General features: G+C 54.7%; 1 protein-coding gene across 1 annotated transcript; it reads right to left on the reverse strand.

The window, feature by feature from the left end:
• Positions 1-52,465: 52,465 nt before the first annotated feature.
• On the reverse strand, positions 52,466-60,702 carry rb (adaptor related protein complex 3 subunit ruby; the record flags this gene model as incomplete). Its single annotated transcript, XM_037223275.1, is given in 13 exon segments — positions 52,466-52,667; positions 53,027-53,165; positions 53,348-53,576; positions 53,958-54,146; positions 55,066-55,208; positions 56,525-56,759; positions 57,130-57,245; positions 57,820-58,023; positions 58,637-58,892; positions 59,207-59,336; positions 59,738-59,828; positions 60,103-60,245; positions 60,578-60,702. Coding segments are annotated over 13 exon segments (2,163 nt in total), but the record flags the coding sequence as incomplete, so codon positions are not given.
• Between the last annotated feature and the right edge of the window lie 483 nt (positions 60,703-61,185).

Raw genomic sequence — 61,185 nt, forward strand, 5'->3', positions numbered from 1 at the left:
ACTCGGGCCGCTTGTTTCCCCAGAATTTCAGACCTGGTTTGTAGCTTTGTTTGCTTTGTTTGCTCCTCAACCATCAGATTTGCACATACACCAGAAAGGGTAGACATCCGCCAAGGGCAGATCCAGGAGAGTGGCCATGGGTGGGTGGGGGGGGGGGGGGCGTGCCAAAGCCCCGGGCCTATGCGCGGCCTCACGAGGAGGGGAAATATCGTGCCTAACGCACGATAAGTCAGGCTCCCCAAGAACACCTTGGGTCCGCGAAGGCTTAAGCGTGCCCTAGACGCTTGAGGTTATCAAAGGTAATGTTTTTCCAGCGTGCATGGCCTTGTTCCCAAATTCGAGAAAAGGCAAACACCATTTGTGGTCGCGTTCACATCATGCATTGCACAACTCCCAGTCCATCGTACGGCCCTGGAAGGCAGATGAAGCTGAACTTGACGCTATGTTGCATCCGTCCCTGGGTTCAAGATACAGCAAGAAGTCTGACAGCTCTTTCGATATCAGACCGGCTGTCCTCGGCGTACATGAGGACGACATCGCATGCTTCGGGAAGCTGCTGATTTACGTGACCCACATACTTCGTGCGCCGAACCGATCGGCATTTGCCATGTGTTCTGTCTCCTGTCAAAACCAGTACAGAGACGAAGCAGCACTGTGACCTTCAACTGCACTGCCACTCCGAGGCCCATTTGGTAATAACATACCGTACCGCCATGTGAAGTTACCCCAAATATCAGCATCGCGATATTCGTCGTTGATACCGCAAAAATTGTCATTTGGATGCGGTTATTGGTTTTTGTGTGCTTTCAGGAGCATTCTGGATACAGCTGAGGTAGCCCAACGCAGACATTCCCCGAGTCTTGAGCTTGAGCGCTAGGGACTGTCTATATTATGCACGTTTTTTATCTAAAAGGCAAAAGTGTGTACACATCTTAAATATGATGCCGTGGGAAAGTGTTGCCTGTAGCTTTGCAATGTGATAAGCCGAATTACCACGTCACCATAGAGACGACACATTCATGACAGACGACTTGGCTCCTCGTTTTTCCCTGTTATGGTGTGGAACTCAGCTTGGCACTTTGTTGGCTTGTCGACGCTTACCACTGCTCACGTGGTGTCAACTGGCAATGTGCGGGAAACGTCAGAATTTCTGAGTGTGCGTGTATCTAGCCTAGTAAACATGGATGCCTACCTACGATTCTTCGGCGAAATCCCGCCAGGCTGCCTTTACTTTTACTCCCGCTTTATTCGTTGGCAGACCATGCACATTAAGCCACTCGTTTGACCTTTATGCGTCAACTTACGACGAATTTAGGCCTCATTCGTGTTCAAGCTCAAATGACTTATGAGCGTTCTACACCAATATTTCAATAAATCGAACTGCTGCTCACGCAGCGACAGAATTCATGGTAAACCCCCAGATGCTGGACCTCATATCGCATCGTTTTCACTGCCCAGCATTTTCGGCTTTCGGTGATGGAGCCGCACCCAATCGCCCGCCTTATTAGGCGGTAGGGCGGCGCCGCACGTTCAGTCGGTCTCCCACCGAGTTCGTGAATGATCCCGCATCCCCCAGTGCACCCCGCCGTAGCGGTATTTTCCTGCGGCTAGCCGCAAACATGCAGGATACGGACTGGAAGCGCCCCAGTTCGCAGCGGCGCTCCAGCGACTGCGAGCCCCGCCGACGAACGACAGGGTGCTTCGCCTCGCACGACTCGCGGTCCGTGTTCGGATTTCAGCATTATCCAACGTCATGCCTCCCTCCTGAATCTGATAGCTCTCAAATGGTCGGAAACGGTCCAGAAAGGGCTCCGCCAAACTCGTGGCGATGCTAAACGGGGCCGTCTCCGGCGGACCGCACCGGGCTGGGCTGGCCGGGAGTGCACCGCTGGAGGCCCTCTCACCCGCGGGGTTCAGAACGATCTACCGAGCGCTTTGATCAGCTCCACGAGCCAGTAGCGGCGCGAACGCTTGGACAGAGGGGCTGAAAGTGGCGGCCGGCGTTGGTGGAAAAAGTTCCCAATTATTCTACTGAAAGGGGTTATCTGCTGACGAAAAATGCGCAGAGCACGCATTCTGGTCAATATCCATTGAAACATATGGCTGCTGCTTATATGAAGCAGCTTAGTTCACTGTTTTGCGTAATAATAAACAAGCATAAATAGGCAACTAAAAGGGGGGCAACGTATAATGATTTAGGACTACGCTGAGAAAATATTAATGCCTAACGAAAACAGAAAATAGGCGCGATTTCTTGGTTCTGCTGTTCGGTGTCGACTTTTGCACACATTATACTATTACGGGTTCAGAGTTCTTATGCTGAGCTATCGGCCCTCAGCATGCCAGGAGGTACTGGTAAAACGGCATACTAGAGCAAGCCTGGTATTGTTGACAGGACTCGGCGTGCTATGATCATGAGTGATGATATTATCTGAATAATTATTAATTGTTGCCGGCGGTTATTCGCCGTTTCAATCTGCGCTTATGATTTTGAGTCATCATAACTACAGTCCGAAATTCGAGTGTTGTCCATATACACAATGTTTGCTCTATGCCGTCGTTTAACCGGTACTTACCGGTGTATTAGAGATCGATAACTCAGAATGTAAACGCTGAACGCACAATTTCAAAAAAAACAGGAGATGTAGGCCTTTCTGATTAGATAAAGGGTATTCTTAATAGTAGCTGTATACACCAGTGCATTAATCCAGTGTGGCGTGTAGCCTATTGCAACCTCTCTTGTTTCCATACAAACTGCCCTGCTATGTGGTAAAATATAACACTTTTGAGCCCATAAACGTTCTTTATCATCATATCGTTATGCGCTAACTTGGGCGCCATGTGAAAAATTGATGTACTCCTGAGACAAAACAAAAATGTTGCCTCTTCCACGCGTCAGACTAAGTATCAAAGCTACGCGCGCTGCTTGTCCTTTTCACCATTATCGTATAGCCGACATACAAGAAAGACGGTTCAAGTGCACGAACGAATAGTCCTTCATTTTACCCTTCACTGCGTCCCGGAACTGAGCATAAATACACGACACGGAAAGGTCCACGCAAAGTCCGGTGCTGCATACCTATCGCACTTCTGCTGGGCACACAGGTCTGCCAGGCGCGGTAAGTTCACGCAAAATTCGGTGCCGCATAAAAATAGCATACTTCTGCTGGGCGCGCACGTCTGGGCTTTGTTTGCTTCGCTCAGTCTTATTAAGTGCGAGGCACGGCTGCCGAGCATGACTGGCGAAAGATCTCACACATCGAGCAGCAGCAGTCCCATCTTGAAGCAGCGTTTTACTCCCCAAACACCTGGCCCGCGTGCCCGCCACAGAAACGCCTCGCCGCGTCGCGCCGCGCCGTGCCGTCGCAGGGCTGCCCCCAAGTGCGGTCGCCACCGTGGCGGGTCTGGCCGCCGCGGGCCCGGGCGGCGGCCGGGCGCGGCCGCGCGGTGACACGCGCGCCACAACAAAATGGCAGCCCGAGTCGACGGCCATCAATCAGCCGTGTTTGCCCGGCCGCCGACTGAAAGGAGTGAGACTATAATCACTGTTGGGCCAGGACAGCGCGGCCGGGTCAACGTCACGTGCCCCGGCCGCACTGCCGGGCCGGCGACCGGGCCGGCCGGGGCGTCGCCTGTGACAGGGGGCCAGCCGTGACCGGGCGGCGTGTGTCCGCCTCGTGAGGGGGGATCGGTTATGGCTGTGGCCAGTATGTCAGGGGGACTTGAGGGATCGGCTAGAGTCGGTGCCGGCGTGTATAAAGGGGGAGGAAGGGGAGTGCGTGCCGGCGTGGCGTACGGACGGGGCAAACCCTCGCGCATTACGGCGGCGTGCCAGAGTGTCAGATGACCAGCGCGGACATAACAGACGGAACAGTACAGCGGGGCGGACGGAGACGGCGCGGCTGGGCGACACGGATCCTGTGCGGCTGAGTGACCGGGCGAGGGGAGGGAGGGGGGGGGGGGGCTGTCGGGGGCCGGACCACGCACGGTCCCGCTCCGGACGACCTCCTCATCGGGCGACGAGGCCGGTCCGCTCCGCCGGTCGGCCGGCGCCGCCCCAACATTACGCGCATTACGTTTCGGCTGGCCGGTTTTTGCCGTCGGAAATGGAGGCGCCGCTCCACCCATGCCGGCCGACCCAAACAGCTTCATGGCCGCGCCACAAAATGGGTGCTCGGCGATCACGGAGCGGGCGCTAACGGAACCGCGCGTCGCCCGAGCCGCGCCCGTCACCTGATACCCGCAGCGCCGCCAGTAGGGGCCGGGTCGCCGCTGAACGCGCCTGGCGGTGACCTCGGACGCGGCCTGATGGTCACTGGACGTACAGCTGCTGCGGATCCCAGGCTGTGGCTCTCGCCCTGCGCTCAGTTAAAACCCGACTGGGAAGCAAGTGACCATTTACTCTGTCAGGGGCGCAGGCAATGAAGACGCCTAGGGGCCTGGAACCCCCCCCCCCCCCTTAAGAGCCCGGATTTTTTCGATGCTCACGTAAGATGTCTCCTGATAAAAAGATTACAATTGGCGTGATGCGTGCTCCCTGAACTCCGACCCCTCCCTTAAGAAAATCCTGCAGCGTCCTGGCTCTGACAAAATGACATGTTTCGAAATCTCATGACACCCTCCAAACACTCAGATTAGTTCAATGTTTTCTCTTTGTTAGACACGTCAATCAGGGACTTAACGTGTCATGGACCTCTTGACTCTCGAGCTGGAAATATACCCCGTCAAAGAACTTCTTTCTACCGCTTTCCGGTCTTCCGGAAACTGTCTATGCTCGGTCATGCTCTAAATTGGCTGTTACCTGTCCAATATATCAATGCAAAGCGGCGTCGGTCGGTGACTGAAGGTCGGTCTCCATACTATAATTTAGCGCAAAATATGAGAGCATCAGTACACCAGCCTGAGGGTATTTTCACAGAAAGACTAAAGCCTAGGGCGCCAGTGAAAATATGCCGCGTGAGTCACGGGCCAGTCATGATCGGGGTGAGGGGCGCCGCACAAATTACCGGCTTGTCGTCGTCAGTGTGCAACGGCATGGTTATCCCCATCACAAAGTACCAATATGTTCGGCACCGGCGGCGAAGCCTTGACGGGATGGGTCTCGAAGGTCGCGCAGAGCGGCGGCGACGCTCGGCCGGGCCCGGCGCACACCTGCCCTCTGAGTGACTGAGCACGCTGATACGCCGGCTTCAATCACTGGCCGGAGCCGTCAGCCACGCGCTGCGCGCCGGCCAATCAGGGCCGATTGACCTGCGCCGTTGGTGGGCGGGCCATTTCTCAACCCGCGGCGAGATTGGAAGCAGGCGCCAGCTAGATTCAGAGGTGGGACACGTGAGTGCGGGGGTCGTACATTCCATCCTCAGGATAGGCTTCGATCCTTCCTGTCACCTTGCTGGTGCAATGCTGAACATGCGATGTCATCAAAACTCTGTCACACATCACAAGCGGGTAGGCTGCACGTTGGAACATTGGGGAGGAGTCTCAATTCAGTTCAGTTTATTGCGGTTGCATCCTGGAATGCTTCCAGACTTTTCGTGAACCAAATCAAGTTAAGACCAAAAATAAACAGCATGTAAGGGAAAACGAACTCGCAAGTCTCACAATTCAAACAAATAGCAATCCACAAACCAGCGCAGCAACGAACACTTAACTCAGCTGGTCACCCCGGAGCAGATGGTGCATCACATCTGCCTTGCAGCGCGATTCGTGCCTAGTGCATGGCGGTTGGCAGGCGGCTCAGCAATTTTGCAGCCCGTGACTGAGCCTACGCTTCCTCGTCCAGGTCAGATAAAGAATGAAGAGGAGCGCTATTGACGATGTTATTCATTGCGGAGCACTGTTCTTCACAGATGTGAAGGTCCTGCTTAATCTTTGTTGAACTGCCGGAGCCAAATGTCAGACTATAATAGATGGCCGCCACGATAGATGGCGGGTTCATCTTTACGTGTAGTGTGTACATTGCATGTACGCCTACATTTGTGTTTCATTTTCCAGCTCCACTGAAGGCAATTACAATCGTTCCAAAAAGAAATAGTGCTTTTTAGAATCGATCCCATCTCAATGCAACAAATGTCTTTCTAATTCAATGTCTTCCGCGCATCACGAGAGCGTTACCGATATTTTTACGAGACTTTGAAGTGGCACGACCTCCTTCCAACTGCTTCCCCCTCCCTGATACCTAACTTACGCTAAAACGAAGACTACATTAGCAAAATAGCTATTTAGATGTGTTCAGCCTACGCGGCATGAGTGTCAAGACAATGTATGCCATGCAAGTGATGCAGTTATTCAAATGTATAACTGGTGCGTACTTGGACAGGTGCGAGTCGTTGGTGGAGAAAATATGTTTTACCATGTTTAGGGAATGTTGCTTAAAACTTAATATTCCTTAACACTTGCAGCTCTATTCTAACTACAATTTTCTTTGTTTGCTTGCATTTTAATAAGTGCACGCTTGCATCTGTCCTTCTTTTAGCTTTCCAATAGTACTTAAGCGTCGGGTTCTATTGAATCAGCCATTACGGATTTTTTACATCCATTCGACGGTCCAAAGGGTCCTCCACATAAGTGAGGCACAACTGGCTCGATTTCAGGTCCTTTGTGATTTTCCAATCACGCCAGCTGTCATTACGTGGCGATGGCTGAATCTGGGGAAGGTTTTGGTCATACGAATGGTTCGAGCTGCAGTAAATAAATAGGCGGATGCTCCTTATCAGGCATGAATGGTTCGACACAGATTATAGTCGGCATGTATAGACCATTAAATGCTATGCCAAATGTACCGGTGTAAGCAAAGACGTCAAAAGCTCATGGGTCCACCACTGGTACAGTATGTTGGCTACGATGTAATGTAAAATGTCGCCTTCTGTACTGCCGCAGATCATAAAAACCGTCTGGATTTCAGGATAATACCTGGGTTCTTCTCCTTTATCTGTGCACGCTTGGTGTGTTTAAGACAAAATGTATAGGAATATTGCAGCACATTTTTGTGTTCATCACATCACTCGCATGTAGTGGAAATGCATCGGTGTTCTTTTCTCGCTCGTGCACGGTGACAATGAGGTGTTTACTTACACAAAACTTGTACAACAAGGTGTAGAATATCATGTGCAGCTGTTAAGGTATAATTAACCAGCATACCCGATTACGAAAGAAACCAGTTTTGGTCCCACAGAAACGTTTAGGTGCTATGCAGACTCATTGCGTCACAGGTGATCGGAAAAACAAAATAACCGGACAAAGATGACTTACGGCCTCGCGCAAACTCTGACGCACGGGTCGATCCTGGCCGTTGTTGTTTGATTTGCTGCTTTCGAAAGCATCGTGCGCCAGATGCGAGCATGTCCCCATACACATGCATGCGTGAAACGGGGGCTTGCATATATCTACGAGCTGAAAAGAATAAAGAATATTCCTTGATGGTGGTTCCAGTAGCAAGCCCTATATCATATCATTCTGTTTCCAGGTTTTGTGATGTTGAAGGCATTTACATCTTTTTTAGTCATGACCAGTGGTTTGATCATTAGCGCTGTAATTTGTTACAGCACTTATAAAGGGAAGATAACTGAAACGCAGTCGCAGGTGCGTTTCCAAACTGCAGTTCTTTATACTGCATGGGAATCCACTGAAGGCCAAGGAATGGAATCTTAACAATGCCTTATATGACCGCATATTTTGCATATGTACCTATAGAATTAGTTTACTTGCTAAGCATAAGTTCGTTGCGAAGTCCCCGGCGCCTTAATCCCAGTATGTATGGGGCAAATGCTACCAATAATTTGTGTTCATTCTTAACGGGCCACGCAATGACGTGACAGCGTCGTACTGCCTCAGTCTGTTTCTTTTGGTCAGCTGCAACCCCACCATCGAAGCCGAGCTAAGCGGCGGTCTTTGTGACGCAAAACCGCGTGTTTGTCCCACATCGTTCAGGAGTGTGACGATTTGCCAACTGAGCTACAATGACAAAAAATGCAAGTACATATGTAGACCCCCACCTTTCCCCACCTCTTTGATAATTCATAACATTGGTGGTTTTGTGCAGGCGGAGCAGCAGCGCAGTGACCCGGTGGCGTGCTCTCCGTACGCTTCGCCGCCGATCGCCCCCGTGTCGGAGCTCAGGGGCCTCACGACCTCCGGACCCGCGGCTCGGCGCCGCACACCTTCCGCCGCTGACCGCCCTCGTGTCGGGGCTCAGGGGCGTCAACGACCTCCGGACCCCGCGGCTCGGCGCTGCACCCCTTCCGCCGCTGACCGCCCCCGTGTCGGGGCTCTGGAGCGGTCACGACCTCCGGACCCGCGGCTCGGCGCTGAACACCTTCCGCCGCCGCCATTATCATCCGACCAGCCACGGCACGAGCAGTCCTGCTTGCAATCGGTGCAGGCACGCATCTGCTCGGATGTAAGTCAGCAAGTAGTGGAATATCCCGTCAATTTACGAAGGAGGGGGAACGTAAGTGAGCAAGAAATGGATTATGCCGTCCTTCGCGGGGAGGGGGCAATGCTCCATCACTTCAGTTTGGTTGTTTGTCCTCAAAGCTTTACTGTGGAATGAATGAAGTCATCGGTAAATTATTTTGGCGTCACAGTAAGATATCAAAAGGCCTATTCTGTCATCAAAATAGTTCCGGTCATACTAACTGCCAAGCCAGGTCAAATTACTCAGCACACATCTAGGGTAAGTTAAACATTGTGATCCAGCACGTAAGGCAGATCGAGATAGCTCTATAAATTGCCCGTTGACGTAGATCTTTGGTCACCAAATGTCCTAAATTTGCCCCAAATCCTGTTTTGTGGCTGCAGTCCCCTTATCAGCCATCTTAGTACCAAAGAGTCAAAACGTTTTTCTTAATAGGTCAGGGTTCCTCAGGTCACATCACAAAGGATATCAGAAATTGGCTTCTTGCTGCTGTAGTTTGCATCCCATTTTCTTTCAGGTTTTCTCATGCCGCATTGAGACTCCCACTTGCTGTCGCGTCACAGCCTGTGCTACGAGATCATAGCTTAACCTACGCCCGAGCTCATATAAGGTCACGACAGATTGGCGCTGCATAATGAGAAGCCCGAATCATTTCTTAGTTCTAGAGCCATTTCGCGCTGGATCGTGAAGGCTTATGGCTGCAGCACGTCACGGCTATGCGCATGGCATGTCACTGGTTCGCGAAAGCACGCTCACCCTACAGTTTCGTACAGCCAGCACCAACTGGATGAAAAGGCTAGCGACTATACACTACTTACATAAATGCATCACGACCCGGCCCATGAAACACGGATTGTATCCCACGTTGAAGCCGATTTCATGCTAAGCGTCTTGCTTAGGATGCTATCAGAGGCATAGGTACCATGCACGGATGCATACAAATGATAGGCATATTCTGCAGCCACGGTCCATCTTCGTGAAGATGGACACGGATTCGGTACTTGTGCTTAATGTGAAATATATGTGTAGAATCTAGGTATGTCCTCTCACAATAAGCACAAGTACTGAATCAATGAAAAGCACACGAGAATATTGAAGTGCACATTGTTGGAACTTTTCAGTTTGATCGAAGCGAAGAACGTACTGGCCTTTAAACACGGCAATGGACGCTTATGACACAGCAGCCTTCTTCATTTCCCCGTTAAAGTTTGATTTGTTGTATCATTGTGACGACTGAGCGGACATCCGATTTAGAGCGATGCTTAGGTAGTTCACTCGCCCTATCGTGTGATGTTACTAATTACTTGCACTTTAATTGGCAAACTTGCGTGCATATACTTGGGTTGTGCGTTGCAAGGGATCGTTTGCAGTTTGAATCAGCCAGATCAGCTGATTGGCTCGAGCGTTATTATTCGCTGCGTGTGTGTGTGTGGGAGGGGGAGGGAGGGAAGCTCGGCCAGATCGGTTTGATTGGCCCCAGATATATGTAAATGCCCCAACAGCTGGGAGGGCGATACCGATATGCCTGAAAATGACGAGATAAAACGGCACAGTGGCCATTTGGCTAGCCAGACGTCACTTTTGCTTTCGGCATTTAACCTGATGCGGTATATACACCTACCAAAAATGCTTTCATGTATATATTTTCGATGCAGTTCCATGCATCTTTTAACTGCTATTGTAAGTGTCCGTGGCTTATTTCCAATCTCTGTAGGTGTTCATACGTGGCTTATTTGGCCCAAATATCTAGGTGTCTATGACTAATGCTCAGATCCTATGTTGTTTCGGCATAGATTGGCTTCAAAATGGCCAGCGGCTGAGGATGTAATATCACCAAACCTCCTTCGCATACCTGAGTCTCCGACGCAGTTTGATTTCCGTATATGAGACACATGCGTTCACACGTCCATGTGTGCGTGGCCGCATGGTATTCAGAAATATGTGTAGATACTCGTGAAAAGGTGTCGTGAGGGTCCAAGAACCGGCTGTAAAAGTGCTCTTTTCCCGCTTTGGTGACTTGCCGCGCAATGTGGACCGCATGCTTGAAGAAGGAGCGACAAAAGTGGTATAACATTTCCGCGCATTCAGAATATTCAACCTCAGTCAAAAACAAAAGATGGTCAGATGAAGCACCAGGAAATCAGGGTCAGGTATCCCGTTCACCCTGTTTTATGACCGTATGCTTTGCGCGCCGCTTAAACCATTGCCATCGGATATAGCACACTGCTTGCTTTAAGCACTACTCTGGCTCTGCATGAGAAGCAGCTGTCACCCATAGTGATCTGGGCAACAGGATTCTGGTGGACCCGGCTAACCACGCCTCCTGGTCTCCAGGACTCCTGTGGACGGAGGTTGCCGAGGACTGCCAATCAGGCCCTTGGGTCGCATGGGGACGCAAGACTCGTGCCGACTCTGACTCTGACTGGCGGCCAGAATCGACTCCTGGTGCAAAACAGTTGGTGTCTCGCAGCGTGTAACCGCTGATTGTTATGCTCATGATGTCCAACTTAAGCTCCGAGCTTCGCCAGCAGCAGAGAGATGTCCACTAGATGCACACCCCATAGTGATGGCACTAGCAGCTTGGCAGCTGGATGTGGGAGAGGTGCGAGGTAGTGTCAGCCCACCACAGTGTTACGCCAATCCGACCCATACCCGAGCTCTTGGTGCCGAAAGAGCTGGATACTTCCATCACACACTTAAACTCATGTTGCAAGTGAAACTGTTCACTGTTGCGAGTAATATCTGTTGTCTACCGGCAAAGACTTCCACAACAGCCGTGACAGCAGACTATGGCTGCCAGGGACCGACGACAGTTGTGAGATGATGCATAGAATGCGTGCAACATGTAAAAATCAAGCTCCAGTCAGCTCCACCACTGTCATACGATAATGCACCCCACCGAAAAAAACCGGGCGAAGCAAGCATTGGCACCCCGCGAGAAGGGAGACTATGCATGGTAAGTCCTCAGGTCGGGTGGACCTGAGCACCTAACGCCCACGACTCGGCCCAGAGTTCAGGCGAGGAGGCACGCTCGGGGCCGGCGGCGGAGGCCGCGCGCCGCCGGGGTCAGCTGGGGTCAGTCCGCCGAAGGCCGGCAGGCCGGCCGGGGGCGGCCGCCCTTGTTTGCGGCGGCAGCGCGCGGGGCCGGTCGGCGCAGCTGCGTCGGCAGCCGCTCGACGCGTAACGAGCGGGTGGCCGACGGTCGCGTCGCCGCCGACTCCGCCCCGCTCCACCCTGTCAATCTGCGCTCGCAGGCGTGGGAACCTGTCTCTCATTACGCTATTATTATCTCATGTCCGTAATTATAGGTAGCCGGGCCTGTTACGCGGATGAGAAAAATCCACGGCCTGGCGCGGCGCCCCGCGGTGCGCCGCGCTCGCCGCCCGCGGCAGAAGCGGCGCGACCGCGGCGTGACCCGCCGGCGCCCACGGGTGCGTTGCGGTCAGCAGAGCTGCGGGGCCCTGTCGTCGAGTCCCCGCCCCTGGGCACGACTGGCGACGGCCTCTGGTGGTGCGCGGCAGAACCCACAAAATATGCCGAGTGTGGTGGGGTCATGCTCTTGACATTGACCTCCAGCAACCGCAAGCGAACCCAGGCGACCTCCAATGGCGGCCATGCACGGGCTCCTGCCCGCGGTTTTCACCGACCGTCTTACGTGTGGTCCTCCGCGCGATGATGATGCTTGGCCAGCTACAGACGGATTAACCCGATAAGTGTGAGCAAAGTTCGCCGCTCAGGCGACGAAATGACCTTCCGATAACTTACCGAGAGAAATGCGCTTATGCAGCAGCGGCGCATCAAACTTAACAGTGACGGGTAAGCTGATTTAGAACTGGGATGCTGCATTCAGCGGCTCGTACGCCGAACGCAGACAGGGGAGGTACGCTGCTGTGAGCGATTGGCTGCCGGTTCAGTAACGACAGCCGGTAGTTAGAGGAGTAGGCAGTCGGGCTAGGAAATCCAGCGGGTTCAGAAGCCATACCACAGCCCAGAGCGATGGCCGTCTCAGGAGGAACGTCCCTCCAGGAGGGACAGCTCTTCCAGAGGGCGCTCCCGGTCCAGGAGTGATTCTGCAGGTGGGTGGTGACGACTGGCAGTGGGATATTTGTCGTGCCGACCAGCCGAGGAGGGCAGCCGGTCCATCGGGCACAGCCCGCCGCCGGACAGGCGGCCCGGGGCCGAAAACCAATCCCAAGATTGACGCCACGGCGCGACTGACGTAACGCGCCGGGCGTGACGACCGCACGCTGAGTGACGGACGCGCCGCGGGTGACAGCCGGCCGCGCGTCAGTCACGGCTGACGTCACGGCTGACGTCACCCGCGATGTGACACGTCCGGGCTGACAGCGCCGTCGGACGGGCGCGCGCATAATTTGTCTACGCCAGTTGTGCGGCCCCGAGCATCAATATTGTACAGTCGGCTGGCGGCGATAATCGGCGCCCGCTCGGCTGGAATCGTATTTTACCGGGCGGATCGGAGCCTCACCCTGTTGCGGCGCCAGCCCCCCACCCACTTCCGGCCTTCACGTCAAACGGACCCGAAATCGCTAATAATTGTCCCTCCAGGAACGAGCCGAGCGACCGGGACGCAAGCGGCGGGTCGCGGTGCGGGGCGCGTCAACACAGCAAAGGTCCGACCGCAGCCGGCGCGCGGGTTCACAAACGGGGCCACGAACTGCGCTGTTTGAATTGTCGCCACGGGTGTTTCGACTTAATCAAGAAAGAGCTGACGTGTCGGGTACTGCTGACTATTAAAGCCATCATTGAGAGGGAGATTGGTAGGTGCCCGGTGCAACACTAGTGAGTGAAACACAGCCGAGCGCGTAGAAGAGTGATGTTCCACCCCAGCCTCCGGCCTGACGTGCATTGAAATGCATGGCTTAAAGTCACTGCGATTCATTGCGCTGATGCGCATTGATGTTGGAGCCGTCCACAGTTATGCGATGTTACAACAGTGCATTGTGCCGATGTGACGATAAGAGACACTCAAAGAATGAAGTGATGTTTAACTATCGTTTTACGCGACATTCGGGTGATGTCGTGGTTTTTGTCTCGGCGTGGTACGCGTCAAATGCAAACGGCGTGCGAGGGTGCGTCAAAACGGTGCCGGATCCAGCACCAGATTTGGCGGCGAGGGCGAAGCTGCGAGTATTGCGCCAACTGCCTGAAAAAGCAAGCTTGGGGAATAAAATATCTGCTTTTGTACACCTGGACGGGCCGTGTCGCCCTTGGTTCCTACTGGGGTCAGCCAATGGCCCAAAATGGCTCACCACGAGGGTTCACACATCCGCACACGGGAAGTACGGCGACAGGCTAACCGGTGGAAGTTCTGGGTACGAGTACGTTAATAGCTTCATTAACCAGAAGTGGGAGTTGCGCAAACGTGATGGAGTGGGTGCTCGTTTCGCTTCAAATCGTTGAACTGTCATTGCGGCCCGGCAAAATGGCGAAGCGAATCACAGATATACTTACCCCCATCCACACCACATAAATCATGGACTTCTGACAGTGCACTGTTATGCATACGGCGTCACTGAGATACAGTGTCACTGGAGCGCAATGTCACCCAAGATACGGCCGTTGGAACACCGTGTTACCAACTCACTTCGTCAGGGTACGATCCATCATGATTGTTCCTAGGGAGGGCTTTAAAACTCGGTCTTAGCTCGAGGCAAAAAAGAATGCCGAACGCATGAGCCCGTAATAGTTGCATGCACGGCGATATCATTTCCAAACACATGGATCTCCTGAATGCTCAAAGTTATGACATTGCACCAGGCAGAAAATGCATTAAAGAAATGAGACCACAAAGGGCGAGACGCCAAATGACGAGCTTAATAGCTTTGCCATAGCGCCGTGGAATAGGGAGTAAGGGTAACAATATTGCAAACATAATAGCATTTGCAGATTGCAGGAATGTCGGACGCACCAGTTTCATCAGACCAGCAGGCTGCTGGCTCCCACATGAAGTGGAGTTCACGTGAGTGTCGTGAATTAGTTTAAGCGAACGAGTAATGCGTGGAGTATAACATATTATGCATGCATGATTTTATTGACGATCATCAGTAAAGGAAACTACCCGGCGGACCAAGATCAAATACCTCGGTCATACGAAAAACAAACTTAGGATTTGGTGGTATATGATCAGTATGCTATGGGTATACGCCGATGAATAGATAATATCAAAGGTATAAAAACACGGGAGAGCCTTTGTGCATGATGAGGAGTTGCACAGGCGTAACAAGGAACTACTAGTTGCCTGGATAGAAGTCTTACGGGCATACTGCCAAGGACCAAGGCTTCACGTATTCCCAAAGAGAAATCATTTCGGTTTTCAGCGTACTTGGAGACACGGAGGCTGGTCAAGTTCCGCAATTAGGTCTGTGCATATAGTATTTTAACGAATAGGTGCTACGTATTCCACAGACCTTATATGTGGTTGTAGGCATGCATTTCAGGCCCACATTTTCGAGCTCTACGGTGGAAGAAGGCTCCTCGCATTTCTATAAAGCCCGTTGTGTGTGTGTGTGTGGTGTGTGTGTGTGTGTGTGTGTGTGTGTGTGTTGTGTGTGTGTGGTGTGTGGGTGTGTGTGTGTGTGTGTTGTGTGGGTGTGGGTGTGGGTGGGTGTGGGGTGGGTGGGTGGGTGGGTGGGTGGCTGGGTGTGGGTGGGGGTGTGGGGTGTGGGTGTGGGGTGTGGGTGTGTGGGTGTGGGTGTGGGTGTGGGCGTGGGTGTGGGTGTGTGGGTTGTGTGTGGGTGTGGGTGTGGTGTGGGTGTGGGTGTGTGGTGTGGGTGTGGGTGTGGGTGTGTGTGTGTGTGGGTGTGGATGTGGGGTGGGTGTGTATGTGTGTGTGTGTGTGTGCGCATGTGATAGGGTTCAGGTGGTGTACCTCACATGATCTGTTTCAGCCGGTGGGACTTAATTTTCTACTAACATTTTTGATTTTATGATGTGTGCAACCAAAAGTATCAGCAAGGCTTGCTCAATAGACGAGCAAACTTTGGTTTTGCCCGGGGTCTGTCGGCTTCTCTCTGGTTCGGACAGCCCGGAGTCTGTCGGCCTCTCCTGGTGTTGGACAGTCCCGGGTCTTTCGGCCTCTCCTGGTGTTGGACAGTCCCGGGGTCTGTCGGCCTCTCCTGGTGTTGGACAGTCTCGGGTCTGTCGGCCTCTTCCAGGTGTGAATAGCCCGGGGTCGGCTGGCCTATATCGGGTGTCGGGCTGCCCGGGGTCGGCTGGCCTATCTCGGATGTCGGGCTGCCCGGGGTCGGCTGGTCTATCTCGGGTGTTGGCCGGCTCGGGATCGGCTGGCCTATCTCTGGTGTCGGGCTGCCCGGAGTCGGCTGGCCTATCTCTGGTGTCGGGCTGCCCAGGGTCGGCTGGCCTTTTTCAGCTGTCGGCCGGCCCGGGGTCGGCTGGCCTATCTCGGGTGTCGGGCTGCCCGGAGTCGGCTGGCCTATCTCTGGTGTCGGGCTGCCCAGGGTCGGCTGGCCTTTTTCAGCTGTCGGCCGGCCCGGGGTCGGCTGGCCTATCTCGGGTGTTGGGCTGCCCGGGGTCGGCTGGCCTATCTCTGGTGTCGGGCTGCTCAGGGTCGGCTGGCCTTTTTCAAGGTGTCGGCCGGCCCGGGGTCGGCTGGTCTATCTCGGGTGTTGGGCTGCCCGGGGTCGGCTGGCCTATCTCTGGTGTTGGGCTGCCCGGGGTCGGCCGGCCTATCTCTGGTGTCGGGCTGCCCGGGGTCGGCCGGCCTTTTATCGGGTGTCGGTCGGTCGCGCCCCGACCGGGGGGCGTGTCGGCGGCCGCCATCGCGCCCTGTTCTCATGCTCTCCGGCCGCGTCCAGCTGATTTATAGTGGCCCCTGTGGAATCAGGCGCCGTAAATTGCAGTCGACGCCCCGGCCGCTCGGGTCGGCGCTGCAGCTGACCGGGCGGCGCCGGCGGCGCGGTGGCGGCAAAGATGGCGCACGCTGCAGCACGGCAGTCTCCGGAGCGACGGGCGGCGCGGCGCGGCGCGGCGCGGCCGTATCGCCCGTCCCGCCGAGAGGTGGCATAGCGGCGACTGGGACGGCTACGGCTCAGCCGCCGGCTGCTGACTCGGCGCCTTAAAGCGCACCGAGCGCGCCCGTTTCCACGTGGCGGAGGGAAGAGTTTTACGTATGCAGCGTTTGGAGAATGCGTGCTATGGTTACTCGAGAGCGGGGTTAGATAGGCGGCGATTAAGTAAGGTGATTAGAGTCAGGTCCCTCTCAAGCTTGACAATGAACCCGTCTCCATCCACCAGCAAAGTGAACACACAGTGATGTACTCATTGCATGTTCACGCCCACACGCTGTGATGGGCGTGTAGATGATGCACTCCAACAGATCCGGTCTGGTGGGTCTGATGAGATCAGATGAAATCTATGATGGCACGTGACCGCAAAATACGGGGAAAGGTTTTCGGCGGGTCACATCGTGTAATTGGGGGCTTTACGACGCACTCGGTTGCTGAGGCTACATGGCGTCGCCTGCACATCACCCAGAGGGCGGGTACCGCGGGGGATCGAACCGCGTGCCTCTGGTTTCCCAGACGACGAATCGTCACGTAAAAAACAGGCCAAAACAACGTTCAGGGTAAAGACGATAAATGCATATTGGTATACATACTGCATACTAGACATGGAGCTGACGATACGCGAGCTGCTCCCCGTCCCCTGGGAGGCACACCAATCACCAGCTGTCCCCGTCCACCGGCCCGTCCCCGACTCTTCCCCACGGGACCCGGCAGCCCGTGCGTGGCGCGCTGTATTTTTCATGAGGTGCCCGTCAGCTCGCGTGTCCCTCTTTCGCCAGGGGCGCTCGGTCGCGACCGGGCCTTCAGCGGTGTTGCTGTGTCCGCCGCCCGTCGGCGTCGGCACGCGACGGGCCGCCGCCGAGCCAGCGGAGCCGCCGTCGATGCCCGTCGGCACCGCAGCACGGGACGAATACCCGACGACACGCCGACGGACGGACGGACGGACGGACGGATGGACGGACGGACGGACGGACGGACGGGCGGACGGACGGACGGACGGACGGACGGGCGGACGGACGGACGGACGGGTGGACGAGAGGATTGACGGACGGACGGACGGACGGACGCAAGGACGGGTGGACGACAGACGGATGGATGGACGGACGGACGGACGGACGGACGGACGAACGGACGGACGGACGGACGGATGGATGGACGTACGGACGGACAGACGGACGGGTTGACGACAGACGGACGGACGGACGGACGGACGGGTGGACGGACGAACGGATGGATGGACGTACGGACGGACAGACGGACGGGTTGACGACGGACGGATGGATGGACCGACGGAAGGACGGCGGCATGTGGTCATGCGCGGTCTACGCCTACGCTGTCCACTCAGCAGTGTCTGGGGTCTGCTCTGACGTGATTTAGCGTTGGCGTCGCATCCGTTACGCCACCGACTTCCGAAATAATGTAGAGCGATACTTACGCAGAGCAACACTTACTCTGAGCGACATCCCGTCCCCGCCTAATTGTGGCCCTCAGGGTAAGTTTTAGGCCCATCTCTATCTTGCCGATTGCATCTAGAATACGCTAAAAAGATTGCGTACAATCGACTGTCCTCATATCTCGTCACATCCCATATTTTGGCGCGCTCACAGCACGCGCGCTGGCAATGTCATGGGGCTGAGGACGCCCTGATCGACCCTGTTTAAATAGGCCACGCGCCGTACGTTGGGATTGCAGATGTCGTTATCGTTACGTCCATCGTCAATATAGAATACTATTGAAAATATCTGGCGGTTCCCACATTCACCCATGTACATATATATATATATATATATATATATATATATATATATATATATATATATATATATATGTCTTGGCCCCGAGCTGGCTTACGCTCCGCTCACTGTGGGGGGGGGGTTGAGCACATATAACTGCTGCGTGTGGGTAGCAGGACAATTTGTGACCGGTAGGCTGGTAGGATCAAACAGTTTCTTATTTGCTGGTATATTACAAAAAGTACAAATCTGCCGCATCTAACTGTCCCAGCAGCAGTAACACAAGAAACATGCGCAAGTAATTGTAGCAAACATGGCGTAGTATGTACATAGCAGCATATGTCCGGCGGTGTTGGTGTTTGCGCGGGGGGATCATGGTTTCAGGACATTTGGGGGCATGACCCCTTGCCCCTCCCCTGCGCTGGATCCGCCCTTGTTGGTGATCGGCGGCAGGTGAGGAGAGATGGATCTCCTGCTGTCTCGCAGCACTCGCCTGCCGTCCTCGGTCGGCTCAACCCTCTTCTTGCGACTTTAGAAACAACATACCTTCCTACCCCCCCCCCCCCCCTCCCTCATGGACGTCCAGTATCCTATGCTGATAATACCCAAGTGCTAGACTCTTTTGTTTTTGTTTGTTTGCTAGTCTTTTTGTTATAAACAACACACTTTACTTTAACCTCACTGCTCCTTCCCTCCCACTTATTTGATGGTAAAATACTGAGATTCTGAAAGATTGTAGAATGTTAGTGCTTTCCGTCGTTTCTCTGCCTAAAAATTATGCATGCTACGACTGTGATTAGTTCAAATGCAAATAACTGTTTGCCAAAATGCATTTTTTTTCCTAATTTTGTGCTAGAGTGCGACACTCTGCTATCGTACTTAACATTCCAGTCACAATTTAGGAACACAAAATCTTCTGGATGACAAAAACACCGAGGGCATAACCTTCTTGGATCCTGAACAGAGTGTGATGTGTGCATTTTCAGCATGACATCACTGACAGCTTTAGCATCTAACAACGCTTCTACATATAGTTTCCTCGATCCTGAACAGAGTGTGGTGTGCGCATTCGCAGCATGACATCACTGACAGCTTTAGCGTCTAACAACGCTTCTGAATATATTGCAGTATTGCAGATGTTTAGTTACATGGACAATAAATACCAACATTGCAAATGCATGGTAAAAGTTTGCATGAACGAATCAATATCATATCAGCATATTATTGTGTGTGTTCGAGACTGTACGAAGTTTGAGGTCGTACTGTGCTCCGTGACACGCGGCCTCATCCTGCGCGTGGGCTCGGCGGCGCAGCGTGCTGCAGGGGAACACGGCCACGCTAAGCCAATGGACGGCCGCCGGAGCTCAGGTGGCCAGCGGGGTGGGGTACGCTGACCAGTTCGGCGGGGCCAAGTGTGGACCGAGGGCCGCGGTGGTGCGAGGTATCCTATTAAGTAATGCCGCGTTTTCTTTGCAAGTCGTTCGAAAACATCACGCGCTATGTCAAGCTGTTGCGTTCAGCTGGGGCATGAGCGGACGTGGAGCTGGACCGGGAAAGACACTCCAATTATCGCAGCTTATGTCTTCGATGCTTGAGTGCACATCACTTGCACCTATTTGATGGAAGAAATTTGATTTTCAATCGAGTATTAATTTTTCCAGGTGTTCTATGACAACTGTGGGGATCCAAGGTACGCTTGCCGTAGTTCACCGTTTTTTCATAAGGCGGGCTGATGGGGGCTGGGGGGGGGGGGGAGTGGGGTCGACGCCACCCCCACCGTTCCCAAAGTAAGAAAGGTAGAGCCGAATGTGAAACGCCAGTGGATTGGTCTTAACAGGATGTTGCCATTTTTTTCTTTGACAATGATTGTTCCCGTTATTCCAGGTCGAAGGTCAAAATTTCCCGAAATTTCAACTGTCGTCAGCTTTACATGCCCATATACACGGGACCGTACCGCAGGACAGTACGAAGCCCAAACAGGCTTGTCCCTTGCACAATTCTTGCGTGCAATGGTCTATAGTTGTATGCGTTTTGACCATATATGTGTAATGTATGGTTCCGTTGATATAATTATGTCGGCCCGCCGCGCGCGTTCCACGGCATCCTACGTTGCCGCTCGCCACCTGCTCAGGTCGTAGATCGCCGCGCGGTGTTCCTTGAAAACCAATACTGCTCCGAGACCAGAAATGCTAAGAACACGTTTTTTGGTGTCAAATACGTGCTATGCATGCTCCATAGGCTACCGAAAATTCGGACACGATTGCACCACATGCCAGATAAGTACTCCCTGAAAACAATACGGGGGGGGGGAGGGGCGGGGGTCGCTTTGAACTCTCCCCCTATGAGAGTGAGGGTTAAGCCGTACAGCTTACTGCGTTTTTTTTACTTAAACGACAGACATCAGGTCGGAGTAGAATTTCCTTTTTTAAAGCCAAGAAGAAAATTTATTCTATAGCACACAACTTCTCTTGCTCCGCTCTCCCCAGCAGTGTGAAGAGATATCAAAATACAGGCACGTAATGGAAAGGCGCATAAAATGAACAATTAATTAACATTATATTGACCTAATTAACAACATATTAATTAATAACAAATGCAATTAACACATTTAATTAACACAACACAAGCACATGATAGAATGTCTCCCGCCTTCTCAGCAAGAACGGAGCATAGTCTGGTCAAGACGGGCCTCACACAGAATACTATTAGTGGTCTTATGTGTGTCTATTATTATTATTAGTGGTCTTATGAACTTATATCGCTAAGCGCTTATTTCGTGTTTAAAATAAGGGGCTGTGGCCTAGCCTTGCAATGGGGCTCCATTCAGTGTTTGACTTGGTGATGTTAAGGACTATGAGGCCCGAGCCATGCAGTGATGCAATTGGTTCTATCTTATTTTTTCCATATCTTTGGATGCAGTTAAACTTGAGCGCTTTTGTCGCGTTTAGGAAAGATGATAATGCGTGGCCCAGTCTTGCGCGTGCCTTACGGTTTAAAGCGTCTTTTCAAGATGCGGTGTGCATTAACCACTTGTTAGATTTAATTCTTAGTTTATAGCTGAAGGTGTGACATTTATGCCCATGGCGTATGCAAAAGTAAAAGATGACGTGCTTTACTCCATAACTACCATGGCGATTTTGAGCTGCCGTTCTTCAGACTTGCTGAATTCTTGGGGTTAGCAACCGCGAGCCGCTCCAAATTTAACTACACATTTCTGTGGCATAAATAGTCCGGCAGCATGTTTTTCTCTCCTCATAGTTCCCGATGCACGCTTTCGTCATCTGGAAACAAACAACGGACAAACAAATCCTTCGGGTCCGGAGTTGGTTTGGGGCAAGCGTTGATTGCACCTTGCTGACAGTGGATGCGCAGGGCTGGTACGGTGTACGTGACGTGGTCACTCACTGTGACCTTGTCGGCATGTTCAGGGCGCTGAGGCTCCTGAGACAATCTGCTCTTCGTTCATCACACGAGTTGCTACGTTAAAGCGCACCACTCGGGCAGCTTTGGCACGTATTTGAGCCGCTGTGTTTTCTTTCCACACAACCTCGTCACGGAGCTGCCTGCCGCGGGCCACCACTGGCTCTCGAACGCGTAATGAGTTTCCTAACAATGGTGTTCGTGCTGTGTAGGACTGCAGCGTACGGCGTGTTTATACTCTCCAAGATCTTTTACTTCTTTTCTCGCCAATAATATGTTTGTCGTGTAACGTGTTAAATCACATATGTTGCATACGCTATGATCGCAATCAAATACTCAACGACATTTAGACATGCTTTTTAATAATTTGATGTAAGATAATTACTGCTCCGAAGAGCGTAAAATAGCAACAAGCTTTGACAGTATTGGGTCCCGGTAGTGTGACGGTTCAGCAGCCTAAGCATGGCTGGGTAAGGTGGCCGCAGTGGCTGTAAACCACGGGGCATATGTAGGCGCACGAGTGCACAAATAATGCCCCCCCCCCCCTTCGTTGACAGATTAACAACCCATAATATAAAAGATTAAGACGTTTTAATATTTGATCTGCCGAAACGGAAATGAAGGCTCCCTACGGTCACCTCAGGAAGGCATGACGGTCACGCGGGCCTCAACCGCCATTTTATGGGCTGAGCTCAGTGGCTCCCTCTACTTTTCAGCGTGCTTCCGGCCGCAAACGTGCAACCGTCTCGGGGTGAGCGCGAAGAGTCTGTTTTTAGTTATCCTTGAAAACGAGACAGACCGCTGTCAATGTGCGTTTAGCGGCTTAAGGCATAGCTAGACCATCTTGAATCCCATGCTAAGTAGTGGGAAAGCTCTTGTGTGGTACATGATTTAGCATTTGCTAACTAAGGATTTCGGATGGCGTGAATTTTCCACCAAGATATTGGTTGGTGCGTGTTCTATCAGCTGTGTATGAGGCATGATGTGCCAGCGACACAATGAATCGAAGATATGTTACTGATTTTACTGGTTGACTGACATAATTGTCATGGCTTATTCCCGTCATGACAGCACGTCGACGTTTGTATTACCTATCTAAATCCATAATTTCCAGCGGTGCGGGCCTGCCGCATCGTTGGCTGTCCTGATGGACGCCTGCCGCATCGGTGGCTGTCCTGATGGGCACCTGCCGCATCGTTGGCTGTCCTGATGGGCGTCTGCTGCATCGTTGGCTGTCCTGATGGGCGCCTGCTGCATCGTTGGCTGTCCTGATGGGCACCTGCCGCATCGTTGGCTGTCCTGATGGACGCCTGCCGCATCGGTGGCTGTCTTGATGGACACCTGCCGCATCGTTGGCTGTCCTGATGGGCGCCTGCCGCATCGTTGGCTGTCTTGATGGGCACCTGCCGCATCGTTGGCTGTCCTGATGGGCGCCTGCCGCATCGTTGGCTGTCCAGGTGGGCGCCTGCCGCATCGTTGGCTGTCCTCGCGGGCGCGAGCTGGGAGAGGTTTTTGGAACCCGTACGTCATCATCAAGGCCGGCAGCGGCGATGTAGCGATCAACAAGCTGCAACGCAAGATGGCCGCTTGACCGCGCGAATCGTCAGGGATGTGACTAAAAGCCACTCACAAGTCGCCCTCGAGGTTTCCCTGGGCTGCTGAAAAATAGTGCTGGAGTCATGACAAAGTGTGGGTGAAGGCGACGCGTAGATTTGGGAACAGTGCTCCAAGCGCCGACACAGAGTGCCTCTCAGACACCATTTAGAAGAGTGCATCTGCTGTGCATTCGCGATGATTCGGCGCCTTGTTTCCAGATGTGGGAATGTTCTGCCTTTTCCAGAATCGAGTGATGGAAGAATTACATAACATACCTTTGACCCGCGCGCTCGCAAGTCTTAAGAACAAAAATCCTGACGCCCGGCGTTGCAGTCTCTAGGCCGCTCAACGTCGGCTCTGTGGCGAACATTAAAAAGTGGGCGGACGAAGGCGACATCGTTCCTGAGAGATTTACGTTGAAACGCTTTTGGATGTCAGTTCGGATGATTAGAAGATAGTCCGTGAGCATATTTCACGTGTGCTATTTTTATATCTATCATAAGCACGCATTAGTCAACAAATGCAGAGATTTAGTGGTGGAACTAGCCAAGTACGGAAGATCAGGAAAAGCTGTATCAGTTTATACTCTGAGCTCCGTCCTACTATAAATGCTGAGGATGGACAAAAATTATTACGTATGCAGACAGCCATAACCTTCACCTTCATGTGTACATGCAAGCTCTTAGAGAGCACGTGTTCGGCTTTTTTGGTAAAGGACTTCTGAAGAACTTGTTTCAAATGAGACAGCCTGCCCCATCATGTATCCCCCTCCCCCCCCCCCCCCCCCACCAGTTGTGTCGCATAGTGAGGAGTTGTGCTTATGTGTTTTTATCATAAAGTGTGCTGCATCGCGAGCAAGCTGAACGCATTACATGTAGATCAAATCCGCTTAGCTGGGCTATTTCGTAATAAGTCGTGATTGCAACATGACAACTCTTTGTCCCTTGAAACAGCCAGTGTCTCCTTTACGGCTACTACCACATCGGTTGCAGTTGTTCCAACAGAACAACTGCAACCGATGCGACAGGCGCCCATCAGGACAGCCATCGATGCGGCAGGCACCTTTCAAGGAGCTCTTTGCAGGGGGGGGGGGGGTCGCCCGCAAACCCGCGCATGCCGTCCAACCAGACTAACGGCAGGCCAGCCGGCGGGAGGGAGCGGCAGCGGCGGTGAACGTCCACCCACCGGAGCGCATCTTCAGCGTCGTCGAGCCGCCAGCCGAGCGAAGCCAGCAGCATGCTGTCGTGCGCCGCGCGCAGTGCGTGCGGCCGCTTACATTTGCGCCGTGGACACGAGCCGGCCGAGAGTGCAGCGTGTGCGGTCGCTTACACTTGAGTCGTGGACACGAGCCGGCCGAGAAAGCAGCGTGTGCGGTCGCTTACACTTGCGCCGTGGACACGAGCCGACCGAGAGTGCAGCGTGTGCGGTCGCTTAAACTTGCGCCGTGGACACGAGCCGGCCGAGAAGTTGGCGCAGACGTGCAGGAGGCCACATGGTTTCCAGGGACACTTGACGCCGACGGCAAACTGGGCACAGACCTTCGGCAGCCACGACGCACGCTCCGCGCACGGCTTGAGGTAGGCGCACAGCGAATCCTCCTCGGGGGACGCCGAGGCCTACCCCTGGGCTGAAGAGCGTCCGTCGGCTGGCAGCCACGGCGGCGGCTCGCCCTCGCCATCCGAAATGAAGTCGCTGCTGGACGCTGAAGTAGCTGAATGCTGTGCTGATGTAAAGTCATCGAAGGGTGCTGAAGAGCATTCGCCGGCTGGCAGAGGCGGGGGCAGCGGCGGTTGAATCTTCGCTCTGCTCCTCACCGGCGGGTCCGGTAGGTCTGTCGGCATTGCCAGCTGCATGATGACATTTGGCGATCGTGCTCGCAACTTCAGCAGCTTGTTTAAAGTCAGTGGCTACATCTCCGGCTGTAGAATGTTCCACCGAGATCTTGATCTTTCTTAGAGTTGCTTCTGCTCGCACTTGAGCCATTTGGTAGGGCTACACCCTCACCCTCCATTGTTGCCAGGCTTGGACTGATGCCTAATTCCTTGATTTTCCTGTTTGTGTTTTTTGTCTGATCACCACCCCGCTGATTTCCTTTTTGTCCCTACTTTCAACGTCCCCGTTACAAGTTTCAGCAGTGTTGGGCATTCCTTTCTGCCAGTTTCCTGGCGGGTATTTCACCAGCGCGATGTTTAGATTGATAATCGGAAGATATTATAATTTCCAGCGCAGGGAACTAGTGCTGGAATTTATTGGTAGCACTGGAAGAGAACAGGCAAAATCTCGGTTTTTGTGCTGCTGTGACTGTTCATCTGTTCGAAGCATATCCTCAAAATCATAAAGATTTAACGTGCACCCGATACAGTCTTTGGGAAGTACGGATTAATTTTGAAAAGCTTTCATAAGCATCATTTCACGATGATCGTTCTCACGCGCCTGGCGCCCGCCGCATGTTGCTATCCGCAGCGGCCAACGGCGTTCGGTTTTATGGAAACTGCAACCCCGGACATAGCTGACATTTTCCCTAAGGCTGTTGGTTCGCAGCATCAAAACTCTCTTTGTAATTTTGTTGCGACTAAATTCTGCCAAGGGATGGACGTTCTCAGGGGAACATGAGGTAGCTTTTCATTTCTTACCTCATTTCGATCCACTTCATCAGTATGGATGAGATCTCCTACCTTTTCCCGGACGAAGCGCCTCGTAGGTGGAACACTTGGAGACCCATAATCGCTCTCGGCCAAACGCTGAAGGGCCATTCCGTCCCAGCGCGGACTGCTTACCGATTGCTATTCTTGCGATACGGGTGCAGGATTCTTGGTCAATCCGGAAGCCCTCAGAGGGATGCATCTTACGTTGGTCCCCTCCCTGACGCGGGAGGCTCTCTGACTCGGACAGTTGGCCCCAGATCGATGCCGGAACCCTCATTGGCGCAACACTGGCATTGGCGTCCCATCGCTGCAGGGGGTCCGATAATTGGCACAGATATTCCAGTTTGGCTTACCGGATCCTTGGCTGAAATAGGGTGGATGTGCCCCGTTCCGTTCTGGAGGCCCTAGCTGATACACTTCTTCATTGTGGACTCATCACAAGCTCTCATATCTCCTTTCATGGCCAGAGGGCCGCGATCAACGCAAAAGGCCCCTGGCATTGGGAGCTCTTGCGTTGGTCTCAGACTCAGGCAAACACGGAGCCGACTGTTCGGTGTTGGTGCTCTCTGGCCGCTGTAAGGGCCCGCATTGTCCCAGCGGTCTCCTATAGGTGTAAGTATTTTTCTGACTGGCCTTTGAGGTCACGACCCTACGGCGGAAGTTTTTAATGTGACCTACAGCCAGCCCTCCGGGCCTTTAACATCCCAATCGGCCCTTGCTCTTTGGTCCCGAGTGGCCCTTCGGACCCTTTTTACTCCGCTCCTTAGAGTCTTTTCAAACACGATCTCCAGCTGACTCAGGGTCCCTTGCCGATACAGGGTCCCTGTTCCTCACTGCAGACCATTGACCGAAAACGGACCACGCATTGTTGCAGGGACTTCGATCAATACAAATCACGGCTTTCGGTCCTGTTCGTTGTCAGAAAATGGACCCGCCAGGCTCAGACCAGTACGGAGTCAGCTGTTCCGTTTTGGTAGTCTCTGGCCGAAATATAGGTCCACATTATTATAGGGTGTTCTCAATCGGTGCAAGAAGACCTCTGGCTGATATCTGGGGCCACGGCCCTGCGGGCCAGGACCCTTAATGTGAGTAAGCCAGCCCCTTCGGTCACTTAGGGCCCGTCGGCCTTCCAATCGAGCCAATGATCGTCCATCCCTAGGAGCCAACCGGGCCCCTCTTTGGGCCCCCTCGAACACTGCCCTTGGACAACTCGAGGCACTTTGCCAACACAGGACGTCCTGCGAGGTAGCAGGGACCCCTGCCTGACACAGGGCCCCCATTGACTCAGGGGCTCCGACCAGTGTATATCGCGGGCCCCAACCTCGTCCCTGCTTGGAGAATGGTCTCTCAGGCCCAAACTGTCACGGAGTCGGATGTTCGGTACTCATGGTGCCTGACCGACGCAGAGTCCCTCATCGACTTACGACCCCCGACGGGCGCAAAACGACCCTCTGGCTGGCATTTGAGGGCCAGCCCGCAGGGCCGGGACCCGTCATTCAGCCTCCAGTCACTTGTGACTTAACTTGTGAGTTAGGGCCGTAGCACGTGACCATGTGCCCCCCCCCCCTTCGTGTGTCACTGACCGTGTGGCATCACACGCGAAAACAAATGCAGCCTATATGAAGTCCTTGGGCTGGCAAGGCATGTGACACACCGCATACTAAATAAGCTTCGGCACTCATGTGATCATGTGCTTGGAGACCGTTTTTCACGAACCCATAAGTATGCATCATGGAAAGAGCGAAATAAATATATGTCCTCAGAGTTTGCGCTGTGGAAAATGTTAAAAGTCCTAAGCCAACGCCGCGATTACAGGAAGCTGCAAACCGTGAGTATTGAACGACAGCAACCGTCAGCATCGGCGGCAGCTCACGTTACCGCGCCGCTTTTTCTTGCACACGATATTCCGCTGAGTTCCCCGGGGCTCACAGGACGAACGCTGCCCGGAGCCGTAGTAGGCACGAGCAGTCTGCCAGCGGTCATCGGCTCGCCCCGTTTGGGGCCTGCAGCCGTGAGCGAAACGGTGGTGTGTGCTGATCCAATTACACGAGGTGCCATGATTGCCGCAGTTGCGTACGGCGATTTAAGCCGTCAGCTCTGCCACTCAGCAAGCTCCGGTTCGTCAGGGGCCGCTCCGCTCCACTTCCGGTGTGCCGGCCCATTCTGCCCCGACCGCGGCCTGCCCAATTACCCCACTGGCGGGCCCATCCGCAAGCGACGCAGTACGCACATGCTAAAAAGCCCGGTCGATGGCGGTTTTTTCGCGGAGCGCAGGCAGGAAGTGGCCGGATGCGTCGATCGGAGGGGACGGCCGGCCAATCACAGGGTAACCGCCGCGCGCGCCGCCGCCCGGCCGGCCGTCGCCGCTCCGCTGGCATTAAGGCGTTGGCGGCGGCCGCGCCAGCTGACAGGGTATCATCAGCGGCGGCCAACGTCGGACGGTGGCGCCAGCCGTCGGCGGCGCACCGGACAGCGACGAGGCCCGACGCGCCGGCGCCGGCACGGACCGCGCTCTGAGACCCGCGGCACCAGCAGCCGCCGGCCGGGCGCAGGGCGTGAAGAGGACGGCGAGGGTATGGAGTCACAGCCGCGGAGAGCCGGCTGCAGCGCCGCTTGGAAGATATTGTGATCTGCGTTAGATTCAGGCGCGCCCTCTGCTCACTTGCAGCCAACAGCTACCATGAAGGTGCTGCAGGAGCCATGAAGAGATATGACATCAGCCGCACAGCTTTGTTAGATGCTGAGTTGTGCTGTGTAAGGGGTAGATAGAATGCAACTGAGGAGCCCCACTGGAATTGCGAAATCTACAGACAGGTCGCACCAATGCACACATGGCTCATCTTCCTAAACTCTGATATTCACCCACCCTGAAATCCGAAAAGAGATTAAAGGGAATCGAGTTATTAGTCGCGCTGCTTGGCGGAGTGTCCCCCACGATCATTTTCCGGAGCATCCCTCATAACGATCTGTCGTGCGCTGTGGTTATCATCAATTGGATGCTTACCAGTTAAGAACTCACGAACATTTACTCTTACGTGTTTTTTTTTCATTTTACAACCTGCATTGTAATCATGTAGCTCAAGACATGCATTGCGCTGTGTGAAAGGATGGGTGGGCACAAATGCTGACAGACATAATGCAGTGGGAGACCATCAATCTCTTGTTCCATCTACGCGGAAGTACATTTTTCATCGGCGCGATGCGAGAAACTTCTGTGTATTTTTCTCAAGGCGATTTGGGTAGGCACCGCCTTGCTGATTCCCCGCCATTCATTTCGCCAAAGGGCCAGTGATCTCTCCTACTTTTTAGCTTGCGCTCATAGGAGTCGCGCCGCCCTGCAGACGATGCCGCAGGCGGCTGACCCGACCAGTCCGTTTGCAGATCCGTCGCGGTAACCAGCCCGATGCCACAGCGTCTTCTCAAATTCCAAGAACGCTCGCAGCTGGGTGGCAGACCGCGCAGACGCCGAGCTCGATATCCTGTGGCTCGTATTTCGGCCATTTTCTCGGGTGGCGGTGCCACTGACACGGCGCCGGATGAAACGCCTATGAAACTAATTCAGTCACTGAAGACATCGCGGATGCCCCATGGCTCCGCCCACCCGCTCTAAATGTTAGGCTCAGAGGGCCCGTGCTGTCGGGTTCAGCGGGAGGCCGTCGCCTCCCGGGACCGCTCCAAAATAAACGGTGTCTGGTGAGAGCCTCGTCTTGGGATGGCCGCTGTCAAGTGAGGGTCTCGTCTCGTGATGGCCGCTGTCATGTGAGAGTCTCGTCTTGGAATTGCTGCTGTCTTGTGAGAGTCTCGTCTTGGGATGGCCGCCGTCTTGTGAGAGTCTCGTCTTGGAATGGCCGTTGTCTTGTGAGAGTCTCGTCTTGGAATGGCTGCTGTCTTGTGAGAGTCTCGTCTCGGGATGGCCGCCGTCTTGTGAGAGTCTCGTCTTGAGATGGCCGCCGTATTGTGAGAGCGGATGGGCGCCGCCAGAGCCGCGACCCGCGCCGGGCCGAGCTCACGACATGACCGCCGCCAGGTGGATGAGAACACTGCACACTGACCTGCGACGAGGCATCCTGCCGGAAGATGATTCGCACACGGCCTGTGTAATGGGGACAGGAGTCCAGAAGAAAGAAGCCGACGACGTGGCTGCGAGCGGACCGTTCGCGTTGAGATGTTTCCCACGGGCCAATCATACAGCTCCCGCCCATCACACGTCACTCCCGTAGATTGGTGCGCGATTTCTACTCTTCGTTTACCCATGACGATTTATGCCTCTGTAAGACGTGATGCTCTGTGCGGAGACTGGATAGTTATAGCTCTAATGTATGCGCAGCAGGTACAGGCATCACACACCTGAGTATTCTAAGTGTTTCACTGGCAAACGCTTTAAATATGACAAATAAAAGATGGGATAAATACAAATGGCAGACATGTACCAAGCAATTTTCCAGAGCATGTTCCAATGATAGAAACATGGCAACTTAAATGGGAGATGTGCTAACGAAAAAATATTCAATCTACTGTGCTTGTCGAGAGGTGGTGGAATTTCCTTTCAATGAGCTTTCTTACAACTGGTAGTAGCAGATAAAATCTGACCTGTTGCATTCCTGGAAAACAAGATTATCTGACAACCCGAGTGTCTGAATCTTTCGACCCTAGCGTATGCAACGTAAGCGAGGCGTCAGCGAGGTGACCTACCGCAACATCACGGGCACTGGTCCGCCCCTGGCACTGGTCCGCCCCTGGCACTGGTCCGCCCCTGGCGCGTAATCGTTTTCCGAGGGTCCGGAGGGTCTGGGGGGTCACCTTTCGGAGGGTCTGGAGGGTCCGGAGGGTCAACCTTCGCAGGGTTCGGAGGGTCACGCTTTGGAGGGTCCGGAGGGTTCGGAGGGTCATCCTTCGGAGGATCCGGAGGTCCGGATAGTTCGGTGGGTCACCCTTCGGAGGATCCGGAGGGTTCTGAGGGTCACCCTTCGGAGGATCCGGAGGGTCCGGAGAGTTTGGTGGGTCATCCTTCGGAGGGTCCGGAGGATCCGGAGGGTCGCCCTTCAGAGGGTCCGGAGGGTCACCATTCAGAGGGTCCGGAGGGTCACTCTTCAGAGGGTCCGGAGGGTCACCCTTCGGAGGGTCCGGAGGGTGATGACTCGTCCGTCGAGGTGAGCGCGGGCAGAAGGCGGACGGTTCTGCCATCTGAGACGGCACACCGGGACGTACCCGCTGCTCGCCCACTCACAGCTGCTGCTCCAGCTAGATGTGTCCATGCAGCCCGAACAAAGGAGCTCCTCTTGGCCTGATGCGGCTCGGGGAGTGCACCTGCCCGTGCGGGGGGGCGGGGCGGGGTGGGTGCGGGCAGGTACAGCGAGCCGGGCTCTGGTCGTCACGAGGTCAGGCCCCGCCCCCGCACGACCGTGCCCGTTCGCCGGTGCTGGGCGGGGCTGCCTCCTCCCCTCCTCCCAGGTCCGTGCGGCCAAGCACCACCAGCTGACGTCAGAGGAAGGTGCATGTAGGCACTCCTCACACAGGGGCGTACAGGGCTTGGGGGCTTTCTTTTGTGTTGAGGAAGTTTTTATGGACAAATCTTGCAAGTCATTTGATTGCTCTCACACAGATCTTGAGTCAGATTCTACCGGGGATTAGAAAGAGTCTGTCTCCAGCTGCGTGTCCCTATTTACGCACAACTGGAAGCAATTGGAGACCGATGATCCGTCCCGCGTCCAGGTCTGGGCTCGCCCTTGCCTTCCTGACCACGTCCAGGTCTGGGCTCGTCCTCGCCCTCCTGGCCACGTCAGTGTGAGACATCATCTGTTCTGCCGAGCCTGCAGCCGGCACCCCAGGAAGCCGGGCTTGTGTCTCCCGCGACCGCGCAGAGACAGGCTGGGGGTTCCCAGGACCGCGCGGAGACGGACTGGGGGCTCCCAGGACCGATCAGACAGGCTGGGAGCTCCCAGGACCGCGCGGAGACAGACTGGGAGCTCCCAGGACCGAGCAGACATACTGGGAGCTCCCAGGACCGCGCGGAGACAGACTGGGGGCTCCCAGGACCGAGCAGACAGGCTGGGGGCTTCCGGGACCGCGCGGAAGCGAGCTGGAAGCTCCCGGGCCGCGCGGAGCCGAGCTGGGTCTCTCATAACCCCGTGGGACCGGGGCTCGATCGCCGACCGCCCCCCCCCCCCTCCCCCCGTCGCCGATGAGCTCCATGTCAGGCAAAGCAACAAGTAAAGTTGCTACTTACCAGCAAGCGCTGACAAACAAAACTAATCGCCGGGTTTTCTCGTCACGTGTTCTGGTGAGAAAAACGTGCACCTGACAGTGCTCTTTTGAGCTTGTATTTTGCAACCCATTTTGAGCGTTAGAACCGACATATGTGATGTGGCTGTAATTGGGTGGCCGTGGTGCAACGCCGCCCAAAACATTGTACTGAAGGTATTCCGTCTATCGTCCTTGACCTTGCAGTGAAGCAGACTGTTTGCTCCAAGCCTCGCGTTCGCTCCGATTGCCGGTTCGGTTGTCCGCTAGTCTGGTGATCGGTCCGTTACCGGGTGGTTTGGACAAGCTCATTGGAGCAGCGCGCTCCAGATCAGCTGGGACCGGTCCAGCGCTCCGAGGTAATAGCCATGTACGGTCCGGTTCAATGAAACGTTCCATGAACACGACCCATTCCACGCTCTGACCAAACCCGACCCGGCCGACACGCAGCCGGACCGCGACTGCGCGCAGCGACGGCGCTGGTCCGGTCCGATCCGGTCCAGTCCGGTCCATTCGGTTCGGTCTGGTCCGGTCCGGTCCGGTCCGGTCCGGCCCGTCCGGTCCATCAGTCGATGCGGGCGGCCGCGGGCGTCGGCGCGCCGCCGGACCGGAGGCGCCGCGCGCTGGCGGCGGCGGCGCCGGCGCCGGCCGTCTGCGGCCGGCGCGGTGGCCCGGCCCGCTGCCCGTGCGTCTCACGTAGCATCGCCGCTGATTACAGGTGCTGTGGCCGACCCGGTCATTACCGGCGCGGCCCGGCGCCCGCCACCTCCGGGCGCCGCCGCACCGGCCGCCATTTTTTGCCCGTCTACAAGTGTTGCCGCCCGCCCCCCTAGAAAGCTGCGCGCGCAATTATAGGGCCGGCTGCCCTCTAGACCGAGCGGGCCGCCCGGCCGCCGCACCCGTCATCTGCATGCGCCCCGCCGACCTGCGCGACCTTTGTTTTCATTCGTCGCCGGCAATTGGCGGTCGGCGTGTCCCCAGCGCGGACAATTTGTCGCGCAGGGGGCCATCGGCGCGGCGGGGGCGGGGTGCCGGGCCGTCTCTGACGGCGCCCCGTCCGGCGGGGTCGGTGCGCTGGCCGGCCGCGGGTCGTCGGTTGGGGTGCTCTGATTACCCGCTAATGACCAAGCCCCGCGCCGACCAAAACAAACACCGGCAAATCGCGGCGGCGAAAAACGCCCCTCGCTGTGCCCTGATGATAGCAAAAGGTCGAGGGTGCGATTTGCCGTTTGCTGCAGACGGGTCTATCCTAGAAAAAAGCTTGTAGTGGTAAAAAACCCGTTTCATATAGTTGGTGGGGTGATCAGTTTGGGAGGAGGTTTAGGGATGAGGAACATGATGGTCTCGAGGACCGGTGGCTGCTCATTGTGTGACATGGAGCGATGTCTCGGTAGATTACATTTTGCCCCTCAGCAAATACGTTTTGTCCGCGGATGGTGTTGGCTGTACACGCTTCATTTCCTGGCCCGCTAACAGCACGTCACCTGTAACTTGGGCTTGTTCTGTGCCATTCAATGACATTCAATATGGCTTCCTGTAGCTGCATCGCACTTGCTGTGGTGCCCGTCCGCGGCTGCTTCCAACGGCCTGGTTCAATGCCATTCAATATGGCTTCCTGTAGCTGCACCGCACTTGCTGTGGTGCCCGTCCGCGGCTGCTTCCGACGGTCTGGTTCAATGTCATTTAATATGGATTCCTGTAGCTGCATCGTACTTGCTGTGGTGCCCGTCCGCGGCTGCTTCCGACGGCCTGGATAACGACTGCGTTGCGACCGGGCGCTTGAATCGACAGGAGACATGGCTGCACTGATGACTATATCGGTAAAACATCAGGGCAAAGTATAGCAGAGGTTGTTAGTAAACTGGTGCAGCTTTAACTACTTAACTGGATGGTAGTGTGTGTGCTTCAACCAAAGCAGCACAACAGAGATAAGCACTTCCCAGTCACCTAAAATTTTCCCGATCAAGACATCTGATGCGCTATTTATGGTAACCAGCTTCTTAAGGCCCGATGAAAGCGTAATTGTTGGATACTTAATGAGATGTGCGTCATGCGCTCAAAATACGTCATCCAGAACCATTACAAATGCCCGAGAAATGCTGCAAGCTCGCAAATAGGTCTCAGCCACTTCGCCTCGGCTGTGGACGGCTCTGTCAGCTGGCAGCCCCGCTGTCGCGTGCCTCCGTCCCCTTACCGATGTTGTGATATGTATGAATATGTACGTGACCAGATGTTCACAGCTGAAATTGCCGGACAGATGCATAAAAATAAGGAGATGAAAAACGCGCGACGTCATTTGATGACAGGTAACAAAGGTTGAGTGCATGCGGCGCGCTAAACTCGGTTTCTGGCGCGAAATTGTATTTTTCCCATCCATTGTGAGCTTCTGTGTGAGCTCCTGCTTATCATTTTACTAAAGACAGTTCGCTGCACTGAAACAACTGAATATCATGGATGTTCGTAGCATGAACTTTATCCCAAAAATATAGCTTGTTTTAATGATAGTAGTGTGTCGAAGTGACATGTACGTCATTGCACTGTCGAAGATGTAAACAATGCGCATGCAATTTAAGAGCAACAGCATTACGCAGCCACACGCGGTTTATGTGTGCAAATGTCTGCTCTTTGTTTTACTGAACGGTTGGTGAACATGTAAAATACAGATGTTTATGCTTTTGCCTCCGTTGCCACCTCACTTCTTGTTTTTATGATGTTTACAGAAGCGTTTGATGTGATCTTCGTTCGCAAACATCTGGGCAAATAGCGCCTTTGCACTTGATCCCTGGTCCTTGGTGCCTGAGGCCTGTTCTGTAACACTTAGCCAACACGTAATTTGATATATTTTCATGTCTGCACTACTGTCGAGCTGAGATAACGCGAAAAGCACTGGAGACGGAGAGCCTTTCAACAGCGGGAATGCTGCCTTGACATCGCGCAAAATGGCGGACTTGGCGTGCGTTGGCCACCTGGCAGGAACCACTTCGCCTGGAACTGGAACCAGGAACTGCTTCGCCGAATCCATCGAATGTTCCTCGGTCACCCGGCCGGAACCTCTGCTTGGACGAATCCATGGAATGTTCCTTGGCCACCTGACAGGAACCACTGCTTCGCCGAACCCATCGAATGTTCCTCGGTCACCTGACAGGAACCACTGCTTCGCCAAACCCATCGAAAGTTCCTCGGCCACCTGGCAGGAACCACTGCCTTGCGGAACCCATCGAATGTTCCTCGGCCACCTGGCAGGAACCACTGCCTTGCGGAACCCATCGAATGTTCCTCGGCCACCTGGCAGGAGGCACTGCCTTGCGGAGCCCATGGAATGTTCCTCGGCCACCTGGCAGGAACCACTGCCTTGCAGAGCCCATCGAATGTTCCTCGGCCACCTGGCCGGAACCACCGCTTCGTCGAACCCATCGAATGTTCCTCGGCCACCTGGCAGGCACCACTGCTTCGCCGAACTCATCGAATGTTCCCCGGCCACCTGGCCGGAACCACTGCTTCGCCGAATCCATCGAATGTTCCTCGGCCTGCGTATGGAACCAGGTGACGTACACCAAGCAGCTTTATTTCGCACTTAACACACAACGTCAGGCGCTGTCCAACCACTCTACAAGAAATGGAAGCCTTGCTAATGCGCCGAGCCAATGTCTGTTCCGCGGGATGTACTTTTTTGTGAAGAGAGGTGTTACGTTTGCATGTAAGTAAAAGTAGTAAGTGTAGATCTTAGTTATTTGCTTGATTTTGGTTTACGTTCATAATGTTTGCGTATTTCGTCAGAATCATTTCAAGGCGTTTCAGCCAGCCGTGAAGTGCCCACCAAAATTATCAGCTGTGCTTCGGATGGGGAGCAGATCTCGTCAGAGAGAAAGGCCGCCGCTGAAGATCAGCACAGGACAACAGTGGTGTTGTGACCTGTTGCTGACCTTCGGTCGGCCCTCGCAGATCGACTACCAGTATAGGACTTACTGGCATTTTATAACACGCGCGCGAGCCAGACAGCTTCACCGGCGGCTCATGTGCGAGGCTGCAATTCTGGGTACGCCACGCTTGCTTCAGCATCTATTTGAATACCGCAGGATATTCTACTGCTGATTTCAGTATTATATATCAAAAAATTAGAATATTCAGTGGATATTCGCATACTTCTAACCTGACTGCTGTAATATAGCTCGTTATCAAAGCCGTGCAATTGTAAAAAAAACATTTGGCCCCCAGTGTTCGGAACAACGTAATCCTTTCCTACGTTTGTCACCAAACACGAATATTCTGGATCATAACGAAACAGAGAAAGCATCGCCAAGGCTGACTCTTGGTGCAACGTTTTAATGCAGTTTACTATGAGGCGTTTACGCGGAGCCAAACCATGCTAACCCAATAAATGATTTTCACTTTCGTGGCAGACGCAATTTACAAGGTTCTCTATCCACCGCAGAGTCGGTCCGCTGGAGGATATAAAAAGCGACTAGCTGCCCGTCTCACAATGACTGGCAGCTGTTCAGACTGATTCATGGGCGCCGGGCCGGGCCTGGCCGAATATTAAGGCCGCCACAGGCTGGGCTGTCTGGCGCCCGCTGGATTCTGCGGTTTCATGGACATACCTAAATCAGACTCGCTGGAGTTCGCCACTGATTTCGTGCAATTTTCAGTCTGCAGCACATTTTATGGTGCTGTATTTATGTATGCGCAGGACACTTGCCGTTTGGAGCTAGATGGTGGCACTGTTCACCGCGGATAAACCGCGTCCGGTGATTACGCGAACTCACTGGGAACGCATGCAGCGGGCGCAACGGAATGAGAAAATTTCGCCGCATCTTTCTGATGGCAATCTTTCCAGTACCGACGACACCAGTTCAAAACCCGTAACCCCTTCGCGGGAGTCAGCGCCGGCGTGACCCACCCTCACGCGACGATCGCTGCTGATGGGCAGCTGCCGGATCACGCACCGGTCCCGCGAGACCGGCTGACGCTCATCCGCAGCCCTGGCCGCCGCCGCTCCGACCGACGAGGCTGGGCGCAGGTCGGGCGTGGGCGCCGGCGGTGGAGGCGACCGTGCCTTCGCCGCGGCACAGAACGGTAGCCGACACTGAGCCGACGCCGCCAGCGTGAGACGCCCGACAGGGTCCGCTAGAGCGGCCAGCGCAGCGCCATGGGGCCGCCGTGAAATTGACCGCACACCTCGATTGACGTCGAGGAAAATTCCCCGAAATGCACGCCGCACTGCAAGCTGTTGCGCTTGCGGTTGCAGTGGACATTGCAGTGACCTTGCCAGCAGCGCCACAAAATGGCCGCCGTGTCTCTGCCGCACCCAGACCGAGACTCCATTGTAGTGCGTGAGAAATGCCCTCCACGGTACAAGCACGACGTGCGAGACCGGTTACCACCAGCGCACTGCCGCAGCACGAGAGTAAATGCGGTGTTTTGGGGGCCGTGACTGGGCCGGACGCGGGACCCGTCATGAGCGAGGGCAATTCAACGGCGGCAACCATCGTGGAGGGCATTGGACACGCCGTTGTATACACTGCTGATTCACACTCGCAGCTGATCAGCAACGTAGGAAAACTCTCCCCTGGTACCACGCTACAAGCTCTTATTCTATCGTTGGCGTTAGCTGTTTCGAAGCACAACAATCGCCGAGCATTCATGAATATTGTCTACGTTATCTGCTGTGCAATGCATTCGAATAAGCGCACGTGTTTTTGGTGTATATGCAGGATTGAAGTATGTTTGACGGGATGCTGCGCGACATATTATCCGATTATACCGCACAAGTGAACTGTCCGCAAGGAAAACGGCTACAGAACGGAACGGCAGGTCGTGAAATAAAAAGGATTAATGGCCACCTAACATACCCCATAATTAAGCACACAGCACACTTCATCCAGAAACGCCCATGTCGAGTCCGGCAGATCACCGGTGCTGCACCGAAACAAAGAAGTGCTACTAGCCCTTGACGGGGTGCTTCCACGTGACTTCTGGCAATATTCCGGTTCAGGGAACGCCGTGTAAGGCCGCCGCCAACAGAACAGCCGTATACTGAGCATTGCCGGTGCCTACCGTCGACGAGCGAGTACGACGAAATAGCTAGGCCACGAGTGGCTGCCGCCGCCAGCCGTGCCATTCCTGCGGTGGTGCAGTATAGCAACGGCTTCAATTACACTTTGGACTTGCCTTCCCATTTCGTCCACGAACGGCACCAGGGCACGCGAAGGAAGGAGGCGAAGTGTCTGGTGACTGCTCGCGAGGAATTTCCGCTGCTGCGACCGCACCTGGCCAGTCCATGGCACTGAGCAACATTAGTATTCACTTCAAGGTGAGTTGGGCCGCATATGCGTGCCGCTGAGGCAATGTTCCTGCTCATTCTAACGTGAAACTGTGCGAGGCTTTGTCTCTCATGCCAAATTTCTTGTCTTTCAGTCTCTTCTCAAACTCATAGACTTTGCTAGGTGGTGCATTTGAACCAAACGCAGTTTTGTGGTTTCTTCTACAGCAGTGCGCTGTGGCCCCGTCAGCTCTCCGTTCGTTCAGCCCCAGTTTTACAATTTAGATTTTGCGGAGACCATGTCTGCGCGTTTTTCGGTCCGAGTTTATGGCTTGGTTAGCACGTCTTCAACAGCTTCACTAGAATGGGAGGCACATTCGTGTGAACAACTGTTGCCGACGTTCGACGCAGAGGAGAGATATCGCAGTCCCTCTTAGATTAAGGTTACTATTTCGGGGACAACGATAAAGTTGAGCCCCGTCTCCCTGCGCTGGCGTCTTTGTAATGGTCGGCATAGCTCAGGGTTTTCTCACTTTGCACAGCTGCTTTCCTGGTTCTAAGTTTAAAATATATGTTTCGAGTCCCTTTTATATTAAACGATATAGAATGGACAGATGTTTGCGGTACTTTGAAAGGGTGTCGGCCTCGGTCCTTTCAGTATTTGATTCGAATCACCAACACGTAAAAACAGTCGAAAAGCAAAATAGCCAATGCGCTGCTTGAGGCTTTTCTTATAAACTACTGCACCTTTTTTAAAAAGGTCAGATGCCGCGCGAGATTCCCAATGTCAGTTGGCTTAAAAGCGTGATTCGTGAAACATGAGGCCAGAATCCTACAGCCAGAGTAAAAAAGCAACGATTTCAAATCTGCACAAAAGTTCATCTTAGGTGATAACCTTTTTAATTTGAGATGTATCCGAAATAATTATAATGATTCGGTAAATTCTTCACAAAAAAATTATGGATGTTTGATGATAATGTTAAGCGTGATTCCTGGTATAGGTTTGTTATAGATGAATAGAGCTCCATTTTTTACTTAGCATTTGGTGTGCATTCATTGTTATGGATATAAAGAAATATTGAACATAAGGCCTCTTGCAGACGTTTTGTTGCGTATTCTTCTAACCCTACGTTAAAAAGTTTGTTACTAACGACCTCAGTTTATGTTCAGCCACATTCTACGCTATTCAAAGAGTGAAACAATTCGAATCATAGCGGTACATTTGCTCATGCCCATTGGCTTACACCAGCCCCTGGCGTCGTTGGCAGCAGCTGTAGACGACCTGTTGTATTCAATGATGAATTACCCTCGCTGCTGTAAATGGCGTATGAACTAATTATCAACCTCGTTGACGCAGGAGGGACCTGAAATCGCCGGCTGCGCGCATTTTATCGCATTAACTAGCAAAAAGAGCGAAAGAAAACGCAAATTATAAATAAAGCCTAGGAGATAAAGCCTAGGCTGTGGTGAAGATCATGGGCTGGCTACTCATCAGGGTTGCCAGCGTTGACAATGGGGGGGGGGGGGGGGTAAAGAGGCATTCGCCAGCTCTTTCCCTCGTGATAGCGTCCGTTAGGCAGGTACGATTTTAGCTTATCACAGGACAGGCGCGATGTGCTCTGAAACGCCAAGCTGAACGTGGTGGGTGCTGCGTCTGGGGGACGGGTGGACGTACAAACTGCCCTGATCAACAGGCTGTCGGGCTGCAGCGGCGAGCTCGTGCAAATCGCCTTTATAAACAATGCAACTGAGTCAGCAGAGGCGGACACAACAGGACCGGGCTGCGGCATGGAGCCTTGGCAAAACGCGCCAGAGAGCGCTCGATCAATATGCGCCAAATCTTAGTTCTTTGTATATGCGCCGGACACTTGCAGTGCTTTCCCTAGTCTGGAGTGTAACCGTCGGAGGGCATCTGGTAAATGCGGCGGCACGCTGCACCCCATCAACACATATCTGGCAAATGCTGCACCCCATCAACACACGTTGCTTCAGGACATATTACTGAACGAAGCAGCTTACCACCATAACGCATTCACATTCAGCGTGTCATATCTGCATCATACCCAAACGTTCGTTGTGCACGCAAGCGCATGGCATACTAGTAGGGTTTAACGGCTGTGTGATGATCCCCTGGCTTCGGGTAATGCCCGCAGCACCAACACAGAATTCGCTGGCTCGGTGTTTTTGTGGCGGTCGGTGTTTTCGTCCAGTAATGCTACGTGGAGAAGGGCAACCGCATCGCTCCATGCCTTGAGAAACACTCGCCGTTACCAGTGGCATGCGCTTATTTTTCATCTAACTTTAATGCGGCTCCTTCGCCGTTCCAGCAAAGCTGAGTCATAGCCGGCGCTCGTGACCGTGCATCATTGTATATGAATTATGACGGACGGCTCACTGGCGTTCTTGTGGTTTACGCTTAGCAAAACGATGTCCATGTTTGCGGGTTTGCGTGTTTTGCTCGTTCGATTGCTTCCAAAGACGGCGAGCCGATACTTCGCTATTGCCAGCGGCCAACAGTCGATGCCTTCGAAAGCATCTCCAGGCGGATGAAAGTGCTTCCATGCCAACGGTTCTTCCAGCACAGTCATCCAGAACTTTGCGGCTTAGATATTCTCCAGATTCCGCTAGTAAACGAGTTCCAGTCCGGCATCTGACGGAATATCCAACCTTGTCGTGTATAACAGGGAGGTATAGGAGATGGCAGTCCCCTCAGCCCGATGGTCCGCAGGTGGGAACAGGCGACCTCCAGGGGCGGTGCAGCAGGGAGTGGGGGCGGGCAGCGAGCAGAGAGGCCGTTGCCCCGCTGCCTGCTGGCAGGGGTAGAAGTATGTTTTCGTGCGCTCACTTTTTTAGGGGTCCCTATTTCTTATACTAACGGCTTTGTAGCTACCCTGATATCACCAAAATTGAGATTATAGGCCACCAGAACTGAGCTAGAGCCCTGCTCATCATGCCCTTTTCAGCATGAAGAAATACGTTTTCTGGATCATGAGATCACCATCATGAATGAATTGGCCATATTCTAGACCAGGAGACTCAACTGTGTGTTAAGGAGGCTCCTTGGCTATTCAGAGGTCCTGTTCTAGGTTAGGAGTTACCCTCTATATTCAGAAGGCCCATTTCCTGGAACAGGAGACCCCTGACGTGCATCAGATGGCCATGGTTCCGAATCAAGATGCCCTTTTTTGGGGGTAATGAGACCATATTGCAAGATTTGGCGACTACCTTGTGAATCGGAAGGATCCCGTTCTGGACTACGCGGCCCTTTTTTGCATCAGGAGGTCACGTTTGGGAGAGCGAGGTGCTTTGTTAGATAACCGAGAGACCGCTATTTTGTATAGGTTTCAGTGTCGACATTTATTTACATGGATGTGATGACGTCACAATGCTGTAAGGAGTACGGCGCGTGCCTCCCCTACACTCACGGTGTCCCCCCCCCCCCTCAAATGGAGCGTTCCACATTTAGACGGGGTTTTGAACTGAAATAGCCATCTTGAAGACCTTTCGGTGCTATTCACAATCCTGCTCCTCATAAAACTCAAGCTCTTCTAGTTTCTGAGCAACATGCCCGCGAAAATGGTAATAGGTATGTTGGGGACAGTATTTCAAATTCACTTTGGAATTCATGAAGTCATAATAGCGTCATTGAAATCCTACCATTCCATAAGCCATACGGAGATCAAGGTCAAGAAAAATATACTAGTCGGGGTGTTCATATCTGACGTTCGTGGGCGCGATTTCCAGATATAACGGCCGTCAACTGGTTCTCTCTTACTCAGTATTGTGCAAGGTACCATGAAGTAATCAAACCATGACGCATTGAGGAGCATATTTACCCAACAGAGAACTGTGCTGTCTAGAGCAGTCTTTTCCACTTATGAAGTATACCAATAGTTATAAGTGAGCTTGCTTCATCATATCTGATGCTTGCTTCGATGTCTTCAAATGTAAATAATTCCCTTTAAGTACAATGTTGCCCAGAAGGCCCACTTGTGGGGAGGGCCCATGGAGGCCAAGAGGCCCCTGGTAAATCCCCCCCCCTAATTCAAAATTCGTGGCGCCGCCCCGATGGCCTCGGTCACACCGACCCTGCTTTCCTCATTCACCACTCTACCCTGTATCTTGATAAGGTGTCAGTCAGCGGTAGGTGTACTACGGCTGTTAGTCATGATTTGACCTGCTGGCAGTCCTGACTTGACCTACTGGCAGCCCTGACTTGACCTGCTGGCAGTCCCGACTTGACCTGCTGGCAGTCCTGACTTAACCTACTGGTAGTCCTGACTTGAACTACTTGCAGTTCGGGCTGGGAGCCCTGACCGAGCAGTTGCACGCGCCAGGACATACGGTATCCGTGCCAGGTGAACCTAGGTAACCATGATAGATAGCAATCTTGGTAACGATGATGGTAGTATCGGTGAAGATGATGGTAATTTCGGTGAAGATGATGATATTTCGGTAACAGTGATGGTAATCTCGACAACGATGATGGTAATTTCGGCAACGATGGTTAGTCGGGATGGCGCCGTCTTACTTCTTCTTGATCCCATAGTCGGAAATATTCAACGATGGCCGAAAGAGCTCGAACCGAACCGGTTGAACCAGGCTAGAATTTTAGCATTGTCACCAGTTTTGCCGGGCTCCAGCAGTTTTTCTTGTCATGTGTAGTGAAATGCGCAATAAAAATAAATGACGTAATCTTTGGGGACAATGCGATTCGCGTTGAACGCAAATGTTTCTTCGATTTTCATCAGGGACAAACCTTGATGTGGTCTACCACGTGCTGAACTATTCAGACCGGGCGCCATCCGGTTCGTACTTACATCGCGAATACCGCGCCTGGACTGCTTGTGGCCTAAGGTTTTATTTCATCCAACGCAATACGTAAGGCTGCCAAATTCAGGCATGCATGGGCGCCAAGCGACCAATGCGATTATAGCATCCTTAAATCAAAATATCATCGCAGTCGATTTCAGGCATGTTGTGGAGACAATGATGAAATAAGAAAGAAGGGCATTCGGCACCTTTTTTGGCGATTTTTTGGCGAGTTCAAAATCCCTGTGTTGAATTAACGACTTTCAACGTGCCAGGAGGTACCGGTAAAGTGACGTCGCGGTGTTAAACAGCAATTAAATGTACGCTACTCGTTGGCGGTAATGACGCTATTGGCGATTCTGTTAGACTACACCGGCTGCTTGCCTTGTTTTTGTGCCAAGGACCGGTGTAAACCAGATGTCTCGAGACAGCTCGGGCCAGCTATAGTCTATAAAGTCATCAAACACGAACGGAATTGAGCAATCCTACGTTTTACAAATTTGGAGCTGAGCAGACGACCGCCAGACTGCCTCTGAGAACGAACTGCAACAACCTCCGTACGCTGTGTTGTTACCTTACAGTTGGTAGCACGCTGAAGGGTATGTGCAACATGAAAATTTCTGTCATGGCTGTCACGAATAATTTCATACCATAAGTGACAGCGAATCTTTCGGAGCATCTGGATTATGTAGCGAATGGGGAACTTCACTGATCACGCCCTTAATCTCGCTATATTGAAAATGGTTGCACGATACAGACCTGATATTTTCGGAACCACATTTTGATCCCCATTGATCAGCTCCAGACATTGCTGTTCAGAGCAGGGAGCCGCTGCATTCATGTGCCTCGAATATGCGGTGTACGCATCGGTCTAACGTTAAATGTTGTCAAACTTAGGGGTCCTTACCCCTACACCTCGGCGGGGTTCTCCAGCCAAGCAACTGGCAGTAAAAATAATATACCAACTTTGTCTTTTTGGGGAAAAAAGTTTCCAACGTAAGAATGTTTGCCTTGTCACCTTTCGCAGATCACGACGCACGCGTTATATCACTGCGTGACCAGTCATTTAAACACGTGCACAAAAATTACGGAGAAGAACAATCTCTAAACCGCGACAGGAGATCGGAGAATTCGTGTTGTAGCTCCTGGTGTCGCCTTGTCGGTGCACTTTGCAATTTGCAATTGCCCATATGTCTGCAGAGAGATCATGTAGTAGCATTGTGGAGCCGCACAGGTTAGCGGCAGAAAGCGCCGAGCATGAACGTATACTACGGTCGCTTTTGATTTGCAAGCTGTGTGGATTATAGAGCTGAACCGCAGTGCGGGATGCGTGCATACCTCCGCAACAGTGTCAGAGGCCTAATCCGCGCTGTTCCCTTCTCCGGATTATCGTCAGGTCCAGTGGCCGGGCATGCATCTGTAATGCGCCTTATCGTCAGGTCCAGCGGCCGGGTATGCGTCTGTAATGTGCCTTATCGTCAGGTCCAGTGGCCGGGCATGCGTCTGTAATGCGCCTTATCGTCAGGTCCAGTGGCCGGGCATGCGTCTGTAATGTGCCTTATCGTCAGGTCCAGCGGCCGGGTATGCGTCTGTAATGCGCCTTATCGTCAGGTCCAGCGGCCGGGTATGCGTCTGTAATGCGCCTTATCGTCAGGTCCAGTGGCCGGGTATGCGTCTGTACTGCGCCTTATCGTCAGGTCCAGTGGCCGGGTATGCGTCTGTAATGCGCCTTATCGTCAGGTCCAGCGGCCGGGTATGCGTCTGTAATGCACCTGTCAGAATAGCTGATCGGCTAGCAGTGATTTGTACCCGCGGACACTCATTGTTTTGCTGTTTGAAACCAGGTCCTGATGTCCAGTCGGGCAGTTTCCAAGTGGTTCGCGTACTCAGGTGTGCCATTGGGACAGCAGCCGAACCACTGCTAGGTGCCTTTCTTCTGCGGTCCGACAGCAAGTATGCTGTCTTTCAGCCGTCTCTTTTCTATCGGTGATACACGACACAAACAATGTGAGTCCGTTTGGTGCGAAAGGAAAGTGAGTTTTCAAAAGGAATCTTGGCATAGAGGCTTGCAAATAGAATTCATGGCACCTTCACTATTAATATCCAGAACACAGTGCTTGGAATGATATGCACCTGGATGTATTATATATTTCTGGAAAACTTGTTCCGACATGGGGTTGACTGTTATGAGACTGTTGAAAGAATCTCGCGTGCTTTTAACATACTAAAACCATATTTGCGTTCTCTCATATTTTTCCGGGATTTGATTAACTTACAACACTATCGGTAACAGTATCCATTTCGCTTTTTGAACTGCGCCTCAGCACAATCGTAACACGCTCACCTCTACGTCCTTTTCTGTTCCGGAAATGGCTTGGAAGCCACAAAAATATATCTATGTATATCTTTTTACTGGACGGAGCAGCAGAATTATAGTCCATAACGTAGCTCTTCAGCCTTAACAAATTCCCGACAACTTGAATACTGTCAGTGATGTGCTTTGACTCCGACCTTAGCGGTGTTGACTGACTCACGGTCATAGCTAAAGCACCTCACACGGACTCGCCTCCCATTGGGTCCATGCTAAGGTAAAGCAGGGAAGTTATGACAGCGTGGAACAAAAATGTATTTTAAATAATCATGACAAATCAGAAAACTACAACGACAAAATTTAAGCATTTTTCAACCTCGTGTTTGAATGACTTATGCCTTTAGATGATGCCTGGTTTCACAAATGAACAGGAACTTCCTTTAGTTTTATTAACCCATATAGCCTATTTCCATTGAACCCGATAGGCATTCAGTGCCATGACTAAGCTATGCGCCCGTGAATCTGCGCGGGGTTCGGGTAGACAAGCGTCACCGGTAAATGCCATGACTAAGCTATGCGCCCGTGAATCTGCGCGGGGCTCGGGTAGACAAGTGTCACCGGTAAATACCATGACTAAGCTATGCGCCCGTGAATCTGCGCGGGGCTCGGGTAGACAAGTGTCACCGGTAAGACAAACCTTCCCAGCATCAGCACTTTGTTGACTTTAGCTTCTCGCTGTTAATGTTTGTGATCTGGTTAAAGCCGGCCAGGAGCGCGGCGCAGACTCGTGTCGGGGTACTGCGGCCCGCGATAGGCCTAAGCCCAGCGAAAGATGAGCCAGCGAACGATGAGCCCACGAACGCAGGGGTGCCACTGATCATCCCGACACGCATGTTCGCCTATGCTGCACCTCAGCCCCGTGGTCAACCCTGCCTCAAAATAAACTTAATCGCTCTGGATGGCATTCGCACTAGGAATCATCGATCATGGCATAGTCAGCTGATCTGAAAAATAACGTGAGATCTCTTCGCCGGTTTGTTCAGTTTTGCCCATGTCGTGCCATATCCGCCAGGTCCAACTCTCAATACCACATAGATCCGTATAACGAGGACAGGGGCGCAGCCGGAACCTTGGCAAGGGGGGCGGGGCACAGGGTTGATAAAGGCTTGGATGGCATTCGCTATATATATAAAATATATATATGACATATATATATATATATATATATATATATATATATAACTTACTAACTTGTGCCTTCTATAAGTGGAATGCGGGCCAGACGCTACCGCGAGATCAATTATGTCATAAGTTTGTAGTAAAAAAACCACAAATGCACGCCTTAAATGACTACATGAAATAAATCACCGGCGTTCTTCATTTTACAATGGTCCAGAGGACTCTTTTTAAACCGATAGAACCCAGAAACTTTTCCCGAATATTTATCTGGGTTGTACAGAATTAACACGGATTCCGCGAATGGAGATTTAAGATAAAAATAGGCCACCAATTTGCATTAACATGGCCAGCCCATGTTTGTTTGGATACCTTCACATCCAGTCAGAGTTTATTAGCGGTACAAATTATGTAACGTAGTTTTGAGCACGCGCGCTCGAATATCTTAGAAACAGAAACTCAACGCCAGGCGTTGCAGTCTCCTTAGACCGCTCAGCGTTGGTTTCCCAGAAGCGCAGTAGTTAACACAGGCGCTGAACCACTACACTGCAGGCACCCGGAGCTCAGGCTTCAACATTTTGATGGTATTTGTTTCATTAGCCGATTCTGAAAAAAATGAACGTTCTCAAGGAAACGTGGGACGGCCTTGTGCGTTTTGAGCCCATTTCAACTCACTCCATTCAGCACTAAGGAAACCCCTTATTTCTTTCCGGCAAAGGGGCCCCCTTGAGTGCAACAGTACGGGGCACATTGTTGTTCCCGGTCAAGAGCTGAACGGCCATTCTGTCCCGGCGCGTTGTGTTTTCTGGCCGTCATTCTGGCGACACGGGGCGGCATTCTCTGGCCTATCCGGAGGCTCTTAGAGGGATACATCATATCACATTTGTCCGCTCCCTGGCGCGGGAGGCCTGCTGACCCGCGCAGCTGACCCCGCATCGGCGCATGAGCCGTCATTAACGCAGCAACATCCATGCTCACTGCAGATGGTCAAGTACTTGGCATAAAGGCTGCAGTTGGGCTTAACGGGCTCATGCTGGAAAAGGTTTGGAGGGCCCACCGTTCGGTAGTGGGGATCCTGACTGGCACAGGTCTTTTCTTTTACCTCAATGTCAGCACTCATCATAAGTTATTGTTTCATTCAATTGTCGGAGGGTCCCGATCAGCGCAAGAGACCCTCTGCCATTCGAGCTCCCGTCCCTGTCCCTGTAGAACAAATTTTCTCCTGACCGATTCGAGGCCCCTTATTGACACAGAATACCCTGTTAGGCACTGTGGGCCCCTGAACGATATAGGAGCCCGACCGATGTAAATCGCGGGCCTGGCCTTGTCCGTGCTTAGGAAATGGGCCCCAGAGCTCAGACCATCACGGAGCTGACTGTTCGTTGCTTGTTACCTCTGGCCGAAATAGATAAACGCTCTGTGTCAGGGGTCCCTATCGGTGGAAGAGATCATCTTACTGACATTTGAGATCGCGGTCCTATGGGCGGGGTCCTTAATGTGACCTACAGCCAGCCCTTCGAACCTTTCAGATATGCCATCGGGACCCTGATTTTTTGTCTCGAGAGACCTTCGGCACCTCTTTGGGCCCCCTCAAACACCGCTGCGACTCAGGGCCACATGCTGCAACAGAACCCCTGTTCGGCACTGACCCCTAACCAACACAGAAGCCCTTTATTGTGTTAGGGACCCCAAACATTGCGAATCGCGAACCCCGGCCTCGTTTTTGCATGGGGAATGGGTATCAAGGCTTCAGACGGACATGGAGCCGACTGTTCGGTATTCGTGGTCTCTGGCCGATTTAGACACCCGCATTGTCCCAGGGGTTCCTAAAACGGTGCAGGAGGACCTCTGGCTGATAGTTAAGGTCATGACCCTATGGGTCGCGATTCTTCATGTGGCCAGCAGCCAGTCCTTCGGGCCCTTATGCCCTCCAAGCGGGTCTTTGATAGTCGGTTCCGGTGGGCCGCCCGGGCCTCTTTTCGGTCCTCATCAAACGCCCTTGGTCGGCTCGGGGCCCTTACGAGTACAATGCCCCCTGTTAGACGCTGTGGGCCCCTGACAGATACAAGGCCCTCGACCAGTGCAAATGACTGGCCTCGGCTTTAGAGCTGATTGGAAAGTGGGTCCTCAGGCCCACGCCGACACGGAACCGACCATGTGGTGCGGTGGTACCTTATCGACATTTAGGGCCATATCGACTCAGGGGATCCCCGATCGGCGCAAAGGATCCTCTGGCCGTTATTTGAGGGTCTGTCTTCGCAGGTCTGGGCCCTCGAATAAAACTCCGACCAGCCCTTTATGCCCCTAAACCCTCCAATCGCGCCCTTGATCGTCGCACCGGGCGGGCCCTCTCGGCTCTTCGGACCTTCTCGAACACTGCCACTGGCCGACTTGAGGCCCCTTGACAACACAGGGCCCCTGTTAGGCGCCGTGGGGCCCCGGGCAATGTAAATCGCTGGCTCCGGTTTCTCCCTGCTTGAAAAATGGGCCCTTAGGCCAATGCCGTCATGGAGCCGATTGTGCGTAACTGGTGGCGTCTGACCAAAGTAAATGCCATTGCCGACTCAGTGGGCCCCTGATCAGCGAGCAAGGCTCTCTGGCTGGCATTTGAGTGCCCGGCCCTGCGAGCCAGGTCCCTTAAATGAGACCCCTGGCTGGCTTTTCGGGCCCTTCACGCACTTAAATCGGGCCCTTAGGGGGGGGAGGGCGCGTACCCTGTGCCCTCCCCCCTCCCCCTCCCAATCTGCGGTACTCGGGGCTCATTTGTACCACGTCCTGAGCACAGCGGTGGCTAACCGACAGTGCACGGGTATATCATAAGTTCATTAGTCACTATTCAGGCTTAACGCTACCAGACAGTACTGTGGGTAACACACCTTTTTAGACGACCATTCATTTACCAACTTAGCGCATCAACCAGAGCGAAGCCATGACACCATAGCATTTAAAAAAGTTACAATACCGGTCAGCCGCAATTTAGCAAGACTACAGGGTAGCCCACTGGATATTCACTTACCAGCATGCAACAGAAGCAATTGCTTAAGACACCAGTGTACGGCAACATAGATAGCTCATTGATACGCTAGGTACCGTACCTATTGAGGTACGTTGAGTCAGGCTGTTCGTAGTGCGTAGATACTGTTAATGGGGCTGGATTCGCTCGTAAAACTAGCCCCCCCTCTTTTTGTCGCAAATCATGGTACCCCCGTCGCAAAGTTTGACTGCGCTCTACGGTATTGCAAGATCGCCGGTGGTTCCCTCGAAATTGTTTGTAATGGAAAATGCTCTGGTATGGTGTATCGCCAAAAAAGTTTTTTTGTACACCGGGGTCGTGAGACTGGAAGCTTTAAGTCCAGGGTCGAGGATCAGAACAGTGCTGGGATCAAGGGTTATGGTGCAGAGCCCCCAATGACTTCTGAAATTGTTGTGTGTTGCGAGTTCAAATAAAATCTGGGCTGATTACGGGATGGAGATGAAATCATTTTTAGTTGCTGTGCACCGTATTTCTCGCCCTGCCTTTTCGCGAACTACTGGCACTGCTGTTCGCTATCTTACAGTGTTCTGCCAGCCGTGCCCCAATTGTCTACCTCGGTGGTGGAGACAGTCCGGCAGCCACTAAGCTGTGGAGCATCGAGCTGATGAAAACGTGGCCAGGACAAAGTCAAAATGGGGAGCGAGGAAGGTGGGGTTGAAAACCAAGGACGCTGTCAGCCCCTGATGCCTTGCTTGAGGGTGTGGAGTCAGGTGGCGATCACGATCGATTCCAAGCGTTGCTACCGACTGCAAGCCCGATCACGCATGAGACATTCAGAAAACGGTCTCAGAAAGCTTCATTGTGAATCTTCAGGGAGTCCCTAGCAGCGAAAGAGATGTCAGGAAGCGTTCCCTCACGCTGGGCCGGTCGAGAGCTGTGTCTTAGCATCCACTGGCGATCTACGACGGTGGCGTCACCTCGACAGCGCCGACGCCGTCACAAGCGCCGCTTGACGGCGATGCGGCCGTCGCAGTGCCGGTCTGCCGCCGGTCGCGGTGGCAAGAACGGCGCTCGTCTACGACGGCTCGCCGGCCGCAACGGACCGCGCGGCGCGGCCCGACGCTGCGTGAGGTGGAGCTGATGGCGCTGGCCCGCCAGCTCCGGCCCAGCGCCGCCGGACTGGTGGTCGGCAGGAGAGGCCGCTGTGTGAGGCGGAGCTGGCGGCGGGCCCGCCAGCTCCGGCCCAGCGCCGCCGGACTAGCGGTCGGCAGGGCAGTCAGCTTGGCCAGAGACTACGCACAGCGGCTGCCTGCGCTAACTTCTGCGCCGTCCTCTAGGGAAGAGAGCGTTCCTCCGTCGCTTCTGAGAGTCCTTCTAGCAGAGTTGCGGGTTTACTGGGGTGTGTAGAGCTCATCCCGAATCTGACCAAAAACTGAGAAGACATGCACATCCACATCTTTTACCTTGCGACACGTCTTTGGGGAGGCGGACAGGGATAGGATGATTTGCAGAACCTGCCTCGTACTAGAATTATGTTTTGGTTGGACGGCACACAACATCGAATGCAATTAGGAACTAGAGAAACTGTGAAGACGTCTGCCGCCCGGAGGAAGTTCATTCTGCGTCATGTCGTAATGGGGTGGCCAGGCATGGCGAGAGAGAAAATCGCTTCTTAGTGTACGTTATTGAACGTTTGATACTCTACCTTGAAACGTTTGCGACGGTAGACGGCCTCAAAACGGTAGGTGGGATGCTCCTCGTATTTGATAGGATGGGTACGAACCGTGTGGTTCAAATTCAGAACCAGATACCACATACAGACACACACGCTCGCATTGTCAACCCAACGCCTGGTTGTGCAATGAGTTCTGATGGTGCTGATCAGATTGGGGTCGTTTGACCAACACATTTGGGGCCCGAGTTTCTGCACACTTCAGAATTGCTGTTTTTCAGCCGTTGCATAACCTCTTCCCTTGCGCCGCCTCGGTTGTAAGTAGCTTGCCACCTGCCTCGTGCTGTGCGCACGCGCGTCCATGCGCGTGACGTGTGTCGCGGACTGGTGGCCCACACGGTCAGCTGAAGCGCTTCTGGCGTATGGCTTGCAGGCATGTCGCCCCTGCCACAATACCTCCAAGCTCTCGAGATGCATTGACTTAAGTCCTGAACTGATATCACAGAAACGAATAGATTGCATTGCTGCGGTGAGATTTGGTGGGCGCATTCAGTGTCTCATACGTATATTTCCCAGGCCAAGATACAACAAATATTAACAAGGCTTACCTTTATGCGGACGGTACAAGATGCATGCAATACGGGTTCGACTGAGGACAGATTCACAATTTCACATACGCGCAGCATCGCAGAAGTTTGAAAAAGCACACATAAACATAGAGCCTTATAAGTGGAGGCAAGTATGCAACCCACTCGCCGTCAACGCGGAGGCGAAGCAGACAGCTAGTAACATCCCAGAAAGATACCTGAAAGCGACGGACCCAGCAGCAGCGGGCCGAAGCCGTTTAACCGGAATTGGCTCCCTCAGCCACATGCAACGAGCGCGTTCCAGCTGCCCGATACGTAACATCGCCACTGAGATGCGGTCTGATAACATAGCCTGAATCCCGCGCCGGTCACCGACGCATCTCTCAGCAAGGGACCAGCGCCGGGCGCACCCGCGGTCCCGGAATGTCGCGCCCCGGGCCGCCGGCCGCACCCGCAGCCCTGGATTGTCGCGCCCCGGGCCGCCGGGCGCACCCGCGGTTCCGGAATGTCGCGCCCCGAGCCGCCGGGCGCACCCGCGGCCCTGAAATGTCGCGCCCCGGGCCGCCGGGCGCACCCGCGGCCCCAGAATGTCGCGCCCCGAGCCGCCGGGCGCGGCGTCTAGCTCAGCTGGTCCTTCACGTCCTTCAGCAGCATGTTGCCCACCACCATCTTCTCGCAGTTGACGGCGATGGCGATGGTGGCGCCCTCGGCGGCGTCGGCGGCTGGCAGCGTGACCGTGATCAGCACAAGAGAATCGGAGGAGAGCGTCTGGCCGGCGAACCTGGGGTGCGCAGAGGTCAAGGTCAGAGCCACGCCCCGACCGGCGGTCACCCGATCAGACATCCCCACCAAAACCCGCAACCTTGTTCAACGTTCTACAAAAATTGTAATATGAAGGCGGCGCAAGCTGCAGGGGTTTGTCTGGGTATAAAATCTGCTCCTGCTTGTTTGGAATGATACGAAAGCCTCGCGAGAGAATAGCTGCACCAGAAACGTCCCAGAGACATCTTCCCAGACAATTCAGCACAAACCGGCTGCATCGCACAGCCTGCGCTCACGTGGCAAGCTCGTGCCGGGACCGGACAGCCCTCTGCCGGACCCTCCCCGGCCCGACAGGTCACGGCAGTCCGGAGCGCCCACCTGAGTACGCCGGCGGTGTCGTCGGAGTCGACGCGGCCCACGTTGAGGGCCTGCTGGAGGCGGCGGTGCACGGCGGTCGGGTCTACGGCGCCGGCCGACACCACCGAGCCAGCCGCCTCGTTCATGCCGCGCAGCTGACCTGCGACGAATACGAGTGCTGCTGAGCAGAGGCGTCCGGCAGCGGACGAATGCCAGAGGCGCGGACCAGACAGAGCACAGGAGCAAAGGCATCCACCGAATGGTGAAGATAATATTCGATTATTTTGTAACGAAAGTAAACACTACGCTCATTGGCGTCACAACGCCTCCATTGGCGCTGACCTCGCCTCAGCCGGAACAGCTCGGCGGGCATGGTGACGGGGCGCAGCAGCTCGCCCATGGGCGCCGACAGGCTGACGGCCACGCAGCGGCCGCCGTAGCCGAGCACGTCGAACTTGGCCGGGTGCGTCGAGTCGTGGAAGTCGACGCCGAGCGTGGAGGAGACGGTGCCGCCCGGCGCCAGCACCGCGATCGGCGCGAACTCGTGCAGCGCCAGGCCGGGCGCCAATGTCTGCGGGGTCAGGCCAGGCCAGGTTAGGTCGGACAGCGGCTGGAGGTGCTTGGGCACGCGAGGTCAGCTCAGGCCAGGTCAGGCTGGGCGTCGGTCTAACTAGATGTCCGCGAACTGCAGGCAGAGCACACGCAAACTAGTGTCCGGTCCGTGACTGGCAAACCCGACCTAGGGACAGGGATGTCAACTTAGACCAAACCCGCTCACAGTGGCCACCCTGCTGGGACAGGCTTACTCAGATCATACCCGCATCACAAAACAACGGGAGCCGCGCGATAACAAATGTCACTGACCCATTCACACGCTACACGCTCGCTCGTCATCAGCGTGACAACGCGCGGCTCAGGGGTCCGAGCGGTGACAACAGCCCTCCTGACCCACCTTGTTCCCGACGCGAATGTCGCGCATCTCCTGCTGGGTGGTGTTGGTGAAAGTCAGCTCCACGGAGGTCATCTTGGCCGAGTAGAGGTGCGGCGCGCGCGTGAACCGGTACTTGATCTCCAGACCCGAGCCGGCCACGCGGCCCACCAGGTCACGGCACGTGGTCGGCACGTGGGCGGCAGAAACCACCTGTCCGTGCGACGTCAGGTCACGAGCGCGTCAGGCCGGTGGTGACGAACTGCGCCACAGTGTAATGTCGGCAGGCGTACGACCGACGCTGCGTGCGCACATTCGAAGTCAGCGTAGTTCAGGCATCAATAGAACACTTGTCTGGAAAAGCTAAGGAGGAATGCAATATACAATACTTGACTTTGGCATTCCAGACATGAGAAAGCCGACCTAGCACAGATGACTCAGCGCACATTGCCTGTATCCCAAACAGCCCCGACAGAACCGTGTGTGAGAACACATCACTACCATCGGACCCTAGTGCCGACCAAACCCGCGGCCACCGTCAGTCGGATTAGCAGCACAACATAAACACGGGCTCCCCGATTACTGGGAACACGCGGAAACGTTCGGTTCTGGAAAACCGTCGAACCGTCGCCTGACTTCAAGTCCACTCCAACCCATCACTCCAACTTCTTAGACGCCTGACGCGGGAGGGGGGGGGGGGGGGGGGGGTAGGTGGCCGGTCCAGACCGCAGTCTGACATCCAGATAAGGGGCGAGGGGTGACACCGGACATCAGGAGAGATATCGACTAGTCAATGATTAATCATCGACGAGATTATAGAGACGTAACCACGATGTTGGGTCGCCCTGTCCCGGCACAATCAACAGCCGGAGTTTGAGCTGCATGTCTGCAGCTGGCCGCTCTCTCCTGCACTTCAACGACACCGCTGGATGCCTTGTGGGGCTGTTTTGGCGTGCGTTAAACACGCACGCAAAATACGGTTCGATGCCAAATTATACAATGCTTACGAGGCCGGGGCGTATCTATCCAGCTCTCGCCCACACATCAGCAGCGGTGCTTATCTCGGCACGAGAGACGCCCCGCCCCCACGGACGCAGCGCACGGGACGGCCTCGGACGATCAACAGTCTCACCTCGATGGCGGGGGCGGGGGCGGCGGCGGCCGGGAGGGGCCCGGGCCCGGCCAGCGGGCTCAGGAAGCCGCCCAGCGACGGCGTCAGCAGCTCGGAGCCGACCGGCGCCGGCACTGCCCGGCACACGGAGCCACTCAGTCCGGCTCAGGTCAGGTCAGGTCAGGTCAGGCAAGGTCAGGCCAGACTAGGTCGATTGGACCGGATCAGGTCAGACTAGGTCAAACTCAGGACATGTCAGGTGACATATAAGACCAGATCTGCTCAGATCAACCCAGGCCGGACTACATCAGATCAGGTCAGAAAGAAGGTCAGATCGAACCGGATCAGGACGGATCAGATGGTATTTAGAACAAACAACAGAGCAAGGTCCAGGAGAGGTGTTGGCCCTCGGCGCGCCGCAAAATAGCACGTGCCGAGGGCCGATGACGAGAATTTCCGTAAACACCACACAGTTTGATGAAAGAAAAATGTATTTTAAATAACTGTATATAAAATATTCAGCTCACTTGCTTGCACAAGCATAAGACAGTATAATAGTGCTTTAAACAGCCTTGGGAAAGTGTGCATTGGTAGTTTCGAAAACACCGCAGCGCAAATGACAGCATGACCAACTCTCACTACTACATCCCCCCCCCCCCCCCCCCCCCCCAGGCCAATAACAGACAACATTATCCCCAAATCGAAACCTAGCACTCTCTTCGAGTGCTTCCCTCGACCCATCCGAAAGGCATCCAAACCATGACGGCTCTTGCTGTCCAGAGTCGCATGACAGACAAAAGCGGGCTGATGCGGTCCACACGGCACACGATCGCAAGCAAGACGTCTTTCTGCGGGATGCCACAACAGGTCACGGTGACCTAAGCGTGCGGTGGTGTGCAGACACTTCATGCAGCATGCTCCCACGGTCTGGCAGCCCAGCCAGTGGCGAATGTCACCCATGCCTTTGCTGACAGTTCGCGCACAAAAAAAACTAACAGATAGACTCGCTTTTTAAATTAATTCCAATTTACCAGGTTTTGAACTCACCGAGCCAAAAAAGCCCTGATGTGGGAAAATAATACCACAGCACTGCCTCGCCGGAGACTGCCGGCCACAAGCCGGACCAGCGTTGGCCCAAGCCAACACTGCCAGCCCGCCAGCAGTGGAAGCCCACGGTGGTGGCCACTTTAAAAAACCGTCGGCACACGCTATCCATGCAGTGCTGAGGGAGAGCGCCCGTGGACCGTCGCCTCACAGCAGCAGCCATCAGGCAAGCTCCACAAGGTGCTCACTCCTCCCAAAGCAGAACATTCGGCGATGCCCAACCAGCCCGAGCAGAGCACTGAACCAAACGCCTCCACTCGTCGCCCCTCCCGAGCCACACGCGAGCAGCGCTGCGCCCCCTACGACAGACACACACGCACAAGCCCGCACGTCCACAGGAAGCGGCGTCGGGGCGCGCCGAGCGGCTCCTACAGACCGGCATCCAGGTTCAACAGCAGGTCCACGCTGTTCTCGGCCACCGCCGGCGCCGGCGCCGGCGCCACAGGCTCGCCGGCCGGCTGCGGCGCAGCGCTGCTGTCGCTGTCCTCCGAGCCCGACTCGGAGCCGCTCGACGAGCCGTTCTCGCCGCTGTCCTCCTCGTCACTGGATGACGCCTGCGGCGGCCGCAGCGAGGACACACCGCGGCTCGGCGGCGGTGCCCGGCCCTTCGCCTGCCCAGCAGTACATACCTCCGTCCGTACAGAACGACCAGCGAAAGGATTCGGAGGACGCGTTCTCGCGGACACGCGCAACACACAGTGTCAGGGCTTGCTGAAGTGGCGCCGCAGGGTGCCCGCACAGACTGCAGCGACTGAAGATTTCGCAAGACAACGCGATGTCCAAGGGCTAGACTTTGGTGGGGTCGTGAGCGCCACGACAGCGTGATGATGATAATGATATCGGCTTTGGGGCGCGCCGACCGCTATGATCATACGGCGCCCAGCCACGACAGCCGTTCGCATGTCACGGAAGTCAGCGAAACATTCCCGTCTCCGCAAGCTGACACATAACGTGACGGTCAGCGGCGGACGAGAGCCGTACCTTGGCACGCGCCGGCCCGCCGCCCTCGGAGCTGGACTCTCCGCTGCTCTCCCCGTCCTCTCCGCTGCTCTCTCCGCTGCTGGACGAGCTGCTGTCGCTGTCAGAGTCGTCCGAATCTGACGGCAGCCACGGCATTGCGCTGATGTGGAGCTAAGCAAGCCGCGAGTCCCAGGAGCTGCGTTCACAGAGAGCGCTGGCAACGCCAGCAGTGAGGCCATGTCCCGCGCGTTAGTAGCGAGGGTAACGTTAGCTGCTGGCGCTGGAAACTCCCGAGGACAAGGTAATGAACGACATCAAAGACAAACTTTCTTTGTCGCCACACTTCTACGCACGCACGCACGCACACAGACACTTTTCTTCGTCGCCAATGCGCCCATCACAACCAACGCCATGACCTGGTCAGTGACTGCTCTGCCAGGCCGGAGCAAGATAATCTGACACTGGCCAAGCGGTGCGCGTTACACCTGATGTCATTGCCAAGACTTCCTGGGGAGGACATCGTCCATATGCATTGCAGTACGTTTGGAGTGCGTTCGCGCAATGTCACAACACACTCCTGATTCACATTTCAGGCAGTTTGCTGCTGCAAGTCGCACCAGCTGTCACACGAAACACGGCGTGACAAGCACCCTCCTGAGGCAGGGCGTCACCGCCAGCCAGCCTGGCCGGGGTCCCTCCGCGGCGCCTTACCGTCATCCGAGGACGTGTCGCTGTAGAAGCCGCGCTGTCGGGCCGGCAGCCGGGCCGGCTCGGGCGGCGGCTCGGGCAGCGGCACCACGCTGTTGCGCACGCTCGGGTCGGGCGCCTCCGCCGGGAAGTCGGGCAGGTCGCGGTAGCCGCTGGCGCGCGCGTTGATGTAGTGCGACAGCGAGCCCAGCTGGAACTGGTCGCGGTCTGCCGGCGGCGAGGACGGCGTCGGCACGCGGCCGCCGGCGGCCAGGACGGCGTCGGCACGCAGTCGGCGGCGGCGAGGACGGCGTCGACACGCGGCCGCCGACTGATCGGCTCGCCGCTGGTGGTCGTGGCAAGACCTCGCTCGAACACGTGGCTTACGGACACGGGCTTCCCTAGTGTACACACGTTTCGTTTTATGCTGTCCCACTCCGCGCACCAATTGCTCTACGGAAACCATGCTAGCTCGGTTGTAGCAAAATCCTGGTCAGGAGCGAACTGCTAAGGCAAAACGTCAGGCGTCACAGGCCACGTTCAGTCAACTGTGAAAAGATCAGTGGAGAAGTCTGAACTTGAGTGGTTCAAAATGGCTGTAAAATGTCAGAATAAGGCTCAAGTGTAACGTGTGCCTCTTGCCCCACTCGCACGAACGACAAACGAAATTCTGGGCACGGTTCCCATTCCATGACTACGAGTGCCGCCACATAGGAGACAAGAGCCAAACACGCCTGTTGACCCATCCAACAAGAGTAAACCGCCGTGGCTACCCCCCTCCCCTCCCCTCCCCCGCGCTGCCCAGCGCCACCTCGGCACAGAGAAGGCATCACATACTGACCCTTGAAGCTGCTCTCCAGACGAGGCGCCGGCTTGGTGGCCATGAAGATCCTGCGCGCGTACTTGCCGAGCCGACTGTTGGGCCCGTCCGCGGGGAACACCAGGTGTCGCATGAGGCGCACGCGGTCCCGCAGGTCGTAGCTGGGGTCGTAGCGCGCCAGGTTGTACACGTACTGGGTCAGCAGCTCCGTCTGTTCCGGGTTCGTCAGGCACAGCTTCGAAGCCAGGTTGACGATCTGCAGCTTCACGATGTCCTCCTGGCGGGCGAGAGGCGAAGGACGTGTTTGGAGGCGACAGCCGTGCGGCGGAGAGGAGCGGTAGACGGCTGGCTCCGAACACGGCGTTACCACGCCTCTGGACATACCACAACCGATGCCCGATTACGTACGATCTACGCCACGTGTTTCCGACTGCCCAATGACTGCACGGTTTCCATGTCGGCCACCTGAGCTGCTCGCGCCAGCTTTTTCTTCCTCGCTACCTAGGAAAAAATGCGCGTTTCCTTGTGTTAGGCCGTGAGGCGCGGTGCACCTCCGCCACGCGCCGCGCCTACGCCCCGCCCCGGACCCACCTCGTTGATGAAGGTCTGCGCCATCTTGCGCAGCACATCAGGCGCGATCTTGGGGATGCGGTCACAGTACTCGCCGATCAGCCAGAGGATGCTGGCGCGCGCCATTGGAATCTTGATGGTGTCGACCAGCCTAAAAGGCACGGGTAGGCGCGCTCACGGACCTGACGACTCTGACCGGGGCACCGCCGGGTCACCCGTCCGTCCGGCCACCGCTCACGGGCCTGACGACTCTGACCGGGGCACCGCCGGGTCACCCGTCCGTCCGGCCCACCGCGTACGTGCACATAAACCCACACACTGCCGGGAACGCTGCCGTCAAACGGCGTCATCTGCCAGACAGCGGAGTGACCTAGTGCGGCAAGCGCAGCGCGTCAAGGCTGTCAGCAACGCAAGTCACTGACAGCAGCTGGGCGAGACAACACATCATATCCGGCCTTCTCACTACCGAGACAACCGGGGACGACCAGTCTGGCCGACCACGGCAGGCCGCGCCCCGAGGCCCGCCTGTGCGCCGTCTGCCGTGACTCTCACCTGGCCATGTGACGGATAATCTCCCTGTGCTCGCCTGGCTGCGTCTGGAGCAACTTCTTGATCACCACCACACTCTCGGCCACCACCGACTCTGCCAGCAAACACCGGCGCCGGTTCAAAAGTGCCGCCGACGGCAGCACAACAGGGCACGCGCCCGTTAACCCCCGCCGACCGTTGTGGTTTAACGACTCCTCTCTGACACTGACGACTCTTTTACGACTGGCCGAACGAACGAATGACTGACTAAACCAACCCCTCTTCCGCGCTGATAATTGCCTCCCGGGGTCCGGGACGCGGACCACGTCCAAATGATCATATCACACGCGTCGGGAGCCCGGGGTGGCGGCCGGCAGCCGCCGCCGCACCGTCGCGGTTGGAGAGCAGCGCCACCAGGCCCTGCAGGCAGGTGTCGGTGACGTCGGCGATGTTGGAGGCGCAGCGGCCGATCGCCTGGATGGTGGCCGCCACGAACGTCTTGTCGTGGCTGGCGATGTACGTCTGGAACTCGCTGCGGCCAGAGGGGCGGGGCTGTCAGCGGAGGAGACTCCGGACGGCGGGTGACCCGACCCGGGGATTAGGGATGGCGGAGAGCCAGCACTGGGGAACCAGGGATGGTGGAGGACCCATCCCACGAGACTGCGGACGGCAGTGGACCAACGGCCATTGCACCTTTTTCAAATGTTTATTAAAAATCGGCTATCCGCAGCCTGAGAACAAAACACAACATGCAGAGTGAAGTATACAACCACACCAATAAGGTAAGCACGCCCCGGGCATTCAACATTGGCGTACATACAAACATCAGCGACCAGAGGGCCAGAAAGAAAAACTGCCACTGACCGGAGGACCACGGAGATGCTAGACTCGGTCGCCAAGTTGGTCAGAATTTCCAGCTTCAGTATCTTGATGTGGCTTGAGTCGCAAGAGCGTACGAAGAAACTCTTAAGATACGGCTCAAACATGCCCTGCAATTGCGGAGAAGAACGTTCGAAACCCACGACCATACACTGTAGGCACGCGCCAAGCAAGAAGCCCGCTGCAAGCGACCTTGACACAGGGGCATCACAAACGCCGCCTGGAAGCCCGCCACGCCATTGAGACCTCGGCCCAAAGCCTGCACCCAACATTGCGGCGGGGCTGGCTGAGCGTAGGCTGGCGCCTGCAGCCGGCAGGGAGCCGCCTGTCGTTTGCCCTGCCGGCCGCGGCAGCCCAGGCCGCGCCGGTACTCACCCGAGCCTGCGGGCGGCGCGGCGGCCGGGCATGGAACAGAGTGACGCGTTACACCGGCCGCACGTGCAAGCCGCGGCGCACGGCACGGTGCAGAACGACACAGCACGGCACGGCACGGCACGGCAGGCGGTCTCGCGTCTCGAGCACGGTGTGAAGCATAAGCGCGCCACGCACCAGGCGCGCCAGGTGCGTGGTGATCGGGACAAGCCGGGGTAGAA

The sequence above is a fragment of the Pollicipes pollicipes genome, unplaced genomic scaffold (genome assembly GCF_011947565.3).
Source record: "Pollicipes pollicipes isolate AB1234 unplaced genomic scaffold, Ppol_2.1 Scaffold_4881;HRSCAF=5763_pilon_pilon_pilon, whole genome shotgun sequence".
NCBI lineage: Eukaryota > Metazoa > Arthropoda > Thecostraca > Pollicipedomorpha > Pollicipedidae > Pollicipes > Pollicipes pollicipes.